Here is a 70,655-nt window from a genome sequence, read left to right on the forward strand (position 1 = left end):
ACGCCCATGGAAGGGTTTGTGGGCCCCACCGGCCCCTTTCACTGCATCCCCTTGGAGCCCCGCCACGTACAAGAGAGGAGGGTGGTCTGTTTTGTCAGGAACTTGGGGTGCTCGGCGTCCAACCGGACACAGACCCGAACAGGACCCCACGCTGCACCCTGCCCTCCCTGCCACCTGCATGTCACTGCTTTTCTCACCCCACACACACCTGCAAGGTCAGCTGCCCACGCCCATCCCGGCCCCGCGCCCCCAGATGTCCTTGCAAGGGGGTCACCTGCTTCCTTCCCCCTGCTCTCCCCCGTCTCGGGGCAGAATGCGCGTCATGGCGAAAGTTTGTGGTTTTCTCTGCACAGATGTGCCCTCAATGCCACCTTATCTTCCCCTCTTTCAGACACACAGACTGTCAGTGCCTGGCAGCCTTAACGGCCACAACAGCAGATTTTCAAGAAGATTGGTACCACGTTTCCTTTCGGGGGTGACGAAAGTATTTCAGAACTAGATAGCGGAGGTGCCCACGTGACACGTCACCACTGAATTGTCCACTTTAAAAGGGTGACGGTCAGGATGTGTGGATTTCACCTCCATTATAATTTTTAAAATAAACACGTACAGACACATGGCAGGCACATTCAGAATTCAACTAACAAACTCCTGGAGACCGGAGCACCCCAGCTGTGGCTCGCCGTCTCTGCCTCAGTCCACCGTCTCCTCCTAAAGCCCCCTGCGGGCCGGTATCTGGGGCAGCCCCTTCCGCCAGCAGCGAGCTGTCTGCTTCCCATCCTTTCCTGCCCGGTGACGGCAGGTGACCGGCGGGCAGGCCGCGGCAAGAAGCGCTCGGAGGGTTTACCCGTCCCCGCAGAGGCGCAAGCCAGAAAGGTTTAACCGCGCACCCCGGTCCTCTCCGTGCGGCGGCCGCATTCATTTCCACTTTGACCTCCACTCGCCGGCCCCTCCGGCTACACAAGACCCGGGTTTGGCGCCCGTGCCCTCTTGGCGTCTCACCTGCAGGCGACGTTCGACAAAAAACAATTTTGCCACAGCCTCCGGGCGAGCCTCCTCGCCGTACCTGCCTGGCGGAAGGCGGGGGCCTGGCTTTCTCACTGGGGGTGGGGGCGGCTCCAGGCAGAGCTGGTGTTTGCTTTGTCTTTAGAGAGGGAAGTTCAAAGCACGTCCCCTGATTGCATGCTTTTGTTTCCCCCAGCGCTTCATCCCCCATAACCATTCTTTAATGAATTTTTATTAGAAAAGCATGACTCTGCTTATAAATTTTTTTTTCCTCTGAAAGCAGGAGGGGTGGCGTGTGTTTTCCCTGGCACCAGCCTCTGTGTTTTTTAATATCGGGTCTGCACTGAAGTTCACTCCCGGCTCATTCTGGAATCAAAAGGCAGCGAGGGGGCTCGCCCAGGAGAGGAAACCACGGAGATAAAGGCGGGGAGAGGGGCCGCCTTTGAAGTGGGGGCGAGTCCCCCGCACGGCCCCCGCCCGCCCCGGCCTCCCCGCGTCCCCGCTTCTCCGCCCTGTGTCCTCTGTCACCTCCAGCATCTGGGGGGTGGGCAGGGGCCCCTGAGGAGGTCAGCAGATTAGCTTCCCTTCTTCCGAGATGCAATTGCTCCTGCCCCTCCTGGTGTTTTTCCATTTTCCCTTTCCCTGCGGGGAAGGTCACAGGACACAGAGCTGGGGTCGTCACAGGTGCGAAAGCCCCCAGGAGGTGGACACAGGGCAAAGACACGGGGCTGTCTGCACTCCTGCTGGGCGGGCGGGAGGGGCCCCCACGTCTGGTTCTTACATGTCGCGTGTGTTTCCCACCGAGGAAGGCGCGCTGCTCTGACGGGGCGTCCGTTCCCAGGCCCCAGTGAGGTCCCTCATTGACACGTGCCCGTACTGCACGTCTCGCCGCAGTTGCACCGAGCGTCGGGTCCACGCCCTGCACACCCCGTTCTGTTGGGGGACAACACGGAAGGCTCCCTCGATCCCAGAGGAAAACGGCAGATGGACAGCCACAGCCACCCCAGGGTCCCTGACGTGACCGTGTCATCTGTCAGCCTCAGAACCACACAGGACGTTCCACCCCTAAGCTTGGGCCCGGGAGCTCCTGGGGGTGTGTGATCGAACGCGGCAGAGCAGGAGGCCGGCGGGCTGATTTCCAGCCCCCACCCCCAAGTGCACCCCCTGAGCTGGGCTGTGACGAGCGGACGGGCCCCCACGGTCACAGACAAGCCCCCGGAGGGACCCAGACTGCGCGAGAGGGTGCCCAAGTGTCCGAGGAGGAACCTGGCCTGAGACCCAGACTCGCGCCAACAAACGTGGGTGCGTGAGACGAACGGACGTGGGCCATGCAGGCTGTACCATCCGCACGTTTCCCACGAGCAAGTGGGCCGTCCAGCCCTCGCCAAGAGCCGGCTGACCCCAGACAAGCAGCGGGGTGACTTCAAGGGACCGGAGGTGCACAGCCTGAGGGGAGGGGGAGGGGCTGCCGGTGACATCGGGGTCTCCTCCTGGGGCGGGGGAATTTTTTTGTAATCAATTGTGTTTATTTAATTTTTTTAACATTTTTTATTGATTTATAATCATTTTACAATGTTGTGTCAAATTCCAGTGTTCAGCACAATTTCTCGGTCATTCATTTTAATTGATGTCTAGTTAGTTTACAAAGTGCGTCAGCCGCTGGTGCACAGCATCACGTCTCAGTCATGCGTGCACGTATGGAGATTCCTTTCCATTCTGTCTTCTGTCACAGGTCATGACAAGACATTGAGTACAGTTCCCTGTGCTGTAAGTAGGACCTTGTTTGTCTACTTTATATGCAGTAGTTAGAATTTATTGACCTAACAGCAACATTTGCTCTTCAAGGAGTGCTCCATAGAAATGAGTAATCCGTCTGTTAATCTAAAAAAAAGTTTAGAAATGGATTGCAGTACCCCAAAAACTGGAATCCAACGATTTTAGAGCAACGTGGCTAAAATCGGCAGAGGCATGTTTGCATGACATCGAGGCGTCTTAAACGCTCCTACTTGTTTGCCCGGAAATGGTCCACGGCAAGACGTACATCCAGTGACTTTCACTCAATTAAAGAATAAAATTTCCAAAAGGGTGGGCAGCCCGCACGCAGCACCCAATCAGCAGGGCAGGATCCCCCTGTGGCCCTGCTGGCGCCTCCCGGAGGGGGTGTGGGTGGGTCTGGGCGAGCCTCGCGGAGAGGGTGCCTGCGTCTTCCCGCCGGCCTCCCTGCCCCCCCACGAGGAGTCCGGGTGCCCAGGAGGTGTGGGTGCAGCCCGGTCACACCCGGTCACACTGACTCGTAAGCGTCCCGACCACAGCACTCAGCAGCAGTAAGGGGCTGTTAGAGGAACCGCTTGGGTGCAACTGCAAAGAATTCTGCCGAGGGGGGAGTGACTTTCCCAAGAGGCTGCATCTGCACCATCCCATTTGCAGTACTTTTTTTCAATATGTAACACTTTTGAAATGACACAGTTCTGTGAATGCAGGAGAGATGAGCCGTTCCCGGTGGGTAGGGGTGGGTGGTGGCCCTGACGGGAGGCAGGCTTCTTGGTAAAATGGTCGTCTGAGGGGTCCTCAGGGTGCTGGAAACATTTGGTTTCTTGACAGTGGGGATAGGAACACAGACCCACACGGGGTGGAACTGCATAGTGTGTAACACACGCATGCACGCACACACGCATGCACACATGCACACACACATACACGCACACGTGCGCACACATGCACACACACATACACGCACACGTGCACACACACGCACGCACCGTGTCAGCAGCCCAGTGGTGGTTGTGCAGGGCGGATGGTATCCTTTTGGGAAACGCATGCCAGACGCTTGTGACGTCTCTGTACAATTTCCTACAATGGCAGGTAAATCTGGAATTATCTCAGAATGAAATGTGACTCATTTTAAAAGATCTGCAAAAAGAAGTTTTTAGACAACAATGAAAGAAAGAGAGAGGGCAGGAAGGAGGCAGAGGTGGGAAAGAAGCAAACAGCGAAGGATGGACGCGGCCACCACTGGAGCTGTACAAAGCAGAGGGGGTGAGGCGGCCAGAGGCTCCCGGGAGCCCCGTGCAGCCCTGCCAGGTCGTCCCCTCCTCTGCTCCTCCTGGACCCAGTGCTTCCTCCACGGCCCCATGGCACACCAAGGCAGTCCTGTAGCCGGCGGGGCGGGGAGGCTGTCGCCGCTGGGGAGGCCAGCACAGCCCCGGGCTCTGCAGAGGAAAACCCAGACAACACCCCTCCCCATGGAGCCCCAGCCCCCCACACAGCTGCTCCAGTGCTCCGAGCATCAGCGTGGTACCCCTTCCTCTGAGACGCGGGAGGCTGGTGCCAGAGTCGGGTCAGGGGGCATCCTGGCCTCTCCCCGGAGCTCTCCTGCTGTGGGACTCCAAGCTCTCCATGAGGCCCTGACCTTTCCCTGCAGGACCTGCAAACTCTGCCCTGGAGCCGGCAGCCCCTGGGTGGCGACAACACGCAGAAATGCCAAGGCGGGAGGCGAGGGCTGTCGGGGGGGCACGGAGAACGCTTCATCTGTGCCGTGATTGTGTGTTAGTTGCCGTGGTAGTTCTTCCTGCTGAGCCAAGTGGCGAGGTCCCCCTTTACAGAATGCCACAGGACACTGGGACATGGGCGGCGGGGGTTCATTTATTCACCTGCTACAAACACATGAAGGATAGTCACCAGGAAGGGTTGATGAATGCCCCACCGGGGCATCCAATGGGGCACCACGTCGCCGACAAGCCCATCATCCATCCTGCGTGTTCACCGTCCCCGGTCTCTCCCTAGAGGTGACGTCTACACCCACATCTATTTACAGGTGCTGGACAGGGGCTGGGGTGTCGTAACGACACAGAAAAACGCAGGTGTTACTCATTACAACACGTCGGTCTCATTAAAAAAAAAAAAATGAGCCCCCAAAGAAATGTGAGCCTCCTCCGTTTCAGACCAAATGAATGATGATACAAGCAGAGTCTGCAGCGGGGTCTCCAGCCCATGCTCGGAAGGCCCCACACTGCAAGGTGCTGCCGGAGTTCCCCTGAAATTCTTAGTGATGTTTGAAGATGGGAACTCATGTTTTCACCTTGTGCCCGGCCCGGCAACCACGCCGGCGCATGGGGCACCGGCGAGACTCGTGACTTATTCTGAGAAGAAAAAGCCTGGTGAGAGGCCACTACCATGTGTCTAGGAAAAGCAGATGTAAGCAGATGCTCCTGGAAGCTCACGGTCTCTTGATGACAGTTGGTGAACACCGGTGGCCTCTGGGTGGGGCTGAGCCATGTCTGGGGGACGGGGATGGGAGACAGACATGCTCCCCATCTTCCATCCTCTGCTGCCTGGTGAACGTGGTGCCCTCTGCACGCAAACCTAGTAAAACATGGGCTGATCACTTTTGCTGGTTCCCACATCTTGAACAAGGGAACCCGGTTTCCTTGGGAGCTGTCCCTAAACAATTCGACATGGCAGGAGGGAGTGAGGTGGAGGTGGGACGGTGAGAACACGGGACGTCGCAATATTTAGCCCCTAACTTCCATCTACCCAGGGGAGGTTTGCTTATGCGGGTGGGAGTGTCCTGGGGCCACCGTGAGAAATGACCATAAACTGGGGGGCTTGAAACCACAGGCCTTCACCCTCCCCCACCCCGTCCTGGAGACCAGACGTCTGAGGTCAAGGTGTCCCAGGGCTGCGCTCCCTCCCGAGGCTCCAGGGGAGGGTCCCTCCTGCCTCTTCCAGCTTCTGGGGGCTCCAGGCGTCCATCCCTGGGCTGCTGGCCGCCTCCCTCCCGTCTCTGCCTCCGTCTCCACGTGGTGTCTCCTCTGTGTCTGAGTCTCTCCTCTTCTGTCTCTTCTGAGGACACTGTCCTTGGATGCAGGGCCACCTCCTCCAGGAGGACCTCCTCTCAGACCCTTCACGTCATCACATCCGCAAAGACCTGCAGACGGTCCAGGCAAAGACCATCTCAACCGGTCGTAACGACATTTGTCCAACCTCATCATAAATTTGCAGTTGTCCAGAAAAGCACCAATCCGCCAGGGAAAAAAAAACACTATTTTTAAATAACATCTTCCCTGCAGCCTTTTCAGAGGCAGCCCGGCACTCGCCGCTACCATTCCGTGACCTCAGCCTGGGTGGGATCCCGCGACGTAACTCAATTTTCCACTCACGCTGAGTGGTCTTTTGGAATTGATTTTTTTTTTCTTCCTTTTTTTTTTTTCCCAGTGGACTTTCCCTGGGAAAGAAGCAATGTTTGTATTGGCTGGCACACGTCCCTGGCTCAATTTGGCAATCGTATTTCTTCATATAAATGAACGCACCCTACCTCCCACATACCGGCTAGGTGGGCACAGAAAAGCCCAAAATGGCACCAAGTATTATTATAAATGTGTAAAAATTATGCTCAAAGCCTGGAAAAGAAAATACAGGCGTATTGAAACAGATGGTTCCCCAGAAGAGTGAGAGGCGGGGAGTAAGGTTTCCATCGCTGTTAATACGGGCAGCCCCCCGGAAAGATTCCAAGTCTGGTTCCAAACCACCTCGACAGAGCAAATATCGTGATAAAGTGAATCGAGTAAAGTCTTTCGCTTCTAGAGCTTACGTTCACACTAGACTGCAGTCTATTCAGTGCACAAGAGTATTGTGTCTAAAACAAACACGCGTTCGCTGAAAAGCAACGCTGCTGGGGGACGTGGCACCAATCCACTTGCTGGGTGCAGGGCTGCTGCAAACCTTCAACTTGCTAAAAAAAAAAATCTGTAAAGCATGATAAAATGAGCTGTGCCTGTATGTTTTCACATTCGAATCTTATGAGATTGGTGTGCGTGTGAGCCTGCAGCGGCAGCTCAGTCAGTGTGGGGGGAGGGTCCTGTGCAGCTTTGCTGGACATACCCACCCCCAGGGGTGCCTGCGATGGGGGCTTCAGCCCTCTTTCCTCCCATTTGTGTTGTAGAAAGACAGGAAGGAAGGAAGGTGGGCGTCACTATTCCGTGTCTTTGCTGGAGGTGATCAGAATGCCGACCGCAGGAGGGGACCCCTAACCTCCCCGTGCGGAGGGCAGTGCAGTGACCGGGAGGTCACACACGACGTGGGCTCCCCGCGGGACTCGCCAGCTCCCTTGCCTCTAAGTGGAGGCAGGTGGTTCTCGGGGCTGGTCCTGTGCACCAGCTCACAGGAGGCAACCCCACCATTCATCATGGGGAAGGTGGCCCTTTCCAAGTGGAGGAAGCGTTACAGGGTTAGGGTTGAGCTGGGGTCCGGGGTGGTTTCTGGGGACAGAAGGGAGGCCACCCAATGACCACAGGGGGCATGGAGGCCTCACCTAAACCCCACAGAGAGAGGCAGGGTCAGCTGGTGAAGGGAGGAGAGGGGTAAGCTTCATGGAGACCAGGAAATGCTGAGGTCAGGCCTTGCAAAACCTCGGAGAGCTCTGGGGTTCTAGAACTTGGGGCCGACTCCAGGTTCATGATGGTGTCACGTATAACAAGTCTCTGAGACAAGAGCCAAGATACACGAGGAGAACAAGGGAGAGGGAGGCGGGGGAGGAGGAGGCGTCTAGGACGGCAGAAGAAAAATGGCAGAAATCTTATGTCCGTGCAAAACCTTGTGCAAAGAAGCATCACTCAGAATAGCCCAAAAGTGAACACTACCCAAGTGTCCATCCATGGATGGATGGGCAGAGAAACAGGATCATCCATATGGAGGAATATTACTCAGCCAGGAAAAGGAGTGACGCTCTGGCACAGAGCATGGGTGGACCTTGAACACAGGATGCTCCGTGAGACAAGCAGACACAGAAGGACACACAGAGTGTGATTCCGTTTACAGGAAACACCCAGGACAGGCAATTCTGCAGACAGAAAGTGGGTTTGCAGTTGACTAGAAATAAAGAGGCTAGGGGTGGGGGGTGCAGAGTGACTGTTTAATGGATACACAGTTTTCTTTCAGCGCTGATGAAAACATTCTGGAATCTGACAGTGGTGTCGACTGCACCACATTTAGAATGTGCTAAAAACAAAAATCTCCACTGAACTGCACACTTTAAAAGGGTGAATTTTACGGAAAGTGAATTAGGTTGTCATGAAGAAATGAAAAATAATTTTTTTAAAAAAAGATTTAAAAGATGATGCCGGCCTTTCTGCCAGAGAGCATTACTAATGAGGTCATTAGCACACATTAGCGCCGAGGTCCCCGTCACAGAACTCAACCCAGAAGGCTCCGCTCATGTTTCCCAGCGCCAATGCAGAAACCAGATACGCGGGAAAGCTGGAGGGGCGCGGTGACGATGGCCGACAGATGCCGCCGGACGCCCGCCTGACAGAGCCGACCCCCGTGTCAGCACCAGGTGTCGGGAGGATTTTTCAACCGGGGCCCCCTGTGTTGCGGGGTCGGCCCCAAGCTGGCCATGGCCGTGTGCCTGTCTCAGGATCTCACCACCAGGTCCTCGAAAGTAAATATCCGCTCTGTGCCATTTCCACCTGCGGCTGTGCATTTGGAAAATCTGTATTTAGGGCCCCAGGCACACGAAGCATTGCACCCACCCCACCCCCGGAGAGCACTTGACCTTTGTTTTTTCAACTACTGTTCTCCATGTGAGTCCTTGTTCCACGGCTTTTTCAGAATTATCTATTAAGCAGAAATGAGCCTTTGTGTGATAAGCAGAGATGTGCTACGTGCCTGTGGGGACCGACTAGTGGTTCTGTTCAGCCAGCGTCCAAGCAAGTTTCCGAGGCATTCGGGTCCGATGGCCCAGCCTCTGCAGCTCAGATGCCTTCCCGTTAGTCACAGCTCTCAGCCTCATCCCCGCCCCCCGACCCACTCAGATCCGGGAGATAATCTCTCAGGAATAAAGGACTTGCTACATTCGAGTCCTCAGAACCTCTGATGGGACCGTATTGGGAGGGAGGGTCTCTGCAGATGGGATGGAGTGAAGGGCCTGAGAGGAGGTCCTCCTGGAGGAGATGGCCTTACATCCAAGGACAGTGACCTCAGAAGAGACAGAAGAGGAGACACAGACACAGAGGAGCAGCCACGTGGAGACGGAGGCAGAGACGGGAGGGAGGCGGCCACCAGCCCAGGGATGGACACCTGGAGCCCCCGGAAGCCGGAAGAGGCAGGAGGGACCCTCCCCTGGAGCCTCGGGAGGGAGCGCGGCCCCGGGACACCTTGACCTCAGACGTCTGGTCTCCAGGACCAGGGAGGATGGATGCCTGTGGTTTTAAGCTTCCGGTTTGTGGCCCTTTGTCGCGGTCGCCCCAGGACCCCCACACAGCGTTCCAGCAGAAAACAAACCTGCTTCTGTGAAAGTCAGCGGCCAGGCCACAGCCTCAGCTCCTCGCAGACGTGTTTCGCCAGCATCTCTGTCGGAAGGGAAGAAAGAGCCAGGAGCTTGACTGCTGGGCGTAAGTGTCTCAGCCGGCGCTGTTTGCCCAGGCTCGGCCAGCGTAACGTCTCAACTCCCAGTAAACTTGCCTTGTTCGTCCCAGTTTCACTAAATACCTAGTGATAGGAACTCAACATTTAATGTCGGATGAGGCTTGTCAGGACCAGCAGAGACGCTGGGGTGTCTACAGTGCATCGGCGTTCACAGCTACTCCCACAGCCTGTTTGCAGCACCACAGACCTGCCCGGACAAGGGACAAGGCATCGTGAACCACAGAAGGTGACTCGTGGGCTCTGACCCTCCGTCCACCCCCAGCTGCTGGTGACTGGCTGGCCTCTTACACCGTCCTAATTACCTGCACAGTGGAAGGAAGGAAGCTTTTTTCCTAGCAGACACTGATTTCTCTCCAATGGGCTCCTCCGTGGAAGGCTTCCTTTATCCTCGGTCAAGGTGCAGAAATGACACGCTTCCTGCCTCCCAAGGCAATGACCCAAACTACTCCGCAGTCTCTGGAAGCCCTTGAGAAGGCAGGAGTCTGCCCGGCCGGCGACAATCCCCGTACGTCTGTCTCTCTGATTGTGCGGGGACATCCGTCCACCTGTCTCAATTCAGAGTTCAGGGCTCTGCTCGGGGACCTGCTCAGCTGGACCCCCCGGACAAGCAGGAACTTTCCAAGGACCTGGTGAGGTCAGTGCGTGTGTGGTTTTGCAAAGTCAATTCTGCTTGCCAACTCTGAGGGTCAGATAACCCAGAATGTGGGGGGACAGTCCCCTGAACGTCCTGAGCACACAACATGATTTGAATGGGTGACATTTTTCTGCTCTGTGTGTGTGTGTGTGTGTGTGTACGCGCACGCATGACATGGTGAATTTTTTTCAAACAACTGTTAAACCCTTTTCAAATACGACTGTATTGTGTCTTTGGAAGGATGGCACACAGGAGTCTTTTCTCATATGAGTATATTATCTCTCTGTGAGGATTTCATATGTGACTATATGTGTCTTTGGGAAGATTATATATATAATACATAGCGCATTATAATGTATATAGTCCGTAATATATATGCATTTCCGTTTTGCAAGGATTCGTGGGGAAGGAGCATGTTTGGGGCATCTTTGCACCCTAGCATCACATACGGAGCTTCTAGAGAGGAGGTACTCCGTAAACGGCTGTGATGACAAGACATACCATGTCCCCCGGAGTCCCCCGTCCGGAACACTCATGGTCCACCCTGAAGGAACCAGCTCGCACGTACTCACATCCCTCCGGGGCTGGGAGGCTGTAGACTGACTCGCTCAGGGTGGCAGCAAGGCCCCGTACAAGCACATTCTGCTCCACGTGGCTGGTCCTGGTCTGAAGAATGTGGAACGAAAGTGAGACTGCGGGCTGGGCCTGGGGACCCCAGCGTTGCCAGGACCAGCTGTCATCCGTGTGACTCAGAAGCGCACTTCTAGCATCGGGAGGAAAACGTGTCCCCTGTGTGGTCGGTCCGTTTAGGGCTTCATCAGGCTGCTCACTGTCTGAATGGCTTCCTGGCGTCTGCAGCACCATTCCTGGTCCCTCCACCCTGTCCCGAGTCGTCCCACGCCATCCCAGCATGTCTTTCTGCCATGTGTTTGTATTAAGTACTGTGGACACATCCCGGCAACTTAAACATCCACAGAGTGAGTCGGGGGCCCGTGTCTCTTTGTAGGAAGAGTCGGGGCGGACAGCTCCACGCAGCTCCCATGGGTCTGCTCGGTGCAGGGGAACACTGACATCTCCGAGGAGAGATGCCGAGAAGTGAGCAGGTCCAGGAGCCAGCTTCACAACAGGCGCTTGTGGTGTCCGCGTTCCTCCCCACATCTCTGCTGGAAGAACCGCGCATTTTAGTCCCAAATGCTAACGCAGGTGGGCGAGGTGAGAGCATGTTAGACTTTTAGGCTAATTCTCCGTGATTTTACGTGAATGGCAGAAACGGAAATACTGAGAAGAGAAACCTCAGAACTTCAATCAATCCCCCCCGCAACAAAAAAAATGCATAGACGTTATCTTGTAAACAAGTAAGATTCAGCAGTGGACACTCCACATTTGTCTTTATTCTAAGAATCTCCATGTCTCAACAAAAGGAGATCATTTTTTTAAACCCTGTAAAATGGGGACACAACCACAGAACTCCATGGAGATGACCATGTCCCTCGTTTGGGCTCTGTATCACTAGGAATATAGGCACGCGGGTGAAATTTAAAACAGCTTTATTTTTTTCTTCCCTAACAACTGCTCGGCGAGCCCTTGCAGAGCTCCCCCCACCGCTGCCTCTGCCGCCCCCGGGTGTGTGGTTTCGCTTCCGCTGTGTTTTCCCTCCATCCCTACACTTCCTATGACTGAGTACGAGAGCAGCAGACGCCCCAGCAGAAGCCTCAGGACCCTGGAAGGAGAAAACGGCCGGCCGTCTGCAGGAGGCAGAGCCCATGCGCTTTCGTGGTCAGTCTAGGGCTGTGAGAACCGGCTGTACGAGACGGCTCTCCGAAGACGCCCAGCCTGCTCTTCCCAAAGGCGCACCCGCGTGTGCAAGTTAAAATAATTTAAAAAGAAAAACAAAACTGTGTTCCAGTCCAGGGACCATCCGCAGTACAACCCATGGGGAAAAAATCAGAAAGAAATTCAGACCGACTGTTCTGGGTTCAAACACGCCAAGAATGTCTCAAAGGCAGAGTCGCCCAGGCCTGGCCTTATTTGAAAAGGATGCGTTACAACTGGCAACGCAGTGAGTGGAACGATCTCCTAAACAATGTTACACAATAGGAGTGGATTTCCTGAGCCAAGCTAGACGGTTAAGGCTGTTTTCACTATAAAATAGCTGTGCTGATTACATTTTTAACCGAGGCCAGGATTACCAAAGCTGGCTGCATTTGCCCCAGAAGGACAGAGCTCTCTGGAGGCCCGTGATGGAGACGCCGGAGTCGGCCATCAGTCACCCCTCCACGGCCACACCCTGGGGCCACTCACAGGTCGCTTAGGCCTTGAGGACATGCCTGTCTTCAGTGACCCGGCTCCCGTGTGGACACCCGCCAGGATCCCAGTCCTGCAGGGCACACACAGGCTTGGGGGAGAGGACTGAGGGCTTGGACCACTTTTGCAGCATCTGAGTTGGAAAAGAAAAGGGAATCTCAAGTTGGAGCCTCAGCATCTAAGAGGGAGGTCCTCAGAACCCCTCCCTGGCCGAGATGCTTTCCAGAGCCGAGAGCGACCAGAACCCAGTGGAGATATAACACACCTGCCAGTGGCAAACCTGGGGCGACGGGAGCTGCCCACCTGCCAGGGGACTCACCCACCCCCCGGGAGTGAAGAGGCCCCCAGCCCCCCCCCCACAGCGCAGAGACCCCCCTCCCTTGGCCCTCAAGTGGCCTCCTCCACCCCATGTTTGCCTGGCCTGGTGTTTCCCCCTACATGTGTTTTTTATCGGAGCCGGGAAGCCGTCGGAGAATGGCTACGTCACCTCGTTAACGTTCCTTTCCAGAAGGAGATAGAAAGCACAGGCCGAAAAGGTCTCATTTTAAAAGTTGATTTTTTTTTCCATTTATTCTTTTTTTTTTTTCTCCAAAAGGACTCCAACGCCATTGCAACGCCATTGTGGAGAATCCATACACGGTCCCAAAAGAAATCAAACGAAAGGAAAAGTTTTAAATTGGAAACCAAAAGCACGGTGGGGGCTTTTCACAAGTGCCCTGACTGCTGACCCCCAAACGCAGACTTGATTGGAAACAGGGAATTTTTTCTCATTCCTTCCCCCACTTCGGGGAGAACAGACCCTTCCCTAAGGGGTTATAGAAGCCAAAGTGAGCCCCCAGGAGAGGGGACCAGACGCCCACCAGAAACGCACACACACTTGGGTGTCGCCTGGCAAACAAAATGCCACGTTCAGCCACCGCGGGCTTGGCCATGTCTTCCCCCCACATCGGTCTCCTCTGGGGAGAGGTGAGAATTTTTTTTAACACTTGAATACAAATATTTATAAGTTTATTTATATCTCCGTTTTACAAGATGTACATTCATACTATATGGTTTGACAAAATACACTTTGTAACTAGAACTAACCTCGAGGGCATTTCGTGTTGGGGGCCTTCGAGCACCGCCAAAAAAAAACCTTCGGCGTGTATATGTGCACGCGTGCATGTATGCGTGTGCGTGCATGTGCATGCGTCTGAGTGTGTTGCGTGCATGTGTGTGCATGTATGTGCGTGCACGTGTGTGCGTGCGTGTATGTGCATGCATGCGTGTGTGCGTGCCTGTGTGTGTGCATGTATGTGTGTGTGTGTCTGTGCATGTGTCTGTGCGTGCGTGTGTGTGTGTTATCCCCACAACAGCAGACAGCTGTGTGATTTCATTTGCGCAATCCCTGAACAGGTCTGCAGGTCCAGACGCACCTTGCATGCGTCACCCAGACACGGGCTCTGTGTCTTAAATCATCCTGACTGCTTATAAATCCGGGGGAGGAAGTCGGGGTGGGGGGAGTGGGAGCAACAGGCTCAAAAAATAAAAAAATAAAGACAAGGCAACATCCAATTTACACTCAACATAATTAAAATAGCAAGATATTTATGAACTTTCCACCAAAGGAAATAAAATAAATAACACATCCACAACACCCACTGTTGGGAGGCAGAGAAGCCAGCCCCCCCGCCGTCAGCTCTCCGCGCGGCCGGGCCGGGCATGGGAAACCATCGCTTTCCAATAAATAGCGCGTTTCGCAGCTTTGAAACTTGATATTTTTCTACATTCCTCAACTGATTTCTCGTTAAATATCAAATTTCAATAAAACATTTATAAATCGCATCGTGTTCATGTGTATTGAAAAGTCAGCATATTCCTAAGCTAATTTTTAATAAATTAGGCACCAGTTTTGTCTCTTTTCCCCCCAAATGTTGAGCTTGTCCCCGGAAAAGCCCTCCTCAATCCCAACCTCCCAAACTTGGGGGAAGAAAAGGAGAAAAGTGCCTCAAACATGTTTGTCATTGAAGTCAGCATGGTGGCTCTTCTGGGCCCCATGACGACGCCAAGGGAAGGGGGAATGGGGGTCCCCCTTGGATCAGGGGAGACATCAAAAGTTTCAGTGAAAGCCAGAAGTGGGCGCAGGGAGGGCTGGGGTATTGACCGGGATGGAGGGCGGGGGTGGTCGCGAGCTCGACACAAGTCACGTCCCATCTCAGCGTCCAGATGTCCCCACGCGTAAGGACCACAGACACCCATGACTGAGGATACACACTCACGGCCAGAACTCACGCCTGCAAGAAGCGGGGGTGGGGGGCAGCTGGGGTGCCCAGTGCAAAGGGGAGTGAGGTGGGCCGGGGGTCCCTTCACCACGGGGGCACAGGAGGCTCTGAAGATGGGAACTTCCCCAGCGTGGGACGCCAACCACGCTCCATGGTGCACTTGGCAGCGTTGAAAACACATGTGCTGGGGCCACTCTGTCTGCAGCAAAATGATACAGGAACCACATCTGGGTCCCGCCTTGCTTCCATTCCTAGTGGAGAAAGTCACACACAGGGACCTTATGAAAACTGACTGAAAAAGGGCACCCCTGTTCCCTCAGGAAGGCACCTCTTGCTAAGTCTTTACAACACCCGGTGGCAGGGCTTTTCAGAGCACTGAATCCCGTAAAGTACACCCAAAAGTCAGATCCAGTCCGGACAACACCGTCCCTGACGAGGTGACCGTGGAAGCAACACAGCCCCACGGCCGAAGGAAGAGAAAGACGAACGAGTCAGAAATGGATGGAGCAGAAACAACCGAACTGTGTGAGAGCAGAGCTTTTCCCTGACCGGGCGATGAACACCCTGGCAGTGCTCTTTGACCAAGGTCTCAGACAAGGAAGCCGGATCCGTGGCTCCGCCCGGCTCCGGCCAGCAGAGCCCCACGTTTCGTGGCCACGACGACCCGCCGCTCAGCCAGCACGGCTGCAAGTGTGGGCCGGCGCTTCCCTCAGCGTCACAACCGAAAAGCCCGCACCCAGCGGCGTTCACACACAGTCCCGTCCGACTGGCTTTCCAGGTGACACGTCTATCTTGGCCTGCAGCCTCGCCAATGTGCTACCTGGAAGTGCCGTGAATGACGCTGAAAGAGGGTCTCGTCTCGGGCAGAAAGCACCAGCAGCCAAAACGCTATGTCCTCCTCATAAATTCAGCTTCTTACGGCCAGCAGGGGTGGGGGATCTGCCATTTCCACACAGAGAAGCCACACCAGCCATGCTCCACGGCACTGCCACTCACACAGCCCAGAGCCTGCTCTGTTCTGGGGGCCCCCTTCGCGAGGGGTCCCCCTGGCCTGCTTGCCAGGTCAAGTCAAACAGAAGCAAGGGTTAGGTGACCCCCACCCAGCAGGTCTTTTAACTGGCTAGTCTCCCAGCCTCTGCCAGCAGCCGGCAGCTCTATTTTAAAACTTCAGATTCCACATGCCTTTCTGCTCAGGTGCAGAGTCTTCTCTTGGGGAGGGGTGGTGACAGAGGGCTATGTTTTGATAAAAGGATGCCAAATAGTTTTGGAAAAATATAGGGATATGCACATTTCACCTCCAGCTTTTGCCCAGCATTAAATTTTAGGATGAACACGGCTCATGTGAAATGGATCCGAAATGCATTTTTTATTTTTTGCATTTAAAGCAAAGTTCCAGTTTATGTAGGGGATGTAGGGGATTTTTTTAAAAAAAAAATCACAGCTGTTTAAAAGCAAAGCTGCACAGAGGAGGCAAATTCCATAATACTATTAGCACAAGGTGGCGGGGGAGGGGTGTTGTAGGTGATTTTAAAATGCTGACCTGGCTTTCTTTCCCTCCATCACTTTAGGGCTTTATGAAGAGTCCAAACTTGGGGGGGGGGGGGGGGGTTGAAGGGGCCTTTTGATTAAAAGAGCTTCAGACGATGCAAATGAGTCTACATTTCAGATTAGGAAGAAGGTAGCATGTATTCCCTTACACGGAAGAAAAGTAACTTTTTTCTGTCTTGGAGAAACATACTGAAATCACGGCTGAGGGAAAAGGCAAATCTGGGAAGATTCAAAGCTGGTTTGGAAATAGAGTGAACTGTTGGACTTCAGGGAACTGGATGGCCAGTTCCATGCTGGGCAGGTCTGGATTGACTAAGGCAAAAAAAAAAAAAAAAAAGAAAAGAAAAAGAAAGAAAGAAAGGAAAAGAGAGATGCGAATTTTCGAGGTAGACATGCCTAGCAAGGGTGCACTGCCCCCAGATCCCACACAGCACATGCAGAGAACACCACCTCAAACTCAGGTGCACCATTTGGGACCCTGGACGTTTTGGGTATATTCCTGTCAAGCGACTTCCCCGTTCTCCAAGCCAGCTGCTGAGACAAGCTGCTATTTGGTGTTTACACAATGGCCGGGTGGGGGATGGGGGGCCAACGCACAGGGAAAAAAAAAAAAAAGGTGGAGAAGGAAGAAAATCTGGAACTGCCATCCCTAGAAAACATTATCTTCAAACTCACTGCCTGGACGACGTGTCCTGGGCTCTTCCCTTCCCAGAAACAGCTCAGCCACCGCCCTCACAATCCCCCAGTCTCCCCTGTCCTGTTCTGTCCCCGCGTCCCACGCCTCACCTCCACGAGTCCTCAGCACTCCCCACCCTGGTCATCTTGGCACTGCGCCCGCAACATGCAGGAGGAGGTAATGCCCTTCGAAGTCCAAAGCTGACAGTCAAGAGTGCACAACTAAGTTTTTTTTTAAATCTATAATATTTACAATATTGCACTTTACTGCACCGAATTGCATGTCACTACCGTTAATGCTGCATTACACCTTAAAACCATGTGCCCCCGTGTCCCGATGCAAGTCATTTGCATCTGAATTCTGTCAAACAGCGGGGGGCGAGGGGAGTCAATTCAGGAATCAAAGACTGGAGAAGTAATATAGTTGCCTGTTCGACGACACAAGAAATTCTGAACCCGGTGCTTTGGGGGGCCAAACGTTTGCATGGAGACGGTGAGTCGGGTCCCCAGGAAGGTCACAACTCGGGACACTGAGGTCCCCCCACCACCACCACCACCTTGGCAAGGTCCTCAAATGCGTTTCATTATTGCTGCCTTTGGGTCGGGATGGAGGTGGGGGAGCGCACAGAGCAGGGGCTCCTGCCTCGGATGCAAAAGTCCACACTGAAATCCGCACGGGTCCTGCAGCTTCTTGGATGAAAGTAAGTCCATGGCAGTGAATAAAATTATTGGCAACCAAGCATTGGCATCTTCAGCGGAGACCAGCCCCAGATCTTTTGGTTTAATCGACTCTTAAGATCTCGGAAAGGCGCGTAGGAGGCCGCATGCACAGGGTGGGAACGCCGGCAGCAGAGGAGAACGCGGCGCCGCCGAGGGGCTCCACGTGGCCCCGGGTCCCAGAACGCACAGACCGCGGGGTGGTCCAGGGCGGAGCTGGGTGGTCTGAACGTCACCTGCTCTCTCTCCCCCACAGGCTCTGCGAGAGTCGGGCGGGGTCTTGCGGTCCCGGGACGCCCCCTTCCTAGGCCTGCCGGGGGCCCCCAGGCTGCGACGCGCGAGGAGTCCGCTGCGCCCTCGCTCAGGGGCGTCCGCGTTGCGGTCGGGGGTGCGGAGGGGTCGAGTGCAGGACGCAGCGCGGACGGGGCGGCGGGGCCGGGACGGGCGCGGGGCCGGGCGGCGGGTCAGAGCCCCAGGGCTTCGGCGTGCTTCCGCGCCTTCAGCCGCAGGTCGGCGATACTCGAGTTCTTGCTGTTACTCTTGGCGGCGGCGGCCACAACGGCGGCGGCCGAGGCCGACTCGGCCAGGGACGCGATGGGCAGCCCGAAGGGCGGTGGTGGGAACATCAGGTAGGGCGCGTGGGCCGCCAGGTGCGGGTGCAGGTGCGGGTGCGCGTGCGCCACGCCTTCCAGCTGCAGCTGCGCCTGGACCTGCGGGCAGACGAGGCGCAGTTAGGACGAGGCTTCGGTGGGGGGGCTTTCCCGCCCCGAGGACCCCGAGGGCGCCCCCTCTCCTGTGGAGCCGTCGCTTCTTCCCCGATCCGGGATCACCACCCACTGTCCTCTGGACACCTGATGTCGGACGGGATCCGTGGCCACTTTGGACAGAACTAGGGCTGAGGAAGCTGCAGTCCCCACACGCACATCCTTGCGAGCACCGGAGTGTCTACAGCAGGCACCCCCTCCTCACCAGGCCCCCAGCTGACTCTTGACCCTCGATCCCCGACTCAGGGCCCAGCCTTCAGCTGGGGCCTCCTCACACTCTCCCTCCCGGAGTCCCCGAATCTCCCAGGAGCACAGCCAGATCTGCGGGCTCCGGCCGCCTAATCTCGCTGGGGCCTAATGGCTGAGCCCACGTCGGGGCAGCTGCTCCTGTGGTGCTGAGGGGCGGCCCTGCCCAGCGGCCCTGGACTATCCCCCTGCCTATGGCGCCGGAAGTCTGCGAGCCCCAGCTCTATTTCCACGATGCCACACGGAGCTGACCCTCCAGGCCGGGCCAAACCCATGGGACCGCATGCCCTCAGGAAATGGGGTCCCGACAAACCCCGGCCTGGCTGTAGGAGCCGAAGCCCTGCGTGAGGAGGCCACGCCTCCGCTCTGCCCAGAGCACCCCTCCTCCAGCTTGCGCACCCCCGCCCGCCACCCTGGGGCCCCCAGCCCCGTCCTGCCACATGGGGGCCACAGGCCGGGTCCCTCCTCCTGCCTGGAGTCTCTCCACCCACTCAGCGAAGGTCCAGAGTGGAGGGAGGCCTTTGGGACAACTGGACCTTCTGGCCGCCCCCACGTCCGCTCAGGGCACCCTGCGCTCTGGACCCCCTAACTCTCCCTGGATTTGAGCCAGATGCCCCCCACTCTGAAATGCAGAGCAGAGCAAGGCCCACGTCCAGGAGGGGAGCAGACGCCCCCAGTCCATCCGGACAAGCTAGGGGCAGGGGGTGGGGATGCGGGTGGGGTGGGGTGCAGAAACTCCAGCCCTCAGACTCTCGAACAGCAGCAACCCCTCCCTCCCGCCAGGCTCCTGGGCGGCGAGCGGGTGGGTGGTTCCTGGGTGGGTGGGATTTTTCCCTCCGATTTTTGTAAAATTATGTTTGGGTTTATGTCCTAGCCCTCCCAAAGGTAACTCGTGGAGTTTTACAGCGTGATGTTAATACGTGCCAAAGGGTTTATAAATGCCCCCTTGTAAAAGCGGCCTCCTTTCTTCGGTGGGGGCGGGAGGAGGCGGGGGCGGGAGGAAGCGGGGGCAGGACGCCAGTGCGGCGGGGGAAGCGGTTCAGAAGGAAGGAAAAAAACGAGCTACCTGTTGGAAAGGCATCCTCAGGGCGCCCATGTTCACGTAGGGCGCTACCCTGCAGGCGTCCAGGTGGCTGGCGGTGCCCAGGATAACGCCTGCAAGGAAACAGGAGGTGTGAACCCGCCCGGTCCTCCCAGCCCCTCGCCGGCCTCCCCACGCGCCCCCACCTCCACGCCCGCCATCCCCGCACCCACCTTTATGCATCTGGTTTTCTTGCTTGCGACACTTGGCTCTCCGGTTCTGGAACCAGACCTGGGAACGGAGTGGACAGACGTGTACCCCTGTAAGCCACAGGGCCACCAGGAGGGAGGCCTTCCTTCTCAAAGCCAGAAAGTGTGCAAGGCACTTGGAGCATCGTGAGAGGCAACCTGGCCCCAAGGAGCCAGAAAACCCACAGAGCTGCCCCACCGCCTGCCTTTGTCCCCCCCACCCCCCCACCCCCACCCAGCCCCTTGTAGCCAGCTACCTGGAGCTGGGAATTGTCCAACTCACTTTTCAACCCTCCCTGTCCCTTAAATGAGACAGGAGCATCAGTAACCACATGTTTAAAGTGAGAAAGTGGGTGCTGGGGGGACGGAGAACGTTCCATCCTGTGTGGGCAGCCCCCCTCCAACCGGCCACGCTTTGGACAAACCTGACCTTCCACCCTGACCTTCCACCTTCCAACCTTAGTGCCCAAGGAAGGGGTGGGGGACACAGGTGGTTACCCACGTCCAAATCCCACGCTGTCCCCAATCAGACTTGGACCACACAGAGTCCAAAAACTTTCAAGTCCTCTGTGCCTCAGTTGGAAGCCTGGAGGGTCCCAGTTAACACTGCAGAGTCGTGAATGACCTTGGTCCCTGAGGACCTGGCTCACCCCCAGAGGGCAGGCTCCCCGCTACAGGCACTCGGCCTCCCCGCCTTGGGAGGCCTTATCAAGAGTTTGGGCAGGAAAGGGTGTTGGGACCCTTCCCAGTCCTGCTAGTTTCACAGGCCGGATGTCAAGATTCGGGTGCAAAGCCGCCCCAAATACACCCCACCACTCCCCACCCTCACCCTGCCTCCTCCCCCAAACAGCCCTGGTGCCAAACACCATGGCCCTTAGGCTGTCTCTGACCAAATCTGGGTTCACCTCCCTCTGTGTTCTTAGGCATTTAATTCTTCCTAAGTGGCTTTCCCCAAAACTTTCCCTCCACCCTCACTCACCCTCCTGCCATGATGGTGGTCACAGACCACGCAGAGTCATTAGCACAAAGAAAGCCTTCCCCTGGGCCACACTCCACTGCATCCAGGGAGCTCGGGGACCCCGCTCCAAGCCCAGGGCCTGGGGCGCTTGACTTTCACTCCCTGGGGATTGGGGCACTTCAGCCCCCGGGAAGGCTGGGAGCAGCAGGCAGTCAGGAAAGCTGAACTTTTCCTCCATTCCAGACTCTTAACAGGGCAGTTTTCTATCTAATCCCGCTTGTCAGAATTGGCTTTCCAGAACGTTCGAGAGCTCACCCTGCCAGGCTGCAGGGGGGCTGGAGAACTTGGACGCTGTTCCCCTGAAAAGTATTTCCAAAAACTGTGCCCCCTCCAAGTTGAGATTCAGCCCTCTGTCCTCCGTTTCCAAGCCTACACTCATACTCCTCTTCCCCTCTACACCCCCCACCCAGGACTCCGCCCACCCCCTTGGGGTGGGGGTCGGTCTGGACCCTTTGTGACATCCTGGGTGCCCCTCTCTCCTTGGGGTCCAGTATCCAACCTCAGGAGAGCACTGCCAGACAGGCAAGTTCTGCCTACTCCCCCACAAGGCATTTCTCAAAAACAGAATCCGACTTAAATCTAGAAAGCAAGCTCTCTTTCCCTTCAGCGGGGGGGGGGGGGGGGGGGGAATAAGATTATGGAGAATAAAAGTGATGAATTAGCTGCTTCGTTCAGCGATAATAAATCAGTCTTGGGGTGATTCACGATCAATTCCAATTAGTCCTGAATATGCTAAGTAAAGCACAGTACACTGGTTTAGACAGTTATTTCTTCATTAAGGACCAGTCACTGATTTCTTTCACAAATGCTGTAATCTGATTTCCTTTTGATTTCCATTACAGACAGTGAATAATGACATTTAATTTAGCGCTGCGCCATAAACCCACAGATATTTGTTGTAATTAAATTACCGCCCGCTCCTCACCGTGGTCTCATAACTTTCGATTATAACCCTGACAGCTGGGTGATATGAGCTTCCCGCACAACACTAAAAATAAAAGGTTAATAAGGACCAGCTTCCAAAAGATCTTCAATTTATTTACAGCAAATTTCCACACTAAATTGAAACTCTAGCCTTTAACAACACAGGACAGGCTGTACCGAAAAGGATTACCAAACAGTTCAGAGACAGGATTAAAATATAGTGCATTTTGCTCTGTGTGTGTGTGTGTCTCTCTCTCTTTTTCTTTCTTTCTTTCTTTCTTTCTTTCTTTCTTTCTTTCTTTCTTTCTTTCTTTCTTTCTTTCTTTCTTTCTTTCTTTCTTTCTTTCTTTCTTTCTTTCTTTCTTTCTTTCTTTCTTTCTTTCTTTCCTCCCCCAGCCCCCATGGCTTCTACACAACGGGGTAGATGTTTTAACTAATTGGTTTTTACGAGCACTTTCTGCCTTCTTTTTACGATGCAATTCTTTTCCCCGTGGCCAATAAGAAATGATTTCTTTTCTTCTAGTCCCTTGTTTATTTTTATTATTATTTACAGTTGTTACATTGTAATTCACCTCTGGATCGATAAGCACTCCCTTTCCACTGCCCCCCGACCCCCCCCCCCCTTTCATTTTAGGGCTTTTCTCAAGGTCTGTCGCCACCCAAGAAGCAATTTTCTGCCAACTCGGTCTGGCCTGCTAAGGTGCTGTTCAGTAATAGACTACTGAAAGAAATAGTGTGGAATTAAATTACAAGTAATTTATTTTTATAGAAACAGTACATCACGGCCTGGGAGATATTGCAGATCCCAGGCAGAAAGACTGTGAGATGACATAAAAGTTGATGTCCCCTTCAGCAAAAGTTTAATCTTTTCATTAATTTAAATGGTCCAGCCCCATCCATCTTTCCAGGGAAATGTGGCCAGACTCCCCCCCTCCCTCCCCACCACTACCAACGCCCCAACAGACTCCCCTGGGGAGGGGGTCCCCAGAGCTCCCCCACCTGTGGTCCCACCCCTGCGGGAAGGTTCTGGGAACGGCTGTGGCTGCAGACAATTTTGCAAAGGATTGGGACGGTTGCATTTCATCTTAAGAAACCCTCTTTTAACTGCGTTCAGACGCAAGGATAGAAGGGGCAAGTGTGCAGAAACCTTCCCCCCCACCAGTTAAAGATTTTATAAAACCCTTTTTGCTTTTTCGTTTTAGCAGTACCATCGGGACGAAGGTGTGTTTAAATACGCTGACCCTACACCAGTAAGAAACCCGTTCTTTCAAAGCCTTCGCTTTTCATGGCCCCTCCCCCGTTGGTATATTAATTCCATTTATTTAAATAACCAGTCCCCAGAGCCCAGGGACCCCCGACCCCTTTTCCTTCTCTCCTGGCCCTGCTGTCCTGCCCGGAACCGTCAAAATCGACGAGTAGGCCCAGCAGAACGTCCAGGCCCCACCTCCCAGGAGGGGTCCGCGGTACCCGGAGGACGCGATTTGGAAGCGAATCTTTGCTACCCTTCCCCACAAATAAATCCATCCATTTAACTTAACGTTTGCAACGTCCGACTACAGATACGCAGGAGCGTCCCCGCCGCGCACGTGCGGCGCACACCCAGGGCCCCCGCAGACGGCGGCTCGCCAGATGGGGCATCAAGAAATCATGCGCCCGCGACCCCCACCCCCCCGCCTGCGTCCCAGCTAATCCGGCCCCGCGCGGGCATGAGTCGCTCATCGAGACGCCCAGAGTGCGGGCGAGACTTCCCCCGCCTCTCGCCCCTCGCCTCCTCTCCGCACCTCTCTGCTCCCGGGAGCGGAGGGAGGGGGACTGGGAGCGACGGGGGTTAGACTCCAGCGGGGCCGGGGGCGGAGGATCGAAGCCGTAGGAAGGAGAGAACCAACTTCCTGACGAGCCAGAGATGGAGGGCGGGCCTGCCAGGCGGGGTGTGGGCCCCCGACGCGCGAGGACCCGCGGCGCCCCAGGAAGGCCTGGCTCCCGCGGCCTGCAGTGTCCCCGCGCTCCGGGAAGGGCCGGGCGGCCGGGCCGAGGGTAGCCGGCGCGCCGGCCGGGCCCGCGGCCTCACCTGCACGCGCGCCTCGGAGAGCCCCAGGCGCTGGCTGAGCTCCTCGCGCATGAAGGCGTCCGGGTAGTGCGTCTCGTCGAAGAGCCGCTCCAGCTCGTTGAGCTGCTCCAGCGTGAAGTTGGTGCGGCTGCGCCGCTGCTTCAGCTTGGTCTGCCCGTCCTCGTCCTCCGACTTGACGTCCTCCCGCTTCTCCTTGCAGTCGTAAATACCTGCAGGCGGGCCGAGGACACAGCGCTGAGGCCCGGGGTGGCCCGCCCCGCGCGCGCCCCGAGCCCCTCCGCCGGCCCCCACCTTCCCGGCCCGGGGTCCCCGCGCGCACAAGGAGGAGGGCCCCGGGGGGACGCTCGGCGCGGCCGGCCAAGGCCCGCGCGCGCTGGCGGCGGAGGGGCCCGGGGGGCACTGGCGCCCTGACGCAAAGCTGCGCCAAGTCAATAGCGCAAACTCGAGGGAAGACGCGCTCCTTTGTAATAAGTCGGGCCTTGGCGGCCTGGTGTTTCTTGGCCTAATCTCCGAATAGTTTCCTCAATTATCCACTTCGCCTCTGTTGACATATTGACATAGCGTAACCTTCTCGCTCTCTTTTCCGAAGGGGAGTAGGGTGTTAAATATTAAGTCAAAGAAGCTTAAGCAGAATCGTTCGTGTGGGGTCCCTGGTGGGGCGCCTGGGAAGGGCTCAGGGACAGCCCAGGCCAGGCTGGGGTCCAGGCCCGGGGAAGCCGCGGCCCCCGTCTGCAGCGCAGCAGCGCAGCAGGACGGGGACCGCGCCAGCCGGGCCGGAGCCTCCCTCTGGACGCCGAGGAGCTGGGCCCGCGGCCCGGGCGCTGGTCTTTTTCTGACCAGGAAAGCAAAGACATATCTTGCGGGGCACCCAGGAGCACAGTCCCCTGGCTTCCTGGTTTCCCATGGCGGCCCAGCTGTCTCTTGGACATATATTCTCACACCCCACCAGGACTCCAAGGGTGGCACTTTCTTATGTCCAAAAATTATGAGCTGCTGTGTTTGTTGTGGGCGGGGGCAGGCCATCAGGCAGTAAGGTCAGGATTTAGGAGATTCTAACCGAAAAACTTGTCCTCCCTATCTCTAGGAAATGCCTCCCCTCACCCAGATCAGGGGCTTAAAATAAAGGGTGGCCCCTGCTGCACAGCGGGTCGGAGCTGCGTCTCGGCAGCCTTTGGGTTTCCTTGTGCTTTTCCTGCCCGTCGTAGGGCCTGCTGGCCACAAGCAAATAGCACCTCCATGCCCTCGTTAGATGTCCCCTAAGTGTCAAGGAGAAGAGACTGGCCTTCAGGGGGCTCTGTCCGAGGAGGCTGGGGTCCCACCAGTTCTGAAAGCACTGTGGAACCCCCTTAGTAGTAACCCCAGACTTGCAAAGGAGGAAGACCCAATTCCTCTGTGGAGCGAGGGGAAAACCAGGGCCCCCAGCCCCCGACTCACATACCCGGTGGGGTCCCTGAGTTGGACACCAGAATCCAAGCCGTCAGTCTGCCTGCAAGTGTCTCCTCAAGGCTTCTGCGCACTGGGCACTCAATCCCAACTGGGATTTTAAAATCCCCTCTGACCTCTTGATAGGAAGGCATTTCCAGGAACACCCTATTTTACCTTAACAGTAAATCCTTTCCCAAAGGCAGCCCCAAGTCTGCTTCCTCCTTCAGGTCTCTTAAGTCAAACCCAGGGACTGGTCCCAGATGAGAAGCTGGCCTTTCAAGCCCTTCAGAACCCAGGGCATGCTTCACAAAGTCCACAGGCTCCCGTGCGTGCCCGGCTCAGCAGGCCTGAGACCTCTCTGTTTCTCTGGAGCCCAAGGATCTCTCATATCTCATTGTGCTCCCATCCTGCAAATCCAGCCCGGGGCTGAGTCCTCCCCTCCCCGGGGTCTGCACAGACAGGCCAGGGAGAAGGTTCAGCTCAGAGGGCAGGGTGAGGGGGCATTCCTGCCTGGGCTTCTAATCTTGCCTTATTTTCCTGTTTTGAAAAGTCCTCCATTGCACTCTGCTCTGCTTCCAAGGGTTTTTTTCCAGGGTTCCACTGCTTCAGCTGTCCGGGGTGAGAGGAGGCATGCAGACAAGTGGGCTTAGCCTCTAAGGAGGATGGCAGAACCCAACAGGAACCCTGGGAGGTCAGCTGCCTGGTGCCGCGAATTAAATGTAGGCCATGACGAGTGCCCAGCCGACGGACAGCTGTGTGTCCATCAGATCAAACCCTCTGTAAGCACTCCGTAGCCAGGTGTGTGAGGTCTCGCCAGGGGATGAGCCCCGAGGTACGTCCGGCAGGCCAGGCCCAGGCTGCCTGGACTGTCAGCGGTCAGAGCCTTACTCCTAAGCCTCTGTGCCAGCTTTCTGCTCCTGCAAAGTCGAGGTCCCAGAAAGATGTCTGGGTCATCCTCCTGGCCTCAAAGCCAGCGCACCAGGACTCTGCCACCAAGCAGTAAGGGTCACCGGAGCATAGGCTCCCTGGAAGAGAACCACTTCCCCGTCGCGACCCCTCGCAGCACAGACAGGGAGGGAAACAGGACCCAGGGGCCAGGTGCCAAGCTTCCTCATTCCCACTCTTTGTAATGAGAAATAGACCTTCCTACACTTTCAAACGGTGCCCCCTACGTTATTCCTCTGGTTTATAGCTGCTGGACACCCTGTTTGCACAGATTCCCCAGGTTGGGACCACTCCTGCCCAGCTGTGAGAACCCTTGTAAACCTTGTCAGTCTTCCCAGATGCAACAGCAGCATGGACCGCCCTGGAGATCTCGGGAGGAACAGTGAGGAGGAGGCCCTGGATGCAGTGGGCCTGCAGCGGGGCGGGCGGTGCTCTGACAGCCTTGGGTAGGACGGCCAAGGGCGCGTGGCCACGGGCTTCCCTGGGCCCTTCGGCCCCGTGCAGACTCTTACCACCTGCGGGCCCGGGACTGGTTTTAATTTATAGGCCCGCGGCAGCCAAGATCAAATCCCAAGGTTCCAGGGGAAAGTTTCCAGAAGAGGAAACAGTGCGGAGAGAGGTTCAGGCGGCGGAAGAGGCGACCGCGCGAGTTGCCTCCGGGACCGCCGGCCAGCGCCATCCTCCGCTGCCGGTTTCTAGCTCGGGAAGCCGGCAGGCGCTGGACGCCGGGAGAGGTGTGTACGGATCTCTCCGCGGCCGTGGGAACGGATGCAAGGAAGACCGACAGGCAGACAGGCACGCGCCCAGCAGCCCTGCGGCCTCGGTTTACAAGCACATCCACCCAGATTCACCCCAACCCAGGAAAGTTCCCGCTGCGGCGCCCAGTGCCAACGCCCCGGAGCGAAAGCGATCGGCGGGCGGAGCGCGGCCTCAGCCTCCTCTCATCCTCGGCTCCCATGCCTCCCTCCCTCCCTGTCTCCTCGCTTCTCCTGCCGAATCCTAACCCCCTGTTTGGTTTCCTTCTTACGAGAAGACTGGCGATGGATTGCCGGGGCTCCTCCGTCCGAGCCGTGGCTGTGAATTCAGGGTTTGGGATCGACTTGAGAGCGATCCGCGGCGCCCGGGGCCTCCTCGCGCGCGCGGAAGGAAGGGCAGGCGGACAGGCTCCGAGGCGAGGAAACGCCGTCCCCGGGAGGGGCCCGGAGCCGGGGCCCGGCGAGCTTACCTTCCGCAGCCCTCCCCGCACCGAACTCTTTCAGTTTGTCCTTGTCGTTGTCCTCGTGGCCCTTAAATAGATGTACCGGACAGTGGCCGCTGCTTTCCGTTATCTCCGGGAGGTTGGATTCCGAGCTCCCCAGCTCCCGGGAGCGCGCCAGTCCGCTCTCCAAAACTTCCCTGTACGTGATTGAATCCTTCTTGCCGCCACCGCCGCCGCTGCCGCTGGTCTCCTTGCTTTTCTGGTCAAAAGATTTGGATACAAAAGCCGTGAGCTCTTCCATGGCTGCCCGGGGCCGCGGGGGTCCGCGGGGCTCGGCGGGGCTGGCTGGGAGCCGGGCTGTGGTCCGCACGCCTCCCGCGCGGAGAGGACGGTCCGTGTGAGGGTAGGTCCCTCCAGCTGTTATTTATGCCTTTCAATTTGAGATCTCACTATTTATACACGGCTACCTCCGCCCAACCCCCAGCCTGCCCTGTCTGCTGCAATTACAGCTCCCGGCTCGGCGGCGGGCGCACGCAGAGACGCTATCTCTCCCCCACCTCCAGTCCGGCAATTGGCTTTCTTTTCATTTCATCACTGTTTGGCGTCTGTGCACCTTGGTGTGGAGAGGTACAGATCAAGTTTTTGAAGGGAGAGAGAGAGCGCGCGCGCGCGCGAGCGGGCGCAGGCGCCAGCGCCCCAAACAGGTACCCGCATTCTCTCAATGGCTGGCGGAAACGAAACTCAAGGAGGAGTTTAGGGATTGTGAGGACGTCCTTGCCGGCCCGCAGAGCCGGGAGGAGCGCAGCCTCGCCCCCCGAATGACTGTTATCCCGCCAGGATGTGTCCGGGCGTGGCCGTGCGCAGACTCCACGGAAGAGACCCGGGCGGCGGTGGCGCGCCATCACAGACGGGAATTGACTCCGAGCTGGAGATGCGGTGGGCTTGCGGGGCTGGACCCGCCGGCGCGGCCCCGCAGGAGCGAGCGGGTGGAGCGGCTGCGCGCGGCGAGACTGGGGAACACCTCGAGGAACCCCCAAAGTGAGAGAAAGAGGCCCAGGTCTCTCCGAAAGTGGGCACCCGAGCCTCGGCGGCGGCGGCGGTGCAAAACGGCTCGCAGACCACGGAGGGGCCGGCGCCGCCGAGGCCGGGGACACGGACGCTGCGGGCCACGAGCGCACGGAGCGCGGTGGTCCAGACGCGAAGAAGCCGGCGGGTCCCTGGGAGAACTGGTTTGTATACCGCGGTCCTCGGGGCACGCGTCAGATCTCTTTCGACCGGACCGACGCAGCCGTCTTTAGAGCCGTGCTGTCAGCCTGGTGTCTGAGAGGTTTATTGGGGGAAAATAGATGTATTTTTGGCTATACCACGGTTCCCCTGACCAGATCTTGCCTCAGAACTTTTCGCTGTGCTTAGAAGGAGCCACTTTTCCTCAAATGCGATGAAAAATTCATTTTGCAATCCCAGCAGTCAAACATAACCTCTGCAAAACTTCGTCTGCAAATAAAGTAACTTTTCTGCCCCCCCCCTTTTTCTGTAATCTCCCCTCGTCTCCCCCTCCCCCCCCCCCGAGTTGGGACGAGGATTTTGGCGAGGGGTGCGGGGGTGGATGGGGGTCTTGTGAGGTTTGGAGGCGTTTGTTTTGCGTGTTCTGAAGTCAGTTCTTCCTCCGAAGCGCCGGTTCATCAGACCCCAGAATCCGGGCCACCCTCGGCGGTTGCCAGCGTTCTGCCCAGCGTCCGGAGCCGGACAGTTGTTTCCTCCAGCTGGAAAGGAAGTAAACGATTTCTCCGGAATCTGCGGGGCCCTGGCCGGGTCCACACAGGGGTACCGCGATCCAGGGGGAGGGGGTGTCAAGCCAGAGAAGCGGGGTGAGGAGGGGGGGACCAGAATGGAAACAGAACAGTTCTTCCTTGCTCCTTCCTTCTTGCCTTTCTTCCTGCCTTCCTTCCTTCCCCCCTCAAGTCCTTCCTTCCCTCGCTCCCCAGATCTCTCTCCTCTTTTCCTCTCGCCTCCTGCCCGGCCCCCATCCATCCTCCGGGAGCTCTGGGCCGGCACTTCTCCGCGCGCGTCCCCGGCTGCTCTGCCCCGCGTACGGCGGACAGACCTGGGGGATTTGGCGGCCGCAGCCTCCCCGGGACTTCAAAAGCGAAAGGCCAAGAAGCCCTCGCAACTTGACAAACAGGTCTTTGTCACCGCGGTCCTCTAATCAAAGCGGAGGCGCGCAGATATCACACAGAATTACAAATAGCCCCTCATGCATTATGCATGCAGCCGCCTCGCGGGTCGGCGGGGGAAACGCCGAAGGCCGAGCCCGGAGCGGGGGAGGGCAGGGCGCGCGGGGCGCCCCGGGACCTCAGGGTCCTTGGCTTTTGGGGCGGAGCCTCCACCGCTGCCCCCCGTCACTCACTCCACGGGGCGCATCTTCCACCTCTACCCAGTTGGGGACCCCCGCCCACCAGTGAACTCTCTCTGCAAGAAACGGCAGAGTGACAGGAGAGGAGGGAGGAGGGAGACAGAGAGAGCGCGCGCGCATTAGTGAGCAGGTCTCGGGGGACTAGGGGGCTCTGGGCTGGAGTAACTTTCCGGTATCCTCAAAGGCAGAGTAACTTTTCCTCTCCTGACCTTCTCCCATCTCCCCACTCCTCCAGCCTCAGGTGAGGAGGCCAAGTCCCCAGGGACTTAGTGGTGAACCCCCAACATGCAGCCTGTCCAGTCCCTAACCCTTACCCCTGCAGTCTCAGGGGCTTGGCCTTCCATGGGGGTCACATAGACCCTGGGCCTAAGGTGGCCTGACGGTCCTTTGCAGGGAACAGGGGTGAGAAACCCCAGGTCCCCAAGCAGGGCTGCCCCCCCACCGCAACCTTGGACCCTGGACTCCCCTCCCCTAGAAGGAACACTTCTGGGATCGGGGCCTGGCAGGCATGCTCGGGATCTCCTCTACGGGCACCAGCTGGGGTCTCTGGATGGTCAAGACCCTGAAGCCTGAAAAAGAATTAAACCCTTCCCTGGCAGCCCCCACCTTGATCCCCAGTATAGACGGAAGTTTTCAAAAGAACCTGCCCTGGAATTGCGTCCCCCCATAACCTCCCAGCGCCTCCCCTCATTCCCAAGGCTGCGATTTTTTTAAGCGTTGCTGGCTACGGAAGTGAGTCTCCTTTTCACAAAATCACACTTTTTCTTGATGAGCAAAGAGGCGGCCTCCCTCTCTAACTTTTGGGGACCACAGAGCAGGAGGTCCCCTGAACACCCCTTCTCCCTGGCCAGGGGTGCGCAAGGGTCCTTAGCTTTCTCTCCCTTAAACCCAGAGGCGGCAGCAGCAGCGTGTTTCATATTTTAGCCTGGGCAAGGACTTTTGCTACCACATATTTTTGCTAATTCAAGACGGTGCCCGAGGCCGCAGGGTGGGTGCAGTTTATGAAATGTTACATTTACATTTCCGCTGGGGCCACGGCTGGCAGGAGGGGAGGGGAGGGCTGGGCCCAGACCCACCCAGGCATAAGGGGCTCTTGTTTTGAGTTTCTGTAGCCGCTTCCATCAGAGACAAGGGGGCCCAAGAAGCGGGGAGGGGGCAACAGCATTTTAAAATCTCAATTTGTCTTGGGAGAAGGTAGGTTCTCCCATGTCTCAAACGCGCATTGCCAACTCTGAATGAGGTAGCAGACTTCGGAGAAGTTTGTGAATAGAAACGAAAGCATAGCTCCTTCCAAAAAAAAAAAAAAAGAAGAAGAAGAAGAAGAAACAAAAAAAAGAAGTCGTGGGGTGGGGGGTGGGGAGGAAAAGAGGGGATCTGGTTTCTGGAAGAAAACGGAAGCTCCAACGTGGATTTCACCAAAAGCTCTGCACACACCCTGGAGCTCACTGGCCTGGGGCGCTGACCCGCGCTCCGGCACCCCTGCGCGCCCGCCTCGCGCGCACCCCACTGCCCAGAAACCCGGGTGGACGCGAGCTGCCCGAGTCCCAGGTGCCGGACGCGCTCCATCCTGTCTATGGTCTACCTGGGAAGACCCCTGGGACAAAGTGCAATTCAACAAAATGGAAATGCCAGGACACTGTGTGCTGGGGACAGAGGAAGGGTCTCTGGGAAGGGGAAGGAGGCCGGAGGGCCCTCCTAACACCGCTGATGGTCTCTGAAGCCTGGAGGCAGCGTGGTGTCTGTTGGCCCAAGCGTGGATGCTCCAGGCTCCCGGTTACGGGGTTGGGGGAAGTGAGAACCCCACTCAAAGAACGGGGCACAGCCCACCTGCTGGAGGTCAACCCCAGGAGGCCTGCCCCACCCCAGGGCGGAGACGGGGACTCTCTTTGCCCCCATGGTTCTCACCTGGGTCCTCTCATTCCAAATCAGGGTTCGCTGAATTCCACCAACCTCCACCCTCACCCCCCTACCCCGGGCCAAGGCCAGCCTGACCGCATCCTGAGCTGGACCTGCTGCACCCCCTCACTCACCCCGAGTTTACCCCAACTGCAGCCCTTCTGTCCAGCCCTGCAGGCTCCCAGCTTCCTCTCCAATTTCAGGCTGAGCTAGAAAGCTCAGACATGCCAGTCCCCAGAGGCAGAACTGGCTAGAACGGCCTCCCCTGGTGCGTCCTGCGGCCTGGAACCCTCAGAGCAGGAGGGACGAGGTGCTGGGTGGTGGTGATGGGTTTTCCACCCTTCCTTGTCCTTTCCCCACCTGCAGAAGAGAAAGGGACCAGAATATTTCTTGTGTCCAGTGCAGGACCTCCATCTGGAAGGCACACCAGTTAAAATTCCATGTCCAGGCACTGCAGTTCGGCCTGGAGCCTCCAGGAAACCCAGTAACAGAGGCTGTGGACCGAGCTGGCCCCCCAAAAGCACAGTTCCTGGTCCCAAGCACCATAGTGGGGGACAGACCCCAGGGGCAGCCTTCAGATGGCACAAGGAAATAGACACTGGAATTTTTTGATTTTATAAAATAGCCTGACTTTCTGTATGTGAACTGGGTACATTTTAATGGACTGGAGCTGCTGCTAACCGGCTCTCCTTCCTCGTATTTATGAGGCCAAGGGACAGGAGGTCATGAATATTCAAATATTTAATATTTGGTTGATTTAATGCTTAAAAGGTAGGGCTCCGATTTTTCACGTTTAGCCCTGTAAATCGAAGCTCCTCTGATCCGAACCTATTTACTTTAAATCAAATTTCATGCCCTGAGCTCTTAACAGCAGAGCAGCATTTGCAGCCAGCCGTCTGGGGCCGCCACCCCTCCGGGAGCACAGGCGGGAGTCAGGCCCGCTGCTCCGCTTTGCCCACAACCTGGCAACTCAGACGCCCACCACCCCGCCCCGCGCCCTGGGGTCATCCTTGCTTCCCAGGAACCCGAGGAAGCAAGTGTCAGTGAACGCTGCTCCCATATGGTCCACATTCTCAGCACCTAATTCAAAAGACAATTTCTATTAATAGTAAGAACTGGAGGGGGTTGTGGATGGTTTTTGCTCAAGAGAGAGTCTTTTTAGCAACAATCAACCCCTCCCCACACATTAAGGATTTATAAGTATCGATCGGAGGGGCAGGGTTTTACAGACGTCTTAACACTTCCCTTAGACGGGCTCCTGTGCCCCCTCCTCCTTCCCGCTTTTAAATTTGGAAACCTGCTTTTGTATTCCCTCCTACGCTGTTTATTGATTTGCGCAAACACGCGTGTTTCAAATGGGAGGCTAATAGATTTTCTTTACGCTGGGGCTCTGTTAATCCAGCTCGTGAATGGATAAGATTGATCCTGTGGACAAATTTGACATCAACAATATTAATAAAAGACGAGGAACGGGGCAGGATTTGCTCTCTCTCCTCTCCAGAGGGTGGGCTCACTCTGTGCTGCCAAGGACCCACCCAGAAAATGTAGGATTTTTTTCATTCTGTCTCACTTTTGCTACAAATTCCCGGATTTATATGGGGGGGGTGTTCTAAAATAACCCCCAATGCAAAAATGCATTTTAACAATACATTTCGTAAGAAGGAATGCTGTTGGCCTTCTGTGGAATTTTCTCTCTCCTTTTTCCCCCTCACCGTGTACTCTGTAACATATGGTGGACATTAAAACTCTTTCCTTTCAGATTTGATCACAGGGCCGTTACTTTACGTTTTATTGAAGAAAAACATTATTTTTTCAGGGAGCAGAGCAGTTTACCACCGAGGACATCTAAAGAGGGCCGTTTTTCCCGAGACCACCGCTAAACAAACAATGGGTGCCTCTCCCTTGCGATGAATACATTACGAGCTCGCAGGGAGCTCTTTCTGCGGTAATTAATGTTCCAAGAATCAACGTCAGGGCTGGATTTTGGTTTTCGCCCTCCGTTCTGACACAGGGCCTCTGCAGGGGACACGGAACGGGCGAGCGCCATCTCCTTCCTGCCGGCGCCCCCTCACCCCGGATTGGCTTCTCCCGGTTACGGGTCGCGGAGGGCTTTGGAAATCGCTCGCTCCAAAACAGGCTGGAAACCTTTTCCCCTTTCTCTCCATTTTCAAAATGCAGACGAAAGGAATGAGTACGTCCCACGCCCATAGCCAGCAAACGAGACTTTCGCTTCGGAAGACGGCAGCCCCTGGCCGGAAGCTACCAGAACGCGCCGGGCACCCGCCTGGCGTCGCGGGGACAGTTGGCCCCAGCCCTCCGGGGCGCAAGCAGCGCGCACGGCCCGCTGTCCCCACGGGCCGTGCTGGACCGGTGCCCGAGCGCTGCCTTCCTTCCCGGCTCAGGCTCCGGCCAACGTAACGTCCCCAGGCGCCTGGGCACATGACGGAGCTATCGGTGTGGTCAGTGCTGGCAGAAAAGGCCACAGAAGTCTCTCGGACCTTGCGACCACCTACCCAAAGTTTGCACGGGGCTCAACAGACTGCGATCTTCGATCGCCCCAAGGAAAGCGAACGGTTTTGCTGGTGGAACCGAAGCGCAGGCACCTCTGGGCTGCCGCAGACGTTTCCCCACCCACCATCCACTTCCAGATACCTTGACTTCAGAAAAAGAGTCCAGGAAAGGAACGTTCACCCCCTAGGAGGTGGGCATTAATTAACTGGCCAATTTGTGGAGAAAAATGCCCCACCCTCTGTCCTCTGCTTTCCAGAGGCTGCCCTGGAACCAGCAGGGTTGTGAAGCAGAAGTTAGGTGCCAAGGGCTGGAAAGACAGCTCATCAGGGCACAGGAACACAGGGGCACTGGGGTCTCCCCAGGACTGCTTGGTGCCCAGTGTACCCATCATGGAAGCCCCTGCGCCCATGGGGACCCCAAATAGCCTCCCTCACATGCCAGGATTGGGGCCAACAGGCATCACACACACACACTGGCCCGCGGTTCGCTCTCAGACAGCTGGACCTGCTTTCTGTGCTGTGGGCCTCCCCTCGAGAGTGGCTCTTATCACTCATCAGGGCCTTGGCGAGGAGGGGGCATGTGCTGCCTCTCCAGGGCCCCCTCCCGTCACCCCACTAATGAGGGATCTGTGCTGACCGCCCAAGGTTGCCTGTGGGGGGGGGGCAGGGGCGTGCCCCTGCTCTGCATCTCCTTGGGAACTGGCCAGCTATGCATGAGGGTGTGGTGGAGGGAGGGGGAAGGGATAAAGGCAGGAGCAGAGGGTTGGAGATTTGGGGGGTGGCATGGGCATCCAGGGCGCGGCTCAGCTAATTGGGGAGAAGAGGTGCAGGCCCCGGCCAGAGTGCATGGAAGGGGCCCCAGGGCGAAGTGGAGAGAGAGGCTGCCTGCTTCCGCCGCCGGCCTTTCCACCGCAGCTCAGCCTCCTGGCCTGAGGCGAAGCTCGGGGCTAGACGGCTGAGCTCGACCTGCTGGACACCCGCCAGGAGCCCACCGCAGGTCTCAGCACCACCCTCAATCCTCCCCTCACACGGGGGAGGGGTGCAGAGGTTGGGGGGAGGGAACCAGGGAGTGGGGCTGGGGCCAAGGGCAGGAGGGGAGGGGTCCCTATCCTGTCCAGGATCAGGACACACACAGGACTTGCCCCTTGGGCAGAAAAAGCCACCTTTCAGGTCTGGGCACCATTCAGTCCTGGGAGCTGGTGGGGGAGGCTCAGCTGCATTCATAACTGAGCCCCCACCGGCTCCTTCCAGCCAGGAAGACGTGGGGTGTGTGACGAGCTGGGCCTTCCTTCTGTTGAAGGCAAGGGCATGCCCTGGATTCACTCACTCATTCACTCATTCGTTCTTGCATCCTCCTCTGTGCTGGTCCCTGGCCCCAAAGGCAGTCCCCTGCACCACTGACATCACCCTCGAGCTGCCTCACTTCCCCTGGGTCTGTTCCCCCTTTGGCCTTCACTCCGACTGTGGGAGGGAAGGAGACTGCAGGGGGAGCAAAGACATTCGTAGGGGCCAGGTGGAATAAATCTGGGCAGGGAAAAGGGCCCCCAGCCCCTCTGATTCTGAAATGCTGCACACTTCCCAGGAGGTCTGGGGTTTGTGTGAAGACCGGAGAGGCAGCTCCTGGGGTTGGGCGTGAAGAGGGACTCCCCCAGGCAGAGCAGAGGCGGGGGCTTGAGGCATGTGTCTGGACCCCGGGTTGCGAGGGGTGGTCCACATGACTTAGCAGCCAGGCAGGTTGCAGTCTTCTGAGGTTCCTCCTGCTGGCGTGAACTCCTGGATTCTGCCTTCTTGACACAGAGGGTTCCGTCTTTGTGCGAACAGCTCAGAAGCTGTGGGGTGGGGGGGGTGGGGATAGTTAGGACAACCCCAGGCTGCAATAACAGCTGGTGAAAGGTGGGCAGAGCTCAGGGGCCAGGGCTGCCTTCCCTCCGGGAGAGTCCCAGGGGTGCCCCTGTGGGTCCACCCCCATGCCTTAGCTCTTATTATAGCAGGTGACATGGGGGTCTGGGAGGAGAATCCGTTATTTTGACAACACTTATAAAGTAAGACCCATTTTTCTCCAGCTGGGGTCGTGTAGGTTGGCATAACCCCATCCCTTGGGATGGGGGAGAAACCCATCTGGAGAGGGAAGAGGGCAGCTTCCAGCTGGCCCTGACACCCCAGGGGGCTTCAGGGCTGCCCAGTGGACCCAGCCTGTGATGGAAAGAGGCTTTTTATGGATTCTTGAGCTGTTAACAAGTATTTCTGGAGCACTGTGGTGGCAGAGCTGGTGGCCCACAAAGACACTCGTGCCTTCATCCCTAGAACCTTTGACTGTGTCTCCTTATGTGGCAAAAGGACTTTGCAGATATGATTAAGGTGACCAGTCTTCACACTGGGAGATGGTCCTGGAGTATCCACATGGGCCCATGTGAACAGATTGTGATTAAAAACCAGAAGACTTGCTCTGTCTGGAGTTGGAGATGAGGCAGAAGGGGTCAGAGGGGTTCCAAGCATGAGGGGGATTCTACCCAGCATTGCTGGAAGGAGCTGATGGAAACTACGACAAGGACTGTGGGTGGCCCCTTTATGCAAAGCCAGCCCTGGCTGACAGCCAGCCAGAAAGAGCCTTCATTCCCACAAGCCCAAGGGACTGAGTATGGGCAACAGCCCGAGTCAGCTTGGGAGTAACTGCTTCCCCAGAGCTACCAACGAGAACCCATTCTGGTGGACCTCGACTTTGACCTTGGGACGCCTTGCACAGAGGACACAGCTCAGTCACCCACACTGTCCCGGACCTCTGACCGAAGATAGTTGAGACAATAAACGGGTGATATTTGAAGCTTTTGAGTTTGTGACCATCGGTTACGACAGGAAGAGGAAACCCACACACGCACAGATGCCAAGTGCCGGGGACACAGAGGTCAACTAGGTGCCTTCCCTATGCTCGCCGAGCTCCCAATCTGTCAGGGAACACAGACAATACACAGATACAGGAATTTAAAAATTGGACGTAATTTCAGGTGCACAGAATCAAAAAGTGATACAGTTGGGGGAGTTACTTAGAAAGGCGGTTGGGGAAGGTGACTTTCAGAGCAGAAGGTTGAAGACGCAATGGTGATGAGACCGTGACGGGGGGGCAAAGATGGCGGCTGACATAATCTGTCGTGTTGAGAAATAGCAGGAGGGCAGAGCAGAAGGGTCAAGGGGGAGGGGGCCAGGGGTGGTGGGGCTGCCGAAGGTCTTGAAAGTTGAGGGTTTGGGACTCAGCTGAGTTGCCTGTTGTGGGCTTGCTCAGTTTGGGAGACCCACTGGACCTCTGCGATGTTGAGTAGCCTGGTGGATTGGTGAGACTGAACTCGGGACGAGGGCACAGCTAGAGATACTGGATTCATTTGGGGGTCACGGGAGGAAACTAGTGGACTGGGTGAGGTCACCCGTGGCATAGATGTGCGTGCGGAAGACGAGAGGTCCACCACTTGACCCCAAGTCTCTAACTGTAGGGTGGGAAGAGGGTCAGGGCATAGTACAGTGAAAGAAACCAAGAGGGAGTGGTCTTTGAGACAAGGGAGAAGCAGAGAGAGGAAGGTTCTGGAAGAACATGTGCTGGGAAGGAAGAAAGTTCCGGAGCAACACTGAGAGGATCACAAGGGAGCAATAGCAGCAGCTTTGTGCTGATGAACTCAACCACCCGCATACTACGAGTTCCTTGAAGGACACAACGCCCAAAGCTAACACGAGAAAAAATAGACCCCATGAGTAGTCCTATGCACATGCAACCGGGGCTGTAATTAACACAAAATTAATTCCAACAGTGTGGCCGCAAAGAACTCTCCAGGCCCGGATTGCCTTGTGAGTTCCACCACACATGGATGGGAAAATGACCAAGATCAGATAAAGGTGTGACAAGAAAAGAGAATGACAGACCAATATTGGCCATGAATGCAGAGTTAGAAATCCTCAATGAAATACTAGCAAATTGAACCAAAAAGACTAACACACCATGACCAAAAGGGGTTTATCTCAGAATAGCAAGTTTGGATTAACATCTGAAGGTCAGCCAGTGTGATCCGCTTGTTAACAGAATGAAGGGGAGAAACTACATGAAAATCCAAATGGATACGGGGAAGTGCATCCAGTTTTTCTCACATGGCTAGGAGTCCTTCTGTGAGCTTTAGAGAAGTTTGTGCAGAAATGTGGGAGACATGGATTTTAGCCACCCTTTTCTCCAATTCTTTTTTTCCCCTCCCATGTCCCACACTTGAAAACCTTATAGCAGCCCCACATTCTCTCTCCCTGTGTCCCACACACGGCAGACCACTCGGCAAGTCCCCTCTGACACCTGCTGCAGACTCACCCACCCCAGAGGCGTGCAGGGGCCCCTGTGCTCAGAAGCCACCTCTCTCTGTGCAAATTAAAGCCAAGTCCTGTGAGAGGAAAAGTGTGCTGACTGCAAACGATTTAGAAAAGAAAGATAGCAATGATTTTTTTTCTTTCTCATTTGGAGAAGGGAAGGCTGGCCCTGAGGCCAAACGTAACCTTCGCAGGGCCACGTCTTGAGAAAAGCTGGTGGTGAGTGCACACCCCATCTACAGACCCCGGAGGCGAGGCAGTGTTCCTGGCGGGGCAGGCTGAATGACTCAGCAGAAATTCAGGTCGCCGTATGTGGACACTTGGGTGTCTAGTTTTAAAACGCAAAAGGCAGGAAGTAGCAAAGGCTACCTCCCTGGAAAAGAGAACATCCACAAAAGAGTCCTTGCTGTTGTATTTGACTGCTGTGTCCGCCCCACTGTCCTGGTTTTTGTCCCTTGACTGATGCAATAATTAAGTCAAAAGAGGTTTGTGCTACAAGCAACAGGTGCTTTGGAAGCATGGATGGGGCCTGAGACACCTCCTATTTTTAAATCCACCAGCAAGTCACCCTGAAGGTCGTGGTCTATGGTCGCAGAGTGGCAGCCGCAGCTGAGGGGCCACAGGGAAGTGATTCAGGTTTCCTGCTGAGCTGGTGGCGTCCAAGAACTTCCGAGTGTTCATCAACTCTTTCAATGTATTGTGTTCACACCGCCATCCCCGTAGCTCGAATTTCGCCACATTCTGGAAGAAAGAGCCTCAGGCGTCTTCCCCATAGAGGTTTCCAGAGTCCTTCCGTTGCTCATTTTGTTTTTAATTGAGTTGAAAACGTTCAGGGTCTTCGCTAAGCCCCATCCCGTCAGGACCAGACAGACGCACCACCTTGGCCCTGCCAGCAACTCCACTCGTTGCTGAGCGAAATTGCCCCTGGATTTCTTTCTTCCGCACCAGTCTCCGTCCAGAGGCCCTTTCCTGACAAAGAACCACAACACGATAGAGGTGCTACTTACATTGTCAGTGTTTCTACGAAAGCCATCGCTGGGCTCAGTGGAGTTTCTCCATCTCTGTGCTACTGACATTCAGGGCCACACGATTCGGGGATGGGGGCCATACTGGGCATCATGCAATGTTGACAGCATCCCTGGTCTCCACCATCCAGATGTCCGGAGCATGGACAATGAGTTCTCCTGCAGGGTCAGGATTTCTCCTGACCCACATGACCAACCCCGGGGCTGGAGGACTCTCTGATGGGGGCGTCCTGTGCACTGTGGGGTGTGGAGCTGCGTCCCTGGTCTCCAGCCACCACGTGCCAGTAGCTCAGTTGTGACAGCAAAGTGTCCAGGCAGCACCTGGGGAGGGGCCAAGGCCTCCTCCGTCAGAGGCCCTCCTGCTCACAGCCGGCCCCCCAGGACCGGGCACGCTCACCACTGGAATCAGAAGCAGCAGTGTCAACAGCACACTTCTCAACAGCGGTGTGTCCTGAGCACGTCTGCTGTCAGGGCCGAGCTCCGGGGGATACATTAGTTCAGGTCCTCAGAACAACCCCACAGGGGCCTTGTCATCGCTCTCACTTTACAGCAGAGAAAACGAAGCCCAAACTCGGTCAGTACCTTGAGGGAGAGAGACACACCCAGGAGAGACAGAGCCAGCTTGGGAGACAGATCTGCCTTCCCCCGTCTCCCTCGCTTCCAGGAGGCCTTGCTCCCACCTCCCAGGTGGGACAGGAGGGGCGGGAGCGGGTGTGGAGGTGAGAAGAACCCTTTGGGATGCCCACATCAGAACAGTCAGTGGTGAGGTGTGCATCTGGCTGTCCTGCTCGTTAGAATACAGCCCCGTGTTGCCCCAAACTCTCTCCACGCCTGGGATTATCCTGGGCCGCGTGCAGACTCCACGGGGAGACCACACCGGGCGGCCCTCAGCTGACCGTCTGCGGGAGGCTGGGTCACCTTGTGGTGCTTGGACGTGAGAGGCGAGCCCAGACAGCCGTGCCCACCCTCTCCCTCTGCCCCCTCTGAAACCTCCTTTCTCCCCTGCTGAGAACTCCCCAGTCCCACCCAGAGTGATCTGTTTCTGCTTGGCCTTGAAATTCTGTTCAAGAAAATGCTCCGGGCGGAGAATCCGGGCTGTGCTGGGTGTAGCTAGTGAACGACAACACAGGGGACATGGTCTCATGAAAGCGAGTGCCTGCGCTCATTTTTCCTCTTCATGTCGCGAGTCTTCAGCAAGTGTTCTTGTGGTTCCAAAGGACGTGAGTCCCCAGCATGCTGGCAGCGCCCAAAGGCACGTTCCGGGCAAAGAAAGCGGTGGTTCCTTCTCCAGCGTAAAGGTTTCCCGTCTGTGGGGTCACCCCTTTGGGCGAGAAGGGACCCGACTGCATGGGCTGTGGACAGCTGCCCTGGGACACCACTGAAACTAGCCGGTCAGCAGCACCAACGGCCTGCCGAGGGCTGGGGGGGCGGCCCCGGGGTCAGGGGGGAAGAGTCGCCAGGAGGACACTTCCAAGGGTGCTTTCCCGGAGCTGCACACGCACCTCTGGCTTCCTCCACCTCGGCCGGCCTAGGCCCCAGACAGCCACAGCCACGGTGGATAATATATCTCAGCCCAGAGGGTACCTCTCAGGGCATCCGGACGGCGCAGGCGTCTCTGCAGACACACCCTGCGGGCCCCGCCGGGCTCTCTCCCTGGATCCTGAGCTCCTCACCTGCTTTCTGATGCTGTGTTTGCTAGTTTCCAGATTGGCAGGAACACTCCGGCACACAGTGCAGTCTTCTACCCACCGCCCCCTCCCGTTTTAATTGAAGTACCGTCAGTTTCTGGTGTCCCGCACCGTGTCCCAGTCATGCGTATACGTACAGACATTCGTTTTCATATTCTTCTCCATTAAAGGTTCCTGCAAGATATTAAATAGAGTTCCCTGTGCTGCACAGAAGAAATTTGCTTTTCAATCTATTTCTGTATATAGTGGCTAACATTTGCTAATTTCAAACTCCCAAATCTCTCCCTTCGCGCCCCCTTTCCTCTGGTAACCGTAAGATTGCAGTAACTACTCCCCTTTTAAGAGAAGAAGAGTAAACCTCATAATCAGGGGAATTTAAAAAAGGACTGCAACACTTCAGGGGTGTATTTCAAGGTTCTTTCCAAAGGGACGCATTCTTGCACCCTTGGGTACGTGGGGAGAAGCCCCAGGGTCTGTAAATACGGAGGGGTTCATGTGTGATTTGTCCAGATCGACGCTGGCTGCGTGACTCCCGGAAAAACTGAAAACTGTCAGAAAAAGAACGCAGGGCCATTCTCGAGGGCCGTTCAGAGCAGACACGGACGCAAACCAGACAGATTTTCATCGAAGGCAGGAAATATCGTTGACCGTGCAGGCTCTTAACAAATGCTCGCACACCTGACGTTTACACACGTGCAGATAAAATTGTGTGCGAATGCTTCGAGGACGGACTTCCTCTGTGGATTTGACTGTCTACCCACAAAGAAGCCCTCAGACTGAGAGTCGTGGCTTTGTCTGAAAGTGGCTTTCTGTGTCCTCTTCGCAACGTCACTTCGTCGCTTGGGGCTCCTGTGCACTGATTTACCTGTAAGGTGTGAGCTGCTCCCCAGTCTCTGTGCTATTAGTTAGGGGCGTACCAGCTCCCAGGGGTGGGGGGGATGGACGGTGGACACCCGGGTCCTGGGTGTGGGTACCAGCCCCCAGGGGTGGGGGGATGGACGGTGGACACCCGGGTCCTGGGTGTGGGTACCAGCCCCCTGGGGTGGGGGGATGGACGGTGGACACCCGGGTCCTGGGTGTGGGTACCAGCCCCCTGGGGTGAGGGGATGGACGGTGGACACCCGGGTCCTGGGTGTGGGTACCACCCCCTGGGGTGGGGGGATGGACGGTGGACACCCGGGTCCTGGGTGTGGGTACCAGCCCCCTGGGGTGGGGGGATGGACGGTGGACACCCGGGTCCTGGGTGTGGGTACCAGCCCCCTGGGTGGGCGGGTGGACAGTCCACATCCAGGCCCTGGTGTGCGGCGATGGCGGCTATGAATTAGGCTGTTTTATCCATTAAGGAGTGGACTGGACCTGCACCTATGGCCTCTGAGTCCCAGCCCACCTAACCAGGTTGCTGCTGCCTTTCTGAGGGTGCCCAACTGACCGGCTGCTTGCAGCAAATACTGCAGCAGTGAGGGCAAAGGTCCCTGTGCCCCAAAACGTTCAAGGATCCAGGCTCAAGCCCCGCAGAAGAAATTGCATTGACTCAGTTTGCAGAGCCTCCAGACACAGCTGCTTTTAAGCTAGTTGCATTTAACCAGCCTACAACCTTTGGGAGAAAAATACCATAAATGAGACAAAAATAGAGCAGATCGTTAATTTGTCATTTTTTTTCCTGCATGACACGTCCCGGTTCCTTCGGCGCCAGGAACATCTGTAAGCTTTAAAATCCATTTGCGTGAAGCTGAATTCATAGGCTCCCGGCCTGACACCCCGAATGTTTCAGGGGTGACGGGCAGGAGGGGCGGAGACGCGGCGTCAGGCAGGGCTGTGGGTCGTCTCAGCCGTGTTTGCACCATTCCACCTGACAGTTGAAGAATTTCCCTAACGATCCCAGGGAAACCATGGGAAACGCTATTTAAATAACCGGAAAATCTATGCTGACCCTCAGCCAATACCCATTTACCCAAATTAGAGGAAACAAGAAATCAGAAGGCTTGTAGGTGACAGAAGGGTTGCGAGGCTGGAAACTCAGCTGCAATCTCTTCTGGGAAGACGTGGCTTAAACAAAGAAGGGTGGGGAATGTCTGAAAGGCGGGCATTGCACGGGGAGGTGCCCGCTAGAGGGGCATCCCCCCTTCCTCGAATGCTCCCTGAGCTTCTGGCGAAGACCCCGGGAAATGGGTCCCAGCAAGACGGAAAGAACGCAGAGCTTTCTCTCCCTTGGAAACAAAGTCACCCCTCTTTCCTTGAGGTTCTCTGTAGCCTGGTTATCAGAAAAAGATGCCACAGCGCTGACAAGGTCATGAGAACTTTGAAGGATACTGGTGTTCTCTTGGGTTCCAGGGGCACCGTTAGAAACAGGGGCGCAGAGGACCTGCCCCGAGCTGTGACGGCCGGGAGCTGTCCAGCAAGACAGAGGACCTGGCTCCAAAGGGCAACTTCTGGGCAACTGCATTAGACAGGGCTTTCCAGGAAGAGAGACGCCGCCTCTCTTTGTATGCGCTGGTGCCGTGCAGAGGAGGCTGTGTGGGCTTGAAGGCGGAGGTCAGGTGGTGACCTTGATTCTACAAATCAAGGAACACCAACGAGTCCCAGAAAGCCACTGAAAGCCAAGGGAGAGTCTCAGAACCGATTCCGCCCGGAGCCCCCAGGAGGGGCCGAGCCTGCCACCACCATGATCCTGGACGTCTGGCTGCCAGACGATACGGTTCTGTTGGTGGCACCCCGCTGGTGGCACTTTGTTACAGGAGCTCCAGCGGATACAGATTTTGGTCCTCGACAGCCTGAGCCCTTGTCTCAGTCAGCTTGCCAAATGCCCAAGACCCTGGGCTTAAGCAGGAGACATTTATTCCCTCCTGGTCCTGGAGGCTGGAATCTGAGGTCCAGGTGTGAGCAGGGCTGGTGTCTCCTTGGTGTGTAGACGGCCGTCTCCTCCCTGCGTCCTCCCGTGGGCGTCCCTCTGTGTGTGTCTGGGTCCTCATCTCCTCTTCTTACAAGGACCCCAGCCCTCTGGGATCAGGACCCACCTAGTGACCCCATTTTACCTTCACCACCTCTTCAGAGACCCCGTCTCCAAACACAGCCCCATTCTGCAGTCCTGGGGGCCAGGACCTCAACAAAGGGCCTGGGGTCAGAGGGAACACAGTTTAGCCCATAACAATTACTGAGATGATTCTTGCTTATATTTGTAGCCAGTATCCTGTCTCTAAGCTCCTCTGAATCTGTGTGAGTTTTACGTAATTTACCCAGTGTCACCACCAACGTTCCCATCCCAGGGTCAGCAGCCTCCCTGACTACAAAGCCAAGGATGTCTTGGGGAGTCCAAGCTGAAATGGTGCCTGACACGAGAAAGCTGTTACAGTAAGCATCTCCATTTGGTTTTTGTAACAAAGATTTCTGGGACGGGCGCTGTTGGTAAGAAACCAAAGACTCTCCCGTCCCCCTCCAATCCCGTGCAACTTTAGAAGTGTTAAGAGGGTTTGCGGTTTCCATCCTAAACCACCCTCTTCTCCTGCACACCCTCGTCATCTTTAGACTCCTTGTGGATAGACTGAAAATAAAACACAGGTGTCAAGGCACTCTTACTGAAAGTTAAATTCACAGAGAATTAGTTACTGGGATTGAAATGTATGAGGATTATCAACGCCTTTGGTGGTAATATTGAAACCCAAGATGTTGTTTTTTTTTTTTTTTAATGCTCAGATAAGGGACAGCGTCTTGATTGTATTTGCAGAAGGCCACCTGGTAATTCTCAATGTTGATCAAATGTGTCCTGCCTTGCCCGGAATGCACAAAATAATGGCAAACCCCAAAGGACGCTAATGTCAGGAAAAGGCACTCTTTTCTTAAACTCCACACATTTTCCCCTCAATCAAAAGTTTCACTTCCAGGTGGGGAGGGCATAGCTCAGTGGTAGAGCGTCTGCCTAGCATGCACGAGGTCTTGGGTTCAACCCCCACTCCCTGCACTAAAAAAATCATTAAATAAAAACCTAATGACCTCACTCCCACTCCTGAAAAAAGCTTCACTTTCTTCATCTTGTCTCCTGTCTCAACAGCAACACTTTTACTTCCAGGCTGTCTCTTGGAAAGCCCACGAGGGGCACGTCACATGCAGAACTCTGATCCTCCAGGCCCCGGCACACCTGCCGCAGGTGTGTCTCTGGTGGGGGGTGGGGGGGCGTCACGGGCTTCATGCACCTGAAATTTTTAGGACTTTGGAAAACATTTGTGACTTTTCTGAACCACATAATAGCAAAGTGTGTTTGATGGCGTGGCTTTGTCCAGTACTCTGTGTTTGTTACCTTGGGAGGCAAGTTGTGCCCTCCCACTTGTTTCGCCAACAGAAAAAAAAAAGGTCAGAATCTCTCCTTAGCACCTGGCTTTGAGTCCATCAGGGTTGGAGGTTGGCAGCTTACAGTTATAATTAGGTTTAAACACACACACACACACACACACACACACACCAGCAACAACAAAATGTGGACATGATGTCCATCCGTGAGTTGTTCTGACAGTGGTTAAAATTTCATACCAGGCGAACAGGAAAATGAGGTCGGACATGCCGCGGGGATGACAGAAGCGTGTTTGGAGGAAGTTAACCATCAGAGACACCCTTCTCAGCACCACGCATCCGGGAAACTCACTGGAGAGCTTTGAGCACCACGGGGCAGCCCGTGGACGCCCACCACGCTGCCCACGGGTAACCCACAGGAACTGGGCAGGTCCACGGACGTCCTGGAAAAGTTACCGCAGGTGGATATTCCCTGCATGTTTCTTCCCGCGTTTGTCCTCATTCTCTGAACCTCGTCTTTAAAAGTTTTGCAAATTGCTTGGATTTACGATGTCCTTGCATGCTCTCTCTGTTTCTGAAACAGCGTCATTGGGGTGTCATTGGTGTAGCATGCGATTCACCCACCGAGGTGGCGATTCTACGGATTTTACTGCACTCACAGAATTGCACAAGCACTATCTCAGCTGATCTTGGAACGTTCTCATCACCCCCAAAAAGAAACCGCATGCCTGTAGCAGCCACCTGTCACCGCCCCTCCAGTCCTAATCAGCCATGAAGCCTCTGTCTGTCTCTGCGGGTGCACCAGGTCCAGACATCCTGGAGGAAGGAGGCCATGTCCTGGGAGGGCTTCCTTCCCCCCCTTAATTTAGGAGAACAGAGAGAAATCCCAGGCCGCGAGACACGGACGACTCTGCGCACAATTTGACCTTATTCTATCACCTCCAACAACGCTCTCCCTAGCAATTAAAAAGGGAGAATTGCAGAAAGTCAGCTTACCCTTTGCCCTGGAGGTAACTGAACTGGATCTCTGTCAGATCCACAGAGCACACAGCCAGAGTCCAAGAAAGGGGCGCCCACAGCCTCCAGCATTTCGGGTTTTAATGGCCCTCTCCCGTATGCCTGCTCTTCCGCCCGTCAGTTAATTCTTTCTGAATATTTTCCGTGGCACACCTTACCGAGACCAACGCCCCCCACTGCCCCCGCCCCACAAGGCTGTTTCACAGCAGGGGCTCCTTGGAAACCGGTGACTCTGTGCTTGTTCAACGGGGAAGTGACAACAGAGTTTTTCTACCATTCGTGTATTTCTCTTGACCTGCGGTCTCTGGGGAGCTGCCCGTGCGGCCGGCCGGATGAGTGTACAATTCGGATGAAATCTCAATGAGTCAGAATTCCCGGGGAATCTGGGGTCTGCTGCGGGGGGATTAACTGGTTTCTGCTGCAGCATGTGGGTCGGCGGAGACACATAACCTGGGCTCCCAGGGTCGGGGGTGAGGAGGGAGGGACCTGTGTTCCGTGGGGTCCCATCTGCCCCGGAAAAGGTCTTGGGTTTCTGTCTGAAGAGCAGGAGGGCTGTCCTCTCAGAAGGTCGTGAAGCAGCTTAACCTCTGCCTCCGGGGACCAGGAGTCTGCGAGGGGGCAAAAGAGCGAGGGAGTCTGTCAGGAAAAGCGCCCCACCCACTGCCACGTGTGTCTTCAGGGTTCCTGGAGAGGGCGCCCCGCCTCTCCCTCTGTGGGAAGCGACGGCGGGGCCGCTTTTCTGGGTGAAAGAGATTCTCTCTCGTTGGCATTTCCTCAGCCCCGAAGAGGGACCAAAACCAAGACGACCCCGAAGACAAACAGAACTTAAAGAGCAAAGTGATTCCAACCTCACAGTAAACAGAATCTCTACCGCAGGGCACATCCAGGGAAAGGAAAAAAAAGAAGATGAAGAGGCCAATTCTGAAATCCACCTCCAAACCGGTTTACATTCCAAGAACCCTTATCTTTCTCTACAATCCCAGCCTCTCTAAGAATGTCTATCTATTCACATTTAACTGGGAAACACGCTGTTGAGTTTCAGCCGTGCCCGTCACTTCCATGCAGGGCTCCTAAGGGAAACAGCGAGAAAAAAAAAAAAAAAAAAAAAGGACCTTCCATTTCCTAGGGTTTGTTTCCCCGTCTTCTGTGTTCATTTAGGCTTTTGCGAAAAGGCGTCTTTAAACTCTCAGCTGGAGAGGCAGGGTGAGGGCTAGCTGCAACCCCAGGGCAACACGGTCCCTCCCGCTTTGCCTGGAACAAGGAGCCCCAGGTGTTTCTCAGGCTCTGAATCTCCTGCAAATACACCATCGAGAGTGTGACAGTGTAGACATTCTCCAGGGTCCAGGGCAGGGCTAATGTCACACACACACTTGTCTTGGACTGATTACCCAAGCCACGTTTCTGGGGAGCCGGGCGGATGGCCCTGCACACGTGATCATGGATGTAACCTTGCAACACAGGACTGTTTTTCTTCACCACCTTGACAGAAGGTCCTCTGCTAAGGAAACAAAATGCGCACCGAGTGCTTTGGACCCTCAGAGCTGAGGCCACAGTGTCTACATCTGAGGACACAGGCATTAGAGCCACCGTGTGCACTTTGGCTAAAGAGAAAATGTAAAAAGGAGAAAATGGAACGATGCCCCAGCACAGGCTTAAACCACAGGCAGGGGAGACAGCCACCCAGCAAAGGGCTCGGGAGAATTTATGGCTGTTCTTAGAGGACCCGTTTCGGGGTCTCCCCCGCTTGGCTCCTTAGCAGAGTAGATGCTCAAAAAACATTTGTGCAGTGATGAACGCTACCCTGTGCGACTTTCCCACTGTGTTGTCTCGCTGTTTCTTATTGCTTTGCTGAAACTCTTTATATAGGGTGCTTATTAAATCATGTTCTTTTATGCAAAGCTGATGCGCTCTGTGTGACATTTTCAACCATTTCCTGTTCTCAGATCTGTCGTTCTTGCCCCCTAAAGAAGGCTTTTCCCTCTAAAATTACGACGACATTACCCGGGATGCCTTTCCAGGCACTATGTGGGTCTGTCTACCTTTGGATTTGTGTACCAGTTGGAATTTTCATGTGTGAATTGAAGGAGAGATCTGACTTCATTTAATCCCACCTGCCCCCGACCTGCGACCCCACAAATAACGACATACAAAACAGCACCGTGAACTGAATAGTCTGCACTGTCCCCCACCGATTACCAACACACTGACTGCTTAATGGGGAATACATTTCCAGATGGGTTTTTTCCCAAATTCTCTGTTCTGTGCTCCAGGTTCTTCTTTAGGATGGAATCATAGGTCTGAAAGTACTGTGTCAAACGTAGACCCTTTTTGAAAGTGTTGATTCATGTGGCGGAAAGACCGTCCCCAAATTTGTACAAATTCACGTTCTCATCAGCTGTGGTCCAGCCAGCACCTGCATGTCTCTTGTCTGTAGAATGATTTAAATCACCTGCAAGTGTGCAGCAGACGTGAAGGGCAGTCGTGGTGGCGGAGGGGTGGAGGTGAGGGGGTTGCGTTATTCCTCCACTGGAAAGAGAACCGCCCTGTCCCTCCCACGCCCACGCACCCCAAGGCCAAGGGCAAAGGAACTCGGGGTGCCGTGGCCAAGGCCGGGCGCCGGACGTCCTTCCCAGCCCCCAGGGCAGCCTTGCGGCCCCCCCGGGATTTGAGAGCCATCTCCCTCCCGACCAGATGGCCGTTTGCAGAGGCGTGACCATTTTCAAAATATGTCCAGTTCGGTACCAGTGTGGAGGCATCACAGGACCCTAGGCAGAGAGGTTGGAGGGGAAAAAAAAATCAAGGCTCAAAATTACCTGTCATCACTATCCCTGTTACACGTGAACGGCATTGCTAATGAATTCCGCACTCATGTCAGACAGGTTTTTTTTCCCCCAGCGAGCAAACTCTTCAGGAAAGAGCCAGTGAAGGGTCACGACAGAGCCACTCCTGGTTCCTTCGCACGAACCCTGATGGGTCTTTGTCCCGTTTCCAGGCATCGTGGGCAGGCAGGGAGGGCGCAGAGGGCTGGGAACCCGGCCCCAGGCTCCTGCCGGGACCCCTGCATCTGGTGGGGAAACAGGGGGAAGACGGTCCTCGGCTTTTAGCGCACAAACGCCCCCTCCCGTCAAGCCCCCACCCCCGTCACCTGCTCGGGACGCCTTCCCGGAAGGAACTACAGCCCTCTTCCCGCCTCAGTCCCGGCTTCACGCTGGACACGGGAAGCCTTTCCAGAGGGCAGTTTTGGTTTCCTGTTTACAGGAAACCTGTCTCTGTCTCTGTCTGTCTCTGTCTCTCTCACACACACGCGCGCACATATTCCGTTTAGAGACGAGTCTATGAAACACTCACACGATTGAGTTTGGAAACAAAAAGGCCCCAGAAAGAAGGGAAGGAGAGAAAAAAAAAAAACAACTTCACTGAAATAACCACGGAACTAGCTTCGCAGGGCACCGCGGCCGCGGGGCGCGTTGCCATGGAAACGCCTTCCCGGCTCCAGCCGCAGGTCTCCCGCGGACCCGCCGCCGCGCGCCTGTGCGCAGCCGGGCCGCGCGCGGGGCTCCCGCGCAGCGCCGCCCGCCCGAACCGTGTCAGGAAGCATTATCGGGAGGCGAAGGCCGGCTCCGCGCAGCCTCACGGATGTGCGGATAATCAGGTCCTCGGCGGCCGCCGAAGGGCGGGCCGGGCGCAGGAGCCCTGATTAGAGGTCAGCGACCCGCGGCGGGGGCAGGGGGGCCCCGGGCCCCGGGCCGAGTGTCCGCCACTTTCCAGTCCCCCCCCCCGTACACCCTGTCGGAACGTAATCACAGCCCCCCCACCCGCCTCCACGTCGATTCTGACAAATTCGCCGTGTTGTGTGGCTTCCGTGGCTCGGGACGCACTGGGGCGCTGCCACTCAGAATATTGCCCCCGCTTCCTGCAGCCCATTTGTTTAAATCACTCACCCGGTGCCAGCAGACCCAGACCGGATCCGACTTCTCGGAACGTGCACAGGATAAAATGAATATTTGCAGTTTGCACAGGAAGATGGCTTGTTGCATAAAGGACTGTGGTGAGAAACTGCAAAACAGTAGGGGGAAAGAGTTCTTTTTACGTGATCTTCCTCCGTATAAACGGTGTCACAGAACAAGGGTGTCAGTACGTATACTCCAGTTTTGAATGAATCTCTCCTCTTATGTCCATTTCCTTGTTTTACTAATCCCTGTGGATTTTACCCACTTTCTTATTCAAACAAAAACGCACGCGTGTAATTGAAACACTCCTGGTAGAGCGGCGCGCTCGCAGGTGCACGGCCGCAGGAGAGCCGAGTCGCACCCAGGAATGTCCACGGCCGAACGCGCCGTTTCTAACACCAGACGAACAAGAAGGGTCTCGGGTTCTCAAAAAAAGATTCTGTTGATGCAACGACTATTTAGAGAATGCTGGGGGTTTTTTTTCCCCAACAATTGTCGAGACTTTGGGGCACAACGGACGTGAGGCCTAAAAAGCCAGGGTGGTTTTGGGGGGGGGCGGGGAGTGTTGGTTTACGATTTTAATTTGAGCAAGACCCTTAAGGAAAGCCCAGCAGCCTCTCCGGTTTGTTTTCCTCTCCGTGCGCGCGTGTCGTGTGTGGCTTTGGGCTTTGTGCACCTGACCCTCTGGGGTGATTCACGCTGTCCACCCCTGCACACGTGGAAGGAGTCTGGAGGCTGCCAATGTGTTCGGAGAATGCCGGCTCCCTCGCTGCAAAATTTCCATCAGGCGGGAACCAAGGAAAGCATCCTTTTCTCATTCTGTGATGTATCTGCGTGGTGGAGCCCAGGATGACCAGGGAGGAGGGGACCTATGTGGACTAGGACCACTGGGCTTTTACAGACAGACACACCCTTGCCCACCCCGACAGTCTTCCTCTGCAGACTCCTGCCTGGCCTGGGCACCCCTAATTTGCAGATGGTCCCCCCTCAACACGCACAAAATAATAATAATAATAATAATAATAATAATAATAATAATAATAATAATAATAATAATAATAATATCATAATTATATATTATAATATATATTTATAATATCATATAATTATGATATAATAATATAATATAATAAGAATTATTATTATTATCATTATAAATAAAAAGCAAAAGCAGCAAAAAGAGGAGCCTCCTCCCTGGATTAAAAAAAAAAAAGACACAAGTTTCCTTAAAATAATTTATAAATACCATGAGCACTCCAGGGAGATTTTTTTTTTTTTTTGAGGTAGGAAAAAATGATTCTAAAGTTTGTCCGCAAAATCCAGCAAGCAAGCATATGTAGCCAGGGCAAAATAAGAGTGAGGAACGTTATATATTATCACAATAAGAAATAAAAAGTAGAATATGAAAATGCGTATATGTACATTCATGTGTGGCTGGGACATTGTGCTGGATGCCAGAAATTGACACAACATTGTGAACTGACTGTACTTCCACAAGAAAAAAAAAATAAATTTTAAAAAAGAAATAAAAAGTAGAAGTTAAGTGTGAAAAAAAAAAATAAGAGTGAGAAACGACTAACCCATCAATTAAAAAAACAATAGAAAAGGACAGTCCTGGGCTGGTGAGAACACTCCGGCCTGGGAGCAGAAACAGGAAAAACTCACACAGAAGAATTCAGTACTTTCCATGGTGACTATTTCAAGCCTCCACTGGAAGACAGATCATTTAATAAATGGTTGTGGCTAGAAACATGGGGGAGAGTGAAAGACCAGATCTCTCTCTCAGCTTTTACCGCAAAATAATTGCAGGTGAAAGAATTAAACACGAAAGACAAAATCAGAGAAGTGCCCAAAACCAAACAAAACAAAAGCAAAGGAGTCTTTTCTTACCATCTTCAAGCTGGAACGGCTTTCTCAAGACAACCCAAAAGCCAGCAGCCGTAAGGAGAAATATTATTACCATCAGTAAAAACTGAATGAGCGAGCCATCGGTCACGTGGGAAGAGTAATGATCAGACTCGCAAGCCAAGCGTCAACTTTCTAAATATACAAACAGTCCCTGCATTTTAAGGGAGAAATGCTCAGGTGCAAAAAAAGCAATAGAAGATGACGACAATGTGTTTTAAGGAAAAGAAATGCAAATGTTATTTGAAATCTGTGGAGAAGAACCTGGATCGTTGTTCAAGACAGCAATGCAATTTGGGACATAACACCCAGAGGACAGGCTGGTTTTGACATCAGATTGGCAGAGACGGCAGGGTCTGGGGACCTGACCTCCAACACTCTGTTGATCAGAGCTGAATTTGCACAACCTCCCCAGGAGCGAATCTGTCCAGGGTTCGAGCACATCTGCCCTTGATTTCAGGAAAGCAGTTTTGTGTTCATCGAGGGTTGGGCTATGCCTTGCAGTGTGTTCATGGCATGGAATACTATGCAGCCATCAAAAAGAATATGTTAGAAAAAGAAAAACAGGCATATTTATCTGTCCAAGTTTTCACCCGGAATAATCATTTTTTTCATTTTTCATTTTTATTAGGTAGGATTGTTAACAATTTGCACATATACAGTATGTTGCATGTAGATACATATACACAATATACTGCACTTTCTAAAAATTTATGTATATGTACTGTTTATTGTTTCTAAGAATGTTTAGAGCTTTACCTTTTTAAAGTTACATAGTTATCAAAGGAATAAAACCAACCACAAAAGAATTAATTCAAAAAGATACATACACCCCACTATTAACAGCAACATTATTTATAATTGCCAAGATATGGAAGCATCCTGTGTGCACATCAATAGATGAATGCATAAAGAAGATGAAGCATATATGTATGTAATGCAACACAACTCACCCATAAGAAAGAAGGATATTTTGCCATTTGCAGCCCTTCATTCACATTTTTCTTTTCCACCTCAAAAACCAGAATTTTGCAACTGGGATAAACATCTCCATGGCATCAAAAACAACAAGATACCTAGAAATAAACTTAACCAAGGAGGTTACCTATAGTCTGTAAATAATCATTTTTTAAAAGGTTCTAGTAAGTTACCCACTAGAAAAAAAAAATAGATCATGTGTCGGGGGTGGGGAGGGCACTCTGTGCACTCTGTTCAGTTGTTCTGTGGACCTAAAACTGCTCCAAAAAGTAGGGTCTATTTTAAAAACAGAGTTGTTTTATACATATATGAAAATTAAACATATATGTGCAGTATACTGCGCATGTGTATTTACAAGCAATATATGGCATATGTGCAGGCAAATGATAACATTTCTACCTAATGAAAGTGAAAAAAAAAATAGAGTTGTTTTGTAACTGGCACTTGCTTTAAAAAAAAAAATAAAGGCTATCTTAGAACCAGAGGCGGCGGGAGGAAAGGTGCAGAGACAAGAATCCGGTGGCAAAATTAACTTCAAGGTCTGAGTGTTTCGTACGATTCCCTTCAGGAGAACTGCACGCACACCCAGGCTTGTCCACACAGTGAAAGCTCTCTTTCACTCTCTCCCCTCCTTCCCCTGTTCTGAGCTGAGCCATCAGTCGGCCCCCCGTGCAGTGGGACGCTGGGCTCACCTCTCCTCGGCCGCAGTGAAGACCCCGGGTGGCCCTGTACAGGCTCCACCACCGGTTGAACTGCCCCCCCAGCTTGTCCTGCTCACCCGTGTGGTTTTTCTAGGCGGAGAGGCAGGAGGGGCCGTGGAGACCCCCAGCCCACCAGCAGGTGCGAACTCCTAAAGGAGAGGGGCTGACTGACTCAGGCCAAGGTTTGGTCCCCACAGCAGATTCACGTCCTGAAAACACACACCTGTGCCCCGTTGGCTGTGGATTGGGTGGGGAAGCTAACTCTGTGACGCTCTAATTTTATGAAAATGCAATTTCAGTCCTTAAGGGGAGCGTTTGTTGGCTCTCTGTGCCTCCACATGAGTTTCCTGGGTTTGCAGTCACCAGTGACCATGAAGCAGGTGTCTTAAAAACAACAGGAACCCACCCTTCCCAAGTCCTGGAGACCGGACGTCTGAGGTCAAGGTGTCCCGGGGCCGCGCTCCCTCCCGAGGCTCCAGGGGAGGGTCCTGCTGCCTCTTCCAGCTTCTGGGGGCTCCAGGCGTCCATCCCTGGGCTGGTGGCCGCCCCCCTCCCGTCTCTGCCTCCGTCTCCACGTGGCATCTCCTCTGTGTCTGCGTCTCTCCTCTTCGGTCTCTTCTGAGGTCACTGTCCCTGGATGCAGGGCCACCTCCTCCAGGAGGCCCCCCGGACTCTCACACCCCCACACTTGAGGAGCTGCCGACCCTTCACACTTAGGGTAACCTGGGGTCCCCTCTTTGAGCCCTGAAAGTCCCAGACCCAGGAGTCCCCTTGGACCAGAACAGACTGGGAAGTTGCTTCCTTTCCAGGTGGCATCCTTCTTAAGTATTTTACACACAAAGGGCAAAAAAGGAAAAAAAATCCCAATGTGTATTGTTTACAAGAAGTGCCAAGTACAAGGAACCGATGCTGGGTGTTTGGGGTAATTTTACCGCAAATTGAAAAGCTATTTGCCACATTCTGCCCCCACATACGGCGTGTTCCCAGAGAGGTGATGTTTCTCTTAAAGGCATGCATCTTAATAAGCACACTTTAAGAAGGAAAAAAAAGCATTTGGTTCTCACTGTGTTCTTAGTGTCAGAGAATATTGTATCTGGGGCAGAGCAATCTGCAAAACCCAAAAGTCAGCATTCCAAAAGAGGGGCACGTCCTGAGTCACAAGTTGGACAGAAATCAAAACGGACAGTGTCCACCCCTGCAGGACGGGCGCCCTCCCCCCGAGAGGCCCCAGGGAGCTGGTCCTTCTGCCCGGGGAGCACTGATGGCAGGAGACAGGGGTCCGGGCCTGAGGGGGTGCCGCTGGCCAGCAGGGGCCTGGCGTCTGCCCTCCAATGACACGGGCTCGGCCGGCTTGGAGGCAAACCCGCAGAGGAGGATGAAGGGGGCTCGGGGATGAGTACCCTCCACGGACGGCGAGGTCTCCGTACCGTCACGGAGCTCAGAGTGAGCCCAGCTGTGACTCTGCAAGTCCTCCAACCGGGAGGGGGCGGGCGGGGGCCCCGGGAGGGAGACTCCGGAAGGTCTCGGGTGGGACTGGGGCTCATTAGGGCCTCGCGCAGAGCGTCCTCTGGAGGGGCCAGGGCCTGGTGGGCGGGGCCGGCGGGGAGGAGAGAGGGCCAGACGTGTGGCCGGCGTGGGCTGCAGCCTCCCACACGTGGCTGCAGACAGTCTTGGGGGAAGGGAGACAGAGTTTCACGTTTTCTCAGCCTGAAAAGTCACGATGTCCTAATTACCACGAGACAGACTTCAGGGAGAGCTGGTTTCTGTCCTTTCCTCCACTGGCGTCCGGCCCCCCACCCCCGGAAACGTCGATTAGGACAGAGAAACGAGGGCTGCCTCCTCTTCCCCTCCTGCGCCCTCAGGGATGGTGCTGGACACAGAAGCAACGTCGATACACTGTCCCTGTGCAGGGCTTCCCGGGACACGCACGTCCCCACGATGAACAGGACCCCAGACGCTGCGACGGGAATCCGTGCTACACACACACTAGCCGTTTCTGCAAGGTCCCGTCCTGTGCGGGGACCTTCCAGCACGCCTGTAGGAATTACCTCCCCGATGAGGAGAGGTGCTTCCTCCCCAAGGTAGGGACGTTGTTGGTATCCCGGGGGCTGCCTCTGTCTGTCTCTGTGCTGCTGGGACCTGGGGTTGGCAGGGGAGGGCAGTCCCGGGCGGGTGACCCCGCTCCCCCCACACATGCACCTCCCCCAGGGTGGCACCTTAGCGTCTCCCGTCTGGGGCGGGGGGTGGTCCTCAGCCTGGCTCCTCCTTCAGGACTGCCAGGGAATGGGGCCCCCAGGGCTGCATCCACACAGCCCCCTGCTGAGTGAGTCAGAAGGCTTTTAGGTTCACAGAGAAACTGTGAGGCGGTGCCGAGCATCCCCACGCCCTGCACCCATTTCCACAACCCACCACCTCTTAATCATTCGGGGCCTGTGTCCCAGGTGACAAACCCAGGCTAATATGTCATCATTAATTAACTTCACGTGTCAACATTCAGCCTTGCTCATTTTCCACCCAATTCCTTTTTCTGTCCCATCCCGTGACCTTCAGCCCTAACACGTCCTGAGGCTCCTCTGGGCTGGGGCGGTTTCTCAGAGTTCCCTGGTGTTCGGTGACCCTGACCATGCTGAGCGTCGCACACCTGGTGGCTGACCCAGCTGGGACTGGATGAGGAGGGGGAGTGGGAGAGGGAGGGAGGGAGGTGATGGGGCAGCCGGGTTGCCTGGTCGCCGGGACAGGACTCGGGCATTGAGCCCAACACTGAGCTGTCAGGAGGAGTCACCTGGTCCCTGTGGGTTCCCCCTCTAGCCCAGCGGCACCCCTCCTGGTTTCACATCTCTGTGGGTCACGGGGGTAGAGCCTGCTCATTCCTGGGAGACCGTCAGCCCAGCCTCCCGCCCTCACCTCCTCCATCCAGGAGCAGCCCCCCTCCGTCTCCCCGGGGAGGCGGGGGTCAGACGCGGAGTCATGGACACGCAGGACGTGAAGCCAGCTGGCCCAGCTCCCCCGCCCACAAAGGACCTGGATAAGTTAGGGCTTGTTGGGAAAGCCACCTTTGAGAGCCAGCGTCCTCGTGTGCAGACAGGACACCCCCGGGAGGTCTCCCAGAAGCCCCGGGTGTGAGAGCAGAGGGTGCTTCACAAATCAGGGGAGACTCATTCCCTTAGAGTCAGCCTCCTCCCACACCATCCAGTGAGGCAGTTCCTCCAACAGCCTCCCTGAGCTTGATCCAAAAACCTGTCTCCGGAAAAAAACACCATCAACCTTAAAATTAAATGATCACATTCAAAGGTCATGCGTACGAAAATCAGCACTCAAACACTAAACCTGCAGGAAAGGACCTCTCGAGCCATTAAGCACGAGCCATTGTCTTCCAACCCTGCCACGTGACTTCGTCCAGTGAGCGTGTTTTCCCTTTTCTGATTCATGGGTCAGTCCCTCGGTCTGTCCCTGCACATATATGCAGACATGCACGCACATAGACATGGGTTATGTTTTTAAATTAAAATCTGTCTCCATCCCTTTCTCTCTCCATCCATCCATCTCTATGTATCTGTTTGTCTGTCTGTGCACACGTCCATCCCTCCATCCATCCATCCCTTATATACATTTGTCTCTCAGTTATCTGTCGTCTATGTATCTGTGTATGCCTCCAGCCAGCCAGCCATTCACCATATCTATCTATTCAACTGTCAGTCATCTATCTAGCTACCATATATCTATGCATGAATCCTTCCATCCATCCATCCATCTACCCATCCATCCATCCACCCATCCATCCATCCATCCACCCATCCATCATCCATCTATCCATCATTCATCCATCCATTGTATCTATTTATCTTTCAACCAGTCATCTGTCTATCCATCTGTCAATCATCTATCTTCAGCGCACCTATTTGTCACCTATTATCTACATCTATCTCTCTGTCCATCTACACATCTATCTACCTATCCATCTACCTACCTTTCCCTCTCTGCAACCCCAGTGCTGAAGAACTTTACGGTTACCACACCCCGTGCTACAGCCATTCACAAAAGCTGCTGGAATTCTTCCTCTCATTAAAGCCACGTGAAGGACAGAGCAAAGTCCTCTGACTGTGGGGCTGGATGCTCCCCGCCGCCGATGCCTCCCTCAAAGCCAGAACGTCTCTGGGAGGGGGTGGCACTTCCTTACACATGCTTCTCCACAGCTGGAATGTAGCCTCCACCCCTCTCCACCCCCAGACCCACGGCCCTCCCTGGGGAGCACCTGCTAAGTGCTGAGTGCTTGCTGGCCCCTTCACTCGCGATCAGCAAGTCATCATGGACCCTCGGGCCAGCTTCGAACACTCAGCAGGGCCCTGACAGGTTCCATCAGTGGGACCCTCCTCACCTTCTCTTGGTGGGGGTGGAAGCATGATTCAGAGCACATGTATCTCCAAGCACATGTCCCACATCAGGACCTGGGAAACCGAGGTGAACGTGTGACCCTACGCTTGGAAATCAGCACCCCCGCCACCACCAACACACACCGGGAGAGACAGGAGTGTCAGGGGCGGTCCATCCCAGCAGAGACCGGGGTCCTGAGGAGTGGGACCCCCGCCCGCCGCCCACCTCCCCTCCCCCAGTGATGTGCACTCAGACTCAGAGCCCTGCCTTCCTCACTGCTGTTGGGTCTCTTTGTGAGGGGACTCGGTGCTGTCTTCCTGCTGGGAGAGACCACCGTGCTGCCAGAACCCTTCGGTGCTGCTCTGGGGGGAAGTATTTCGGGGCCAGCCCAGCTCCACCCACGCCTGGTGCCGCGGCTTGGGCTGTGGCTCTCCCCTAACCTCAGCCTCAATTTCTTCAGCTGCAAAATGGGGTCAGACCCACCTGCAGGACCCACCATGAGCATAAGGGGGTTGGCTGCTCAGAGGTCATCAGCGAAGACCCTCCAGCTTCCAGACCCCCCTCTTCCCCTCCTCTCTGGGACAAGAACGAGCTCTGGACCCATTACGTTAAGGATTATTACTCACATCCAGTCTGCCAACCACACCTGAGCTCTGACGTCCGGCCCCCAGGACTACGGGGAATAAATGCGAGTCGTCTGGGTCACCATGGCAGCGGTGCTTTGTCATGGCGGCCCTAGGAAACTGGCGCAAGGCCCAAGGGCACATGGTGGATGTGGAGACAGATGCAGATGGAGAGGGTTCTGCACACCCTGCTGTGAACCACGAATGCACCGCACAACACGGGGAGACGGCTGGGGTTTAACGACCTCTTTGCAGGCAACCTGGTTGGACCGGGGTCTCCGGCTGTTGGCTGCTCACCCAAGAAGACAGCCGCGCCTTGTGCCCCTGGTTTCCACGGCAACCAGCAGGGGGGACGGGAAGCCTCCTGGCTCCCCTGCTCTCTCGGATCCCCCGGGTCTCCTCACATCCTCGCGGGCCACCTGCCTGCCTCCAGGAAGCTTTGGTGTCCACGCCGGGCAGCTGGGGATTCCGGAGAAGGAAAAGGCGGTGTCCTCTGCAGGCCCCCGTCACCCTCCTGCCGCCGCCAGGCAGACTCGGTGGGACCTGCGGTGCCAGATCTCCGCTCTGGGAGAAGGATTTCCCACACGTCTTGTTTCCTGTTTAGACCAAAGGGAGCCTCCTGGATCCCCACGAGGAACATGGTGCTGCGGGAGCAGAGGCGTCTGGCAGGCCCGTGCGGGAGCTGTCAGGGAAGTGACAGACACGGCTCACTCTGTTCCTCAACGACCAGCGCGTCACTCTTCCGGGCTGTGACATGACAGGGCGTCAGCTGCTGGCAGACCCTGAAAGGCACCGGGATCTGTCCTCCTGTTGCAGAACATGCAGAACGCCCCTTCATGTCGGCAGGACCCACAGGTGTGCTCCGCGCCGCCCGGGGAGGCCTCGCCCGCCCCGCTCCAGGGACGCTCGGCGCAGCAGCCCGGCCCTGACGGCCCCCCGATCGGGTCTCAGCTTCCTCGAAACGGCCCTGAGAAGGTCAAAACAATTCCCCAAGCACGAAGACCCCTGAGGAGACGTACGCAGGGGGCGAAGGAAGAAATCTGTTCATAAAAATCCCACGTGGGAAGCATAGGATGTAAAATCTCTGACCTTCATGTTTACGTCCCATTAAAATTGTTTCCATAATAACTTTTAGCACTTGTCCAAAGAAAAAGCCACGTGAGCCAAACGTGAGCTTTAAAATTCGGAGAGCTGTCCGATCTCGTCACCTGAATAAATTCTTCCCCTCCCCACCTCCGCTCACCACACGGCGTGCGGGAACGTGCGAAAGCAGCGAGGGGCCGGGGGTCCTTCCGACAAGGGGAGCCGTCCGCCCGGTGCGGAGCCTGCGGGGTCTGCGGACACATTCTGAGGTCGCGGTGGGCGACGGTCCCGAGAAGACGAAACTCACTGGGTGTGCAGGAGCCTGGCCGCACCATCCGGCATCCAGGCGGAGGCGACCCGTCCTGCCCGCCTCCACTGCCCCACGATTTCTAGGTCAAAAGCTAGCATTTCTGCTCAAATGCTTTTTCTTCCACCATTTTGTTGGCTGTGTTTCTGGTGCCTTGGCCTTTTTTTCCAAATCTCAGTTTTTATCGCGTTTGTCTTCCTGCACTGTGTCTTGTGTTTGAGTGTGACTTCTGACAGGACGGCTCCTTGGTTTGGGGGCCCTTGCAGGTTAAAGGAGCAGATGGGGAGGTGCATGAGGAGAGCTCAGGTGTTCACTCCATTTTCACCCCACGCATCTCCCCGGCGACCCCCCGTGGCGTTGGAGGCTGTTTCGTGCTGTCTCCCTGGGGGCTGGTTTGCCCCTGCGTGCACGCCGGGGGTCTGGAGAGCGCTGCCTCGTGTGTCCTTGGCCGTCAGTACGCCAGGAAGCCCGCACTCGGGGCCGAGCTCGCACACGCACACCCTGGTGGCCGCAAGGCTGCACAGGGTGCCGGACGAGCCTCTGAAGCTCCACCTGGACTTGCGCGTTTCCACCACGTGGGTGATGGGTCCCGCTTGTGGCCGGGAGATAGCCCACCACCCCTAAAACATCTGGGTGGGGTCGGACCCTCCAGCAAACCATCCCGCAGTTACGTGCAGCTCAGCGAAGTGAAGCAAGGCTGCAGCGCAGCGGCTCACGCCCCAGAGCTGCTGCCGGCGAAGCCCGCGTCAGCACCCAGGACCCTGCAACTGGATGTCATGACGGGCGACTGTGTTTCCTTCCAACTCCACCAGGCACACTCATTGCGTGTACAGGCCCAGCGTGGACTGCGTTTCTGTGTGTCGGCCTCCCTGCAGTTAGGTGTCCTCAGCCCCAGGACCAGGCGTACCGAGCGTGAGCACGCATTGCAAGGTAAGAAACCAGAGAGCGTGCGTGCCGTCCGTGAGCCTCCAAGATGTTGTTGAGTGAGGAAAGCGGCTTTAGAAACGAACAATCATACAAGGGGATGTCATTTATGTTTTAACGAATCACAGCACACACACACACACACACACACACACACACACACAACAGGTCCAGATGCATCTGAATAAGCAGAAAATCCTCTACAAGGACATTTACAGACAGACAGTGTTACTTCTATCTGGGGAGGGGGCGAAGTACAAGCAGAGGACTCTGAAGACAAGAGTAGACAGGAGTAGATAGAGTGAAAAATCATGTTTGTTAGAGAATATTTGTATTTACCCATCCGTCTACCCACCTATCCATCATCCTTCCATCCTCCATGCATCCATCCATCCCTCCATCCATCTACCCATCCCTCCATCCACCCCTTCATCCATCCATCCATTTACCCAGCCACCCATACATCCATTCTTTCATTCATCCATCCACTCACTCACCCAAATGTACATGCTTTAGAGCTGAGGTTCTCCCTCAGGTTCTCCCCAGGGGACATAACAATGACTGGAAATGTTTTTGATTGTCAGGACCCAGGGTATGTGGTGGGTGGAGACCTGGGACGCAGCTCCACACCCCGCCGTGCACAGGACGCCCCCACCAGAGCATCGGCCAGCCCCAGTGTCAGCGGTGCTGGCACTGAGCGATCTGGATCTAGTATGAGAGACTCTTCGTATTAGCTACTTCGTTATCCATGTCTGTCTTCATCCGTCATCCAGCTATCTATGTGTCTGTCATCTTTCAACACCTATTATCTGTTTATCATCTATATTTACCTATATATAGCTGTCTGTATTTATTACCTATCAATCTGACAATACATATCTCCTGTCTATATTGGCTGTCTACGTCTATTATCTATCTGTCTGCCTATTTACCCATCTTTCTATCATCTATCGGTCTGTATCTATTATCAGTCTGTCATCTCTCAGTCCATATGCACTATCTCTCTAACCTGTCATCTCTACGCATCAGTATGTGTGTCTGTCTGCAGCTGTATCTTATCCATCTGTACCTGACCTCATCTACATTATCCTGTTTATCTATTATCTATCTATATGTCTATCATATGTCTATCAATCTTTTCATCATCTAACTGCATGTCTCTATTATTTATCTAATCTACCTCTATATATTATCAGTCTCTATCTGTGTATCTAGTCATTATCTAATCTGTGTCCCTATCTATGTATCTATCTATGTATCTATCTATCTATCTATCCATCCATCCATCCATCCATCCATCTAATCTATCTATCTATCTATCTATCTATCTATCTATCTATCTATCTATCTATCCATCCATCCATCTAATCTACCTATCTTTCTATCTTTCTATCTATCTATCTACCTACCTACCTATCTACCTATGACAGTGGTTAGAAACTGAGGAAGACTCTGCCCCCAGGAGACACCTGACAATGTCTGGGGACATCTGTGGTTGTCACCACTGGGGGAAAGGAGAGCTTCTGGCAGTGGTGGGTGGAGACCAGAGACGCAGCTCCACGCCCACAGTGCACAGTCGCCCCCACCAGAGAGCCCTCCAGCCCCAGTGTCGGTAGTGGTGCAACTGGGCAGCCCTGGATTACGGTGTCAGTAACTGAGTGCAGTCTTCGTTTTCACAGGGCTCTCGGGGCGGTGCGGGGACACCTGTGTCCTTCACTCTAACACCATGCTTCCAGTCTCATCAGCTATTCTCTCTATCCCGCCTCCCGTCTCCTCTCAATTCCATCCATACACATCCAGCCAGTTAGAGAAAGGAAACGCCTGAAGAAATGCTTGGAGGCACCTATTTAAAGGAGCTTTGTCAGGCTAAGCAAGGATCTGGACAGCCGTGGCTCGCGATGGTTTATTTATTTGATCTGAAACGTGTTCTTTTCATAAGAACACTGCCACGTGGCAAAAATCATAAAAGGATGCTTTTGATCCAAGTCCACAGAGCAGAGAAGACAAGGGCAGGGAGAGTGGAGTTCAAGAAAAGTTGAGTCGGAGAGTTAAATTTTGCATCTTCCGCTGGAGATGGGGAGACGCGAACGTAGGTCGAGAATTTTTCCGCCAAGCATGACTTTGCAGACGTTTGTCCTCTGACCAGTGCAGGATGAGGGTGCACACTCCTGGGACGCTTGTCTGTCTCGTGGGTGGGGTGCTGCTTGGAATAAAGATCCTCTGGCCTCCCCTCCGGAGATTGTTCTGTAGGCTGGGGGGAGGGCTGGGGAATCTGTACTTTTTATACTTTAGAAATATTTTTTATTTAATGTTATTCTAAAGTAAAAGTGACTTGTGCATGTGTGTGTGTGTGTGGGGGGGGTGTTTTTCCAGTAATTTTGACACACGTGTAGATACATGTAAACATCATCATATTCAGGATACAGGAGTTCGGTCACCTGTCCCCCACCTAAAATCTCCCTCATGTCATTCCTTTGTAGTCACAAAGCCCTCTACCCCCACCCCCTGGAGGGCTCTTCATTTTAAACAAGTACCCGCAGGTGATTCGTATGCAGGGAAGTCAATGATGTAGTGAAGACTGTTAGCCTCCGGAAGTCTCAAGACAAACCGGGCTGAAGGTCTATAGGTCAGTGTGACTCTGGACAAACCCCTTTCTGTGCCTGACCACCACTCGCTCTGTTGAAAAACAGGGTAATACTCACCTTACAAAGTGGTCGTGAAGAAAGAGGAATGGAGTAACCCAAGTCTGGCACATAGTAGGTGTTCATTTAGTAAAATAATGTCTAGCACAAAATGTTGGCTTTTCGAAAAAGAAAGCAGAGGTTTTAAATACTATGAAGACAGTTTTGTTTTTTGGTTTTTGTTAAGATACGAGCTTCTCCTTCTGATTCAGATGGAGTCACAGGCACACATGTTATTCTCCTGCTTGGAGCAAGCAGAAACCCACAGAAAGGTTATTCTTCCTGGAAGGCCACATGGCTCCAGCTAGTTTGCAATCCACCTTTACGCTTTCATCTTGAACCCTCCAGCTTCCCTTACCCTTAACATACAAGAAGCCTAACTTCTACTCTGAGTTAAGATGGTTCTTTAAGACATTAGGCCACCATCTTCTCCGTTTTCTGGCTTTCTGAATAAAGTCACCATGCCTTGCCCCGAGACCTCGTCGCTCAACGTATTGGCCTGTTCTGTGGCGAGCAGTGGAAGCTTCGACTCGGTAACACTAGGTCTGTGGGCACCAGTGCTCCTGCTGTAATGCCCTAATACTCCCCTCTTGTAAGGGTTCAGCACCTCCCCTCTGCCCCAGCTCAAGGCATGGCTCCATTTGTGTCTCTACTCATGTCCCAAATTAGATTATAAATTCATCTGAAAGCAAAGGCAAGATGGCACTCTTATTAGCATTCTCAGTGCCTGGTAAGGTGCTGATGGATGGATGGATGAATGGATGATGGATGGTGGTCAGAGAGATAATGGATGAATGGATGGACGATGGATGGTGTTTAGATGGATGATGGATGGCTGGATGAATGATGGATGATGCATGCATGGATGGAGGATGAATGGATAGAGGATGGTGATTAGATGGATGACAAATTGTTGGATGGATGGATGGATGATGGGTAGATGGATCATGGATGGGTGGATGGTGGATGACTGGATGGATGGTTGTGAATAGCAGCAAAATACACCACCTCAAAATATTCCACTTTCTGCCATAAAGATTATTTTGAGTTGAAGGCAACTGAGAAGAAGCAGACACAAGTAAATCTCCCTGCACTGCCCCCTATTTGCCTAAAAGCAGGGTGTATATTTTCAAGGTGTCCCTCCTCCCCGCTCTACCAGGAGAGACAAAATTTAATCATCAGAGACAAAGTTAGACCCTATCAGCCTGGAGATGGCACCAGAGGAGCTACACAACCTACTTGACTAACTAGCCTTTATCTACCATTACTTAACCTTCCATAGTTTGCCGCCCTTGGATGCCTAAAATTATTTTCCTCTGTCCCTCCGTTTCTCCCCGAGTGTGTAGTTCTTTGCTGAAGATGCTATGTAAGCTGGAGCTCTAAGCCACCATTTTGAGTTACTCACCTTCCTGTGGGTCACTCTCTTGTATACACGAGCTAGGTGTGTTAATACACTTCTGTTTGCCTTTCTCTTGTTAATCTGTCTTTTATTACAGGGGTTCCAGCCAAGAACTCAAGAGTAAAGGAAAAATTAATTTTTCTCCCCTACAGAAGGGTGAATGGATGATGGATGGATGGATGGATGGATGGCTAGATGGTGGACGGATGGACGGATGGATGGATGCTGGATGGATGAATGGTGCATGGATGTTGGATGGATGGATGAATGGATGGACGGCGGATGGATAGTGGATGGATGGATGGACTCTGTGACAATAGAGAATTGACACTATTTTTAAACCATCATTTAAGCCTTATTCTTATGGTTTCATCCTGTGTCATTCCCACAGCCTCTCTTCTTGCTTTATGCCATTTTTAAATCCATCGCATTGAAAACCCAAAGCCCAGAGAAAGCGAGGAACCAGACCGTTAACGGGGTAAGTGTAGTCTTCTTCTACCTTTAGTGAGTCTACAGAGATTGGCTCGTTGGCAGGGAGCCCTGTCTCGTCTTCTGGGAGGGGCACAGCCCAGGGAGGCCTCCCGTGGTTTTGCCGCAGGAGAGGGAAGCACCACAACACCAGCTTTATTTTATTCTCTTTAAAAATAGATGTGGTCCCTGAGACAGTGCTTCTGTGCCTCAAGATGGAGCTGGAATGATTTTATTTCTGCCTCCCTAATGAATCTTTCTTGTGTGTGTGTGTTTTGCTTTGTTTCATTTGATAGAAATAAATTAAACTTTGCTACGTTGGGACTATTGGACTACCAAGATAATGGATGGCGGTGACACTGAAATTACATCAGGAACAAGATGTCTCCTCAATAAAACCTCATTAATTAAGATCTCATAAATTCAGAATTTGGGCTGAAATTTATCTTTGTGTTGGCTATTAAGAAAAGACTCTGAGTAAATTAATAGTGTAAAGACTTCAGGGGAGAAGTTGGAATTACTTAAGAAAGCCAGGCTTTCAGTAGTTTGGAAGCATTTTTTTTAACCTCTGAAAACATGGGATTAATTGTAGTTGTCTATCAAATGATCAAATTGCCTACCCAAGCACTATGCATTAAAACTTTGGAGGTGTTTAATATTATGTGCATTGAGAGTAAGCCCATTTGTACGATCTTCTGCAATGCCCTCTGCTCAGTCATGAAGACTGGCATTAGTCTTACTGAATCAAATTAGTGAAATTTTCATGGTAGTGAATCTTCGCAAAGCATAGTGAGTTACTTTATAAAGTTCTATTTTGTAGCTCCTGCCCATCCCTAGCTGACACCGTTTTGTGCTGTTGCTGGGATGCAAGGTGGAGGGCCCATTTTGGGTCTGGATTCCAGGTCTGGCTTTCCTGATGTCTGTTTTTCTTTTCTTTACTTTTTTTTTTTAACATTTTTTATTGATTTATAATCATTTTACAATGTTGTGTCAAACTCCAGTGTAGAGCCCAGTTTTCAATTATACGTGAACATACGTATATTCATAGTCACATTTTTTTCTCTGTGAGCTGCCATAAGATCCTGTGTATATTTCCCTGTGCTATACAGTATAATCTTGTTTATCTATTCTACATTTTGAAGTCCCAGTCTATCTCTTCCCACTCCCTGCCCCCTTAGCAACCACAAGTTTGTATTCTATGTCTGTGAACCTGTTTCTGTTTTGTATTTATGTTTTGTTTGCTTGTTTGTTTTTGTTTTTTTAAATTCCACGTATGAGCGATCTCATATGATATTTTTCTTTCTCTTTCTGGCTTACTTCACTTAGAATGACATTCTCCAGGAGCATCCATGTTGCTGCAAATTGCATTATGTTGTCGGTTTTTATGGCTGAGCAGTATTCCGTTGTATAAATATACCACCTCTTCTTTATCCAGTCATCTGTTGATGGACATTTAGGCTGTTTCCATGTCTTGGCTATTGTGAACAGTGCTGCTATGAACATTGGGGTGCAGGTGTCATCCTGAAGTAGGGTTCCTTCTGGATGTATGCCCAGGAGAGGGATTCCTGGGTCATATGGTAAGTCCGATGTCTGTTTTTCTGGCTTCAGTAGGTACCTGTTTCTTTATGTGTAAAGGCCGGGTGGATGAGACAATTTCCCAAGTCGCCTCAAGTGTTAAACTCCACATGAATAACATCTATGCTGCCCCTCTTGCTACCTGATAAATACAGCCGTGCAGGAGGGCTCATGTGTATGGGGTGGGGTGCTATTTAATGTGTTTTCTGTGGGTCTGTTTCTCCAAAAACACTGTTAGGTTGAACGACATAATTTGCTACTCTCTTAGGCAGAAATGGTCCAATGTTGGCAAGTTACACAGCTCAGTCTTCTTAATTAATACACACACCTTAGTTCTCCTGCTGATTTCAAATTCTATGAGGGAGTGAAATAGTTACAGACACGGCTTCTTGCAACTGTGCAACGTGTAAAATATTTGGAATTTGTACAGCCGTGTTCACGGTGGCATTGTCCCCAACAGCTAGAAGGGAAGCAACCCAAGTGTACACAGGTAGGTGATGGGTAAACAAAATGGGGTCCATCCGTACAGTGGGAAATTACTTGAAAAATAAAATTAAAAAGGAACGAAATTCTGACACAGGCTATGACACGGACAAACCTTGAGGACACGTTGCTCATGAAATCAGCTGGGCACAAAAGAACAAATCCCGTGTGATTCCACTCATATGAGGTCCCTGGACGCGTCAGCTCCATAGAGGCAGGAAGTGGATGGTGGGGCCGGGGGCTGGGGGTCGGGGAGGGTGGGGAGTCAGCGTTTTCTGGGGACAGAGTCTCAGTTTGGGAAGCTGAAAGTTCTGCAGGTGGGAGGCAGGGAGGGTCACAGAACAATGTGAATGGATTTAATGCCACTGAACCGTGCACTTAAACACGGCTAAGACAGTAAAAAAGCAAACAAACAGATAAACAAAAACCCAGCAGCTTTATTCCCTAACCATCCGGAGCCCTGCGTCTTCTCACCTGTCCTGCCTGCACCGTTCTGGGCGCTGAGGGGCCTCACGCTGTGTTCTTTGGCAGGAAGACAGGAACACAAGCCGTCAGAGACGGGAGAGAGTCCTGCTGCATCGTGGCTTCAGAGCGTCCAAGCCCTGAGAGCAGCTCTGGCACCAGTGCTCACAGACTGCCGTTCCTGCCACCCACCTACAGGGCAGCACGTGGTCCCCCTCCTCACAAGGGCCACAGGTGCAGGGAGTCAAGGGTCCTGGGTTGAATGATGCCCTCAAAAGACATGCCCACTTAGAATCTGTGCACGGAACCTTATCTGGAAACAGGGTCTCTGCAGACGGGATGACATGAAGGACCTGAGAGGAGGTCCTCCTGGAGGAGGTGGCCCTACATCCAAGGACAGTGACCTTAGAAAAGACAGAAGAGGAGAGACACAGACACAGAGGAGACGCCACGTGGAGACGGAGGCAGAGATGGGAGAGAGGCGGCCACCAGCCCAGGGATGGATGCCTGGAGCCCCCAGAAGCTGGAAGAGGCAGGGAGGATCCTCCCCTGGAGCCTCGGGAGGGAGCGTGGCCCTGGGACACCTTGACCTCAGACGTCTGGTCTCCAGGACTGTGAGACGAAGAAAATCTATTGTCTAAAGCCCGTGGTTAGTGGGAACCTGTTAAGCCGTCCCAAGAGACTCACGCAAGCAGGACCTGAGCCAGGTAGCAAGCTCGGCATGTGGTCTCCACTGCCCCCAGACTGCAGTGCCTGGGGGGCTCTACCCACAGCCCGGGCGGGGTCCCCGCTCACTGCGGGTGGAAGCTTCCCGCAGCTGCTCTCTGACCAGCAAGTCTGGCTGCAGAGTCTGCATGAAACCAGCCCCCCGGGTCCCCTCTCTAGAGTGAGTACCCGGGGAGCAGGGGGTGCCTGCTGGTCAAGCAGGGTTTCCTGGGAAGGGGTCTGGGTTCAGACCCTGGCTGTCAGGCGGGGGCTCTGAGCACTGGGGCAAGTGGAGAAGTAGGGGTTCGCTGGGGCTGCCATAATAAAAACGGGGGCTCAGACAGCAGGCATTAACCGTCCCAGTCCTGGAGGCTGGGATCTGAGACCAGGCATGAGCAGGGCTGGTCTCTCCTTGGTGTGTGGATGGCCGTCTCTTCCCTGTGTCCTCACATAGGCGTCCCTCTGTGTGTGCCTGGGTCCTCATTTCCTCTTCTTATAAGGACCCCAGTCCTCTGGGATCAGGACCCACCTAGTTACCCCATTTTACCTTCATTACCGCTTCAAAGATGCTGTCTCCGAATACAGCCTCATTCTGAGGTCCTGGGGGTCAGGACCTCAACATGTGCCTTTGTAGGGACACCGTTCTGCCCGCAGCAGGAGGCAACCAGTACTTCAAGCTAGCCTGGGCTGGAATGACTTGAACTTTTAAATTATTCCATCAACAGCATCGTCTGTACCTCGAAGGCCCTGGGTCACACCTGCACCTGCCGTCACCCAGCTGCCAGGACTGAGGCCCCATGGGAGATGTAAACCAGAGGCCCCACTGCTGCCCGCGGCCTCCCTGAAACCAGCCCCGCCCCTGGGATAAAACACAGGACGCATTTTAAAGCACCTGAGAGAAAAGGTTTGCTGAGGTCTAAACGGCTTGTCTGTGGTTAGTTCCCCAGGAAATATGTCCCTATGTCCCTGGGGTGGGGGGCAGCATCGGAAATTCAGACTCCAGGCAAAGCCCCAGACTCCGTTACCCAGTATTTCCACAGAAAAGACAAGTGTGGCCAAGCTTACAGCTCTTCCGTCTGCCCACCGCAAAACAAAATCAGACTGATGTTTGATGTGGGGAGGGGCGGGGGGCAGGGGGCACGAAATCTTCCCAAGACGATTTTGCAAGGACCCATCAGAGAGTCAGAAAGTCAGGGTTAGAGAGAGGGGTCCAGCCCCACTCGGCCTGGACGACGGTGCCCATTTCTGTGCGTCTGACATCGTGATTAAATATGGCGAGGCCCAGGGGTGGGGGGAGTCTCTGATTTGAAGGTTAAGCCAATATTAGCAGGAAAAATAAAACAGAATGAGTCGGATGGCCCAGAGCGAGGCTGTGGCGGTCGATTCCAAGAATGTTTAGCTACCAAATGAGCAAGGGTCTAATTGTGTAAATGCCGCTAATTACGTGTGCAGA

The 70,655-nt window shown here is 54.4% G+C and overlaps 1 protein-coding gene across 1 annotated transcript; it reads right to left on the bottom strand.

Moving 5' to 3' along the window:
• Window positions 1–18,032: 18,032 nt before the first annotated feature.
• Window positions 18,033–27,726, bottom strand: SHOX (SHOX homeobox). Its single transcript, XM_064483483.1, has 5 exons — window positions 27,453–27,726; window positions 23,858–24,066; window positions 19,833–19,890; window positions 19,645–19,733; window positions 18,033–18,278 (listed from the first exon to the last, which is right to left on the bottom strand). Exons 1-5 carry the CDS (start codon window positions 27,724–27,726, stop codon window positions 18,033–18,035), a joined length of 876 nt encoding a protein of 291 aa, XP_064339553.1.
• Between the last annotated feature and the right edge of the window lie 42,929 nt (window positions 27,727–70,655).

Source organism: Camelus dromedarius, chromosome Y (genome assembly GCF_036321535.1).
Source record: "Camelus dromedarius isolate mCamDro1 chromosome Y, mCamDro1.pat, whole genome shotgun sequence".
Classification (NCBI taxonomy): domain Eukaryota; kingdom Metazoa; phylum Chordata; class Mammalia; order Artiodactyla; family Camelidae; genus Camelus; species Camelus dromedarius.

Bases quoted from the DNA above. Each gene is read 5' to 3' on its own strand.
- SHOX (XM_064483483.1), bottom strand. From the start codon at position 27,726: ATGGAAGAGCTCACGGCTTTTGTATCCAAATCTTTTGACCAGAAAAGC. The intron at 19,891-23,857 runs GTGAGGCCGCGG...CTCCGTTCCCAG, and splicing joins TCTCCGAGGCGCGCGTGCAG to GTCTGGTTCCAGAACCGGAG. The intron at 18,279-19,644 runs GTAGCTCGTTTT...GTCTGCCCGCAG, and splicing joins TGAGGATGCCTTTCCAACAG to GTCCAGGCGCAGCTGCAGCT.